General features: G+C 39.1%; 2 protein-coding genes across 7 annotated transcripts in view; one reads left to right on the top strand and one right to left on the bottom strand.

Moving 5' to 3' along the window:
- Positions 1-34661, top strand: part of zcchc14.S (zinc finger CCHC-type containing 14 S homeolog) — a 49066-nt gene extending 14405 nt beyond the window's left edge. For 3 of the 4 annotated variants that reach the window (XM_018240454.2, XM_018240453.2, XM_018240456.2), the window contains exons 4-14: positions 18460-18533; positions 19117-19188; positions 21006-21115; positions 21698-21783; positions 21865-21919; positions 24191-24467; positions 26921-27012; positions 29551-29678; positions 30051-30194; positions 30289-31668; positions 33460-34661. In XM_018240454.2, coding sequence (XP_018095943.1) covers positions 18460-18533; positions 19117-19188; positions 21006-21115; positions 21698-21783; positions 21865-21919; positions 24191-24467; positions 26921-27012; positions 29551-29678; positions 30051-30194; positions 30289-31668; positions 33460-33515 — 2474 coding nt within the window. In that variant the 3' untranslated portion in view covers positions 33516-34661. The remainder of the gene's footprint in view (positions 1-18459; positions 18534-19116; positions 19189-21005; positions 21116-21697; positions 21784-21864; positions 21920-24190; positions 24468-26920; positions 27013-29550; positions 29679-30050; positions 30195-30288; positions 31669-33459) is intronic. The other variant, XM_018240457.2, reaches the window with a different exon arrangement.
- An 11393-nt stretch (positions 34662-46054) lies between these two features.
- map1lc3b.S (microtubule associated protein 1 light chain 3 beta S homeolog) lies at positions 46055-70225 on the bottom strand. Of its 3 annotated transcripts, XM_018240445.2 has the most exons (6): positions 70188-70225; positions 65386-65506; positions 65084-65172; positions 52525-52580; positions 49990-50096; positions 48057-49265 (listed from the first exon to the last, which is right to left on the bottom strand). In XM_018240445.2, the coding sequence occupies exons 3-6, from the start codon at positions 65124-65126 to the stop codon at positions 49094-49096; spliced, it is 378 nt and encodes a 125-aa protein (XP_018095934.1). In that variant the 5' UTR covers positions 65127-65172; positions 65386-65506; positions 70188-70225; the 3' UTR covers positions 48057-49093.
- Positions 70226-72089: the final 1864 nt, after the last annotated feature.

The following is a 72089-nucleotide window of genomic DNA, read 5'->3' as shown; positions in this document are numbered from 1 at the left end:
GATTTGGTGGAAATTTGATTATGTCTAGGTGGCTCAACAGCCAGTATTCCAATCAAGCGTTAGTAGATACACATGTAAATCCAATTGTTCATGTGAGGGAACGAAAGTGCATCCTTATAATTCACATCCGCAAGATATTGCAGAGAAGAAAATCCTGGTTATATAACACTGAATAGCGTGCTGCAGCTTAGTGAAGGTTACTATCTCCCGCGGGTACAATAGTCCCCGTGATGGTTTGCAGTGCAAAGCCAGTATATCAGGTTTAATGTCTTTGCGGGTAACTGGATTTGCCAATGTCTACTGTCCCATCCATATATTTACAGCCGCCTATTGCTCTCAGTGGCCAGCTGAGAGGTTGCGGCTTCGTGATACTGCGATCACTGACAGTCACCGTATTGTGCCAGCCCAGGTGTAACAGTTATCCCGGCTATCACCAGACCCGAAAATAAAGGTATACAGACCACGTGTCTTTGAGAGTTTTTCACCCGATAATTTCCGCGTTCCATCAACTGGCAGGAGATCTTCTGTCTGCGCACTTAAGTTCCCAAAATAGGGGAGCAGGGTATCCCAAACGACTCAGTGTCAGCGCTGTGCCTCGACAGCTGTTTCGCCACTCAACGTGGCTTTGTCAAGAGACCGAAAGGGTGGATATGACGTCGTTTTATCTTTGCCATCACATGTTCAAAGTGGGTGGTCTTTTGTGTAAGCCGCTTCCCACACATAAGAAGGATATAGTAATATCAATATGAACAATTGTATCATTTTCACTTCCCATAATCGTGGTTATGTAACCCTTTGGTATTATCTCAGTAGAATATATTTAAAGGATCAACCAAATAGGTATCAAATGAGAAGAGAGGACTCGCGGCTTCACTTTTGCTGTGATGGAAACATCAATATCAACTTGTGGCATGGTTACACAATACTATATTTCAAAAATTTGTAAGATTAATCACTATTGCTTATTTTTAACTATCATCCCATTTAATCGATATATAATTATAAACTTATATCAGAATAAGAAATAAGAGAGAAAAAGAGAAAAAAATGAAAAGAAAATCAAAAGGTAGAACTACAACTCTCACCAACACAAAATTTTATTTTTTTGAAATAGTCTAAAAAAGCGGGGCCAATCAAGGGACTATTGTTATGACCATTCCTTCATTTATTTATAAAGGCCTGAAAATTCAATTGGCCATTGAGTCCGAACTCTGACTTATAAGTATTAAGCTTAAATATCCAACTGGTCTCTAGTTGGAGCAACCTGTTATCTAGGTCACCGCCCCTTACATCACTATGCAGACGGTCAATGCCCTGAAAATAAGACCCCATATGTTTGCCATTGTGAATGCAATAAATGTGTTTGGCAATAGATGACAATAAATTGCAATTATTAATATCTCGCATATGTTCATATATGCGTCTTTTCAGCGGCCTCTTTGTTTTTCCTATGTATTTGCTCCCACAGTGGCAAGTAAACATGTAGATCACGTAAGTCGTAGTACAACATATATAATGATACATGTTGTATTTTACTCTTCCATTGCTAAAATCCCTAGATGTCCTCATATATTGACACTGTTCACAGGCCCCACACTTATAGCTACCTACTGTTTTGCAACACGCTGTTTTCGAATGTTTCTGGAAATGACTATGAGTTAGTAAATCGCCAATGCTATTGTTTCTCCTATAACAAAAAGAGGGTGAGTGGTTACCATTTGACCTATATTGGGATCATTGGACAAAATGTGCCAATGTTTCCGAATCAATGAGCGGACTTCTTGGTCTTTATTACTGTAAGTCAAAATGAGTCTAGTCTTTTCATTACCTGGAGTGCCGCTTTGTTTGGGCTTGTATAATAAGTCTTCCCTATTCTGAGATAGGGCATTGTGGTAGGCTCTACGTAGGCAGCGAGTTTTGTATCCCCGTGCCTTAAATCTTGAGTACAGTTGGTAAGCTTCCCGTTTAAAGTCTTCCTCTGTAGAACAGATTCTCCGTAATCTAAGATACTGTCCCTTTGGTATGCCTTCGATGCATTTCAATGGATGCATCGATTCTGCATGTAAGAGGCTGTTGCCAGCCGTCTTCTTGCGAAACAGATTAGTGGACACCTGTCCACAACTGTCCTTTTTAATCTCTATATCCAAAAATTCCAATTTGGAGTCGTGGTAATTTAAGGTGAATGTTAAATTAAAATTATTTTTATTGAGTTTAGACACAAAATCCTTTAATTTCTGTTCGGGGCCCTGCCAGATGATCATAATATCATCGATATATCTGTGCCACCGTAAAATGTGGCACAGATATTCGTCGTACTCTTCAGCCGAGAACACGTGGCGCTCCCACTCTCCTAGGAATAAGTTGGCGTAGCTGGGTGCGCATTTAGCGCCCATAGCTACGCCCTGGCGTTGTAGATAATAGATGCCATTAAATATAAACACATTGTGATGTAGTACAAAACTCAATGCTTGCAATATAAATTTATGTTCCTCGGAGATTGGGTTGTGTATGCGCTCAAAAATGTTTTTTATGGCCTCAATACCTAGAGCATGTGGTATACTCATGTATAAGGCCTCCACATCCAGACCCACAAGAAAGCAGTCAGAGCTTAAGGTCAGTCCATTAATCTCCCTCAGTAAATGGGAAGTATCCAATACAAAAGAATCGAGTTGTGTTACTAAAGGTTGTAGCACCATATCTATATATCCACTTATTGGCTCAGTAAGTGATCCACAGCCCGACACAATAGGTCTTCCCGGAGGTTCATTGATGGACTTATGAACCTTCGGGAGAGCATAAAAAGTTGGGGTTCTAGGATGTTTAACTTTCAAAAATTCCAAAGTGTTTTGGTCAATAATTCCCTCCTGATAGGCGTGATCTATCAGATCAAACAACTTATCCTTGTGTCTTTGGGCCTGAGGTAGCAAAATTGGTTGGTACCAATGTTTGTTGTTTAGAATTTTATTGCACATTGTAACATATTTGGGAGAATCCATGATTACAATATTCGAACCCTTATCTGATGGTTTAACAACTATATCCGGATTCTCCCTCAATGTTTTTAGTGCATTGATCTCCTCTAAAGTGAGATTTGGATGCTTAGTATTGGTCGTCAGATGCAAAATATCTTCCGTGACCCTTTGTACAAAGGTGTCCACGGCCCCATTTTCAGTTGTACTGGGGTATCGAGAAGACCTTTTTTTACAAGATGGTAATTTGGTATTATCACCTGAATTTTCCAACCATAGGTCCTGAATATCTTGCAAAATTTTCTGTTCCTCCTCTACTCTGGGATCATCCCATAGTTCAAATAGGATTTTAAGGGTCTTAAAATCATTTAAATTGAATTGACTTAAATCCAAATCTGTTTGCCGATTACCCTTGGTCCATTGTAACTTCAAAAGCAATTTACGTGCAAATAAGTGAACATCTTTTACTAGTGTGAAGTGATCTATTGATTTGGAGGGTACAAAAGTGAGCCCTTTTTGTAATACCGCAGTGCAACTAGGAGTGAGGGTAAAGTGAGAAAGATTTATTATCTGTAAATCTTCATGTGATGGTGGTGAAACTGAATTGCCTGTGTCCATCACAGGTTCAGTGATTGTAAAAAACTCGTGCCTGGGAATGACGATGTGTTTTGGGGAAGATTGGGCAGGAGTGGAGCTCCGACGCTCCTCTCCTGTGTTGTCTGTGCAATAACTTGTTCCTTATGAAAAACAGTGTTAAACTTACGCTTCTTCCGATCAAATTGTTTCCGTGTGGTGAAAGACGTGACAAAGCCACGTTGAGTGGCGAAACAGCTGTCGAGGCACAGCGCTGACACTGAGTCGTTTGGGATACCCTGCTCCCCTATTTTGGGAACTTAAGTGCGCAGACAGAAGATCTCCTGCCAGTTGATGGAACGCGGAAATTATCGGGTGAAAAACTCTCAAAGACACGTGGTCTGTATACCTTTATTTTCGGGTCTGGTGATAGCCGGGATAACTGTTACACCTGGGCTGGCACAATACGGTGACTGTCAGTGATCGCAGTATCACGAAGCCGCAACCTCTCAGCTGGCCACTGAGAGCAATAGGCGGCTGTAAATATATGGATGGGACAGTAGACATTGGCAAATCCAGTTACCCGCAAAGACATTAAACCTGATATACTGGCTTTGCACTGCAAACCATCACGGGGACTATTGTACCCGCGGGAGATAGTAACCTTCACTAAGCTGCAGCACGCTATTCAGTGTTATATAACCAGGATTTTCTTCTCTGCAATATCTTGCGGATGTGAATTATAAGGATGCACTTTCGTTCCCTCACATGAACAATTGGATTTACATGTGTATCTACTAACGCTTGATTGGAATACTGGCTGTTGAGCCACCTAGACATAATCAAATTTCCACCAAATCCTACATAGAGGAGTCCTCTTTATAAGTGGTTATTTGGGGTTAAAGGGATCCCTGAACCCAGCGCAGCGCTGTTTTTTATTTATTTTAAATGGTTTTAAGTATCTGTGGCATGGTAGTTAAATAAATATTGCCTTTTATCTTTACTCCTTAATACGATTATGTGTGTATTTTGCAAATAATTGGGCCCATACTATTGGAGGATAAGTCCCATCTGGTTTTGTTGAAATTTTGAAAAGTATATGTGGACACCTCCAATTAGGCCATTTCAAATTGGAGAGACACCTTGCGCAATCAATTTAAGTATATAAGAGTCATATGTGGGACTAGTATTCCCTTGTAAGCAAGTTGTCTCCAATAGATTAATTATCGAATTAAAATATTTTTTCCTTTTTTTTCTTTTTCTTTTTCTTTTCCTTCTTTTTTCTCTAAATTTTTATTTTTACAACCAGATTTCATTATGGAATTTTTTGCAGATGACACAAAATGGGCCTCTTTGGCCAAAACGGTTTTTTCAGGATCAATGATGCCAGATGGTAAGGCTTCCCTTACACTGTCTCATTTAATGGTTAAGAGTAAGAATTTACTACGGAGGAGGTTAAATGTGTTCTGGAATGTAATATGTTTGGAGGAATATTTGACACGGGGCATTATTCCAAGAGGCCTGCGGGTGCAAATCTTCCCCTCTTTTGAGGACACATCACAGACCTTTAAAACACAATGGGAGGAAATATTGAGTGAATGTTCATGCAAACTTATGTCCCTCCTTAAACAACATAATATTGAGGAATTGGAATTAATTAAGGTACAACAAAAACAACTTTGGGACCAAATTAAAGAATATGAACCAAGTGAAGAATTCAAAAAGATGGACAGGGATTTAAAAGGGTTTATGGATAACCTCAATATAGAGGTTATGCAGGTGAAAAAACGCAAATTTGATAGAGACATTTTGGACTATGAAAACAAACATGTTTACTTATGGAATAATCAGAAGAAACGCAATTACAACACGTATAATAGAAATGGGGGTACAAAGGGTTTTCAGGGGACACAATATAGGAAGAGCACACAGGGTAATTCGGACCGCGACACTCACTCGGAAAGTGAGATGAGCGGTTCTGATACATCTTTCACCACACGGAAACAATTTGATCGGAAGAAGCGTAAGTTTAACACTGTTTTTCATAAGGAACAAGTTATTGCACAGACAACACAGGAGAGGAGCGTCGGAGCTCCACTCCTGCCCAATCTTCCCCAAAACACATCGTCATTCCCAGGCACGAGTTTTTTACAATCACTGAACCTGTGATGGACACAGGCAATTCAGTTTCACCACCATCACATGAAGATTTACAGATAATAAATCTTTCTCACTTTACCCTCACTCCTAGTTGCACTGCGGTATTACAAAAAGGGCTCACTTTTGTACCCTCCAAATCAATAGATCACTTCACACTAGTAAAAGATGTTCACTTATTTGCACGTAAATTGCTTTTGAAGTTACAATGGACCAAGGGTAATCGGCAAACAGATTTGGATTTAAGTCAATTCAATTTAAATGATTTTAAGACCCTTAAAATCCTATTTGAACTATGGGATGATCCCAGAGTAGAGGAGGAACAGAAAATTTTGCAAGATATTCAGGACCTATGGTTGGAAAATTCAGGTGATAATACCAAATTACCATCTTGTAAAAAAAGGTCTTCTCGATACCCCAGTACAACTGAAAATGGGGCCGTGGACACCTTTGTACAAAGGGTCACGGAAGATATTTTGCATCTGACGACCAATACTAAGCATCCAAATCTCACTTTAGAGGAGATCAATGCACTAAAAACATTGAGGGAGAATCCGGATATAGTTGTTAAACCATCAGATAAGGGTTCGAATATTGTAATCATGGATTCTCCCAAATATGTTACAATGTGCAATAAAATTCTAAACAACAAACATTGGTACCAACCAATTTTGCTACCTCAGGCCCAAAGACACAAGGATAAGTTGTTTGATCTGATAGATCACGCCTATCAGGAGGGAATTATTGACCAAAACACTTTGGAATTTTTGAAAGTTAAACATCCTAGAACCCCAACTTTTTATGCTCTCCCGAAGGTTCATAAGTCCATCAATGAACCTCCGGGAAGACCTATTGTGTCGGGCTGTGGATCACTTACTGAGCCAATAAGTGGATATATAGATATGGTGCTACAACCTTTAGTAACACAACTCGATTCTTTTGTATTGGATACTTCCCATTTACTGAGGGAGATTAATGGACTGACCTTAAGCTCTGACTGCTTTCTTGTGGGTCTGGATGTGGAGGCCTTATACATGAGTATACCACATGCTCTAGGTATTGAGGCCATAAAAAACATTTTTGAGCGCATACACAACCCAATCTCCGAGGAACATAAATTTATATTGCAAGCATTGAGTTTTGTACTACATCACAATGTGTTTATATTTAATGGCATCTATTATCTACAACGCCAGGGCGTAGCTATGGGCGCTAAATGCGCACCCAGCTACGCCAACTTATTCCTAGGAGAGTGGGAGCGCCACGTGTTCTCGGCTGAAGAGTACGACGAATATCTGTGCCACATTTTACGGTGGCACAGATATATCGATGATATTATGATCATCTGGCAGGGCCCCGAACAGAAATTAAAGGATTTTGTGTCTAAACTCAATAAAATAATTTTAATTTAACATTCACCTTAAATTACCACGACTCCAAATTGGAATTTTTGGATATAGAGATTAAAAAGGACAGTTGTGGACAGGTGTCCACTAATCTGTTTCGCAAGAAGACGGCTGGCAACAGCCTCTTACATGCAGAATCGATGCATCCATTGAAATGCATCGAAGGCATACCAAAGGGACAGTATCTTAGATTACGGAGAATCTGTTCTACAGAGGAAGACTTTAAACGGGAAGCTTACCAACTGTACTCAAGATTTAAGGCACGGGGATACAAAACTCGCTGCCTACGTAGAGCCTACCACAATGCCCTATCTCAGAATAGGGAAGACTTATTATACAAGCCCAAACAAAGCGGCACTCCAGGTAATGAAAAGACTAGACTCATTTTGACTTACAGTAATAAAGACCAAGAAGTCCGCTCATTGATTCGGAAACATTGGCACATTTTGTCCAATGATCCCAATATAGGTCAAATGGTAACCACTCACCCTCTTTTTTGTTATAGGAGAAACAATAGCATTGGCGATTTACTAACTCATAGTCATTTCCAGAAACATTCGAAAACAGCGTGTTGCAAAACAGTAGGTAGCTATAAGTGTGGGGCCTGTGAACAGTGTCAATATATGAGGACATCTAGGGATTTTAGCAATGGAAGAGTAAAATACAACATGTATCATTATATATGTTGTACTACGACTTACGTGATCTACATGTTTACTTGCCACTGTGGGAGCAAATACATAGGAAAAACAAAGAGGCCGCTGAAAAGACGCATATATGAACATATGCGAGATATTAATAATTGCAATTTATTGTCATCTATTGCCAAACACATTTATTGCATTCACAATGGCAAACATATGGGGTCTTATTTTCAGGGCATTGACCGTCTGCATAGTGATGTAAGGGGCGGTGACCTAGATAACAGGTTGCTCCAACTAGAGACCAGTTGGATATTTAAGCTTAATACTTATAAGTCAGAGTTCGGACTCAATGGCCAATTGAATTTTCAGGCCTTTATAAATAAATGAAGGAATGGTCATAACAATAGTCCCTTGATTGGCCCCGCTTTTTTAGACTATTTCAAAAAAAAAAAATAAAAAAAAAAAAATAAAATTTTGTGTTGGTGAGAGTTGTAGTTCTACCTTTTGATTTTCTTTTCATTTTTTTCTCTTTTCTCTCTTATTTCTTATTCTGATATAAGTTTATAATTATATATCGATTAAATGGGATGATAGTTAAAAATAAGCAATAGTGATTAATCTTACAAATTTTTGAAATATAGTATTGTGTAACCATGCCACAAGTTGATATTGATGTTTCCATCACAGCAAAAGTGAAGCCGCGAGTCCTCTCTTCTCATTTGATACCTATTTGGTTGATCCTTTAAATATATTCTACTGAGATAATACCAAAGGGTTACATAACCACGATTATGGGAAGTGAAAATGATACAATTGTTCATATTGATATTACTATATCCTTCTTATGTGTGGGAAGCGGCTTACACAAAAGACCACCCACTTTGAACATGTGATGGCAAAGATAAAACGACGTCATATCCACCCTTTCGGTCTCTTGACAAAGCCACGTTGAGTGGCGAAACAGCTGTCGAGGCACAGCGCTGACACTGAGTCGTTTGGGATACCCTGCTCCCCTATTTTGGGAACTTAAGTGCGCAGACAGAAGATCTCCTGCCAGTTGATGGAACGCGGAAATTATCGGGTGAAAAACTCTCAAAGACACGTGGTCTGTATACCTTTATTTTCGGGTCTGGTGATAGCCGGGATAACTGTTACACCTGGGCTGGCACAATACGGTGACTGTCAGTGATCGCAGTATCACGAAGCCGCAACCTCTCAGCTGGCCACTGAGAGCAATAGGCGGCTGTAAATATATGGATGGGACAGTAGACATTGGCAAATCCAGTTACCCGCAAAGACATTAAACCTGATATACTGGCTTTGCACTGCAAACCATCACGGGGACTATTGTACCCGCGGGAGATAGTAACCTTCACTAAGCTGCAGCACGCTATTCAGTGTTATATAACCAGGATTTTCTTCTCTGCAATATCTTGCGGATGTGAATTATAAGGATGCACTTTCGTTCCCTCACATGAACAATTGGATTTACATGTGTATCTACTAACGCTTGATTGGAATACTGGCTGTTGAGCCACCTAGACATAATCAAATTTCCACCAAATCCTACATAGAGGAGTCCTCTTTATAAGTGGTTATTTGGGGTTAAAGGGATCCCTGAACCCAGCGCAGCGCTGTTTTTTATTTATTTTAAATGGTTTTAAGTATCTGTGGCATGGTAGTTAAATAAATATTGCCTTTTATCTTTACTCCTTAATACGATTATGTGTGTATTTTGCAAATAATTGGGCCCATACTATTGGAGGATAAGTCCCATCTGGTTTTGTTGAAATTTTGAAAAGTATATGTGGACACCTCCAATTAGGCCATTTCAAATTGGAGAGACACCTTGCGCAATCAATTTAAGTATATAATTAAGGAAACTACATTCATGTTGAATTGTTATAGAAAAGTATGCTGATGTTGGAGCTGTGGGATATTTGTGTGTGTTTTTTCCCTTTGAAAACACACATTATACATTAAAATTTTATACATTAAAATTTTCATTCAGTATAGTAGCTTTGCAGTGTTGTAGTTCCAGGAGATGCCAACATAGCATAGTATCGCCATAGAGTGCTTGGTCCAGATAGGATCAAAAATATTTTTGGAGCATACTGTCTGGTCTGTGAAACCCCCACACTAGAGTTCTACCCAACATGCTTTGCAATTTATATATTATTGCAATCCCTGCATTTTATGTTATGGCTAAGAACATCATGTATACCAGTGGTGGTAACTTTAGAATTTGGCTCCCCCTTTCTTCTTGTGCTGAATGTTAGAGAGCCACTGTATAAAAAGTGTATATTTCTGTGTGAGGTTTTTACATTTATGAACTTGTATTTTGTTAGTCCTGGCTGATACTAATCCAGCAACTATTGTATTTGTTAAAGGTGTCAATTATTCTGCGTAGGTAAATGTAAATTTTTAGGTAAATTAAAAAAAAAAATTAGGCAGGGACATGCCATTTGTGGGTAAGGCTAATTTACAAACACAATTGCAAATACAATTGCAACATATTAAAATGGATGCAACATTGTACTTGATTGAAACATAAAAGTTCTGTGTGCCATTCATCCTATTTACACTCTTTAGTACTTGTCCTGCCTCCTCTGAATAGTGCGCACACATTTACAGTATGTTCACTAACCCTAAAATTATGGCCAGCATGGTTGTGGAGAGAGTTCCTACGAGTTCTGTGACTATTTGCTACTGATTTGCAGAAAGTAAATTGCTGTTATTAAAGTGGACCTGTGTCAAGGATTAGGTAGGGGGGCACTGCAGAGACTGAAGGCGAGTCCTATAGGCAGGGACTGGCTGTGTCCACAGAACACAAAGGGAAAGGCAGGAACAGGGAGACGAGTGCATAGTCGGACTGCAACAGGTGCAGAGTGAAGCAGGATGGAGCGGGCGAAGGTCAGGACCAGACAGGACGATGATTGGCATAGATTGGGGGGCAGACCAAGAGGATGAGACTGGACGGTGCGGGCGTAGATTTGGGGAACAGGATATAGAAGGACACTGGAGCAGAAGGAAACTGTATAGCAGGAGAGCACTGAATAGCGAGAGTAGACTGGAGCAGAGGGAGACTGGATAGCAAGATAGCAGGAGAGAACTGAGTAGCAGGAGTTGACTGGAGCAGAATAGCAAGAGGAGCGGATAGCACAGGAGAGTGAGAGACAAGGGAAGCTAAAAGGCAGGGTAATAGGTAGAACAGGACAGGAAGCAGGAACAGGCAAGGCAATGTCGGTACAAGGTGAAGTCAGGGAATGGTACAAGGTGGAATAGGAAATGAGAACAGGCAAGGCAAGGGTCAGATCAAGGTGGGAATGAACAAGGTAGGGTAAAGCAAGATAAGACAAGGACAGGCAGACCAAGGCAAGTTGGAATAACAACGAAACCAGCAAGAGTTTGAACAACCTAGTTAAGGGCGCTGCCGCAGTACTAGGGAGACCATGCTCTGGCAAGGAGTGTTCTAAGGGCTGGCCTTAAAAAGGGCAGAGGCAGCCCTGATTGGCTGATTGCAACTAATCAGGCAGCAGCTGGGCTGGGGCTGTAGAGGCCAAACAGGCTGCAGCTGGGCTGGGACTGCAGAGGACAGGTAACACATAGCAAGCAACCCTACAGGCTGCTCACCTGGCCAAATGATTAAGGCATCGAGCCAGAAACCTAAAGGTCTCTGGCTCAAATCCCAACAATACCTGACAACCTGTCACCCAGACATAAAAAGCTGTATAATAAAAGTCCTTTTCAAATTAAACATGAAATCCAAATTCTTTTTTTTATTAAAGCGGTCATCACTGTTGTAAACTCATTAAAAAATCTCAGTTGTCAATCAGATATTGCCTGCCCCTAAGGCATAGAGGAGGGGCAGACAATTATTTTCACTTTCCATTCAGCACTTCCTAGATGTCACTGCTCTCCCCACATTCTCCCAGTTCTCTTAACCATTTAATTGTGTAACCAGGGCATGGGGATGGACATCCGGTCCCCCATTCTGGTGCACAAACAAGATTCTGAGATGATACAAGGCTTGTCTTAATAACAGTGTCCACAAAATGGCTCCTGCCTGCTTGCTATAATTATGAATTCCCAGACTGATGGAAACAAGATTCAAATAATTTATACAGTGTAATTAAAGTTCATTTTGTTTGACTAACATGATGATATAGGTTTTGGAATAATTTTTTTGTGTGACGGGTGCCCTTTAATACTACGCGCATTGGTAAACCTGAGGTGAGAACGGTCTTAATCTTTTATTTTTGGGAAAAGCCGGTGCGGTGTAAAAAAAAAAAAAAGATTTTTGTCCAAAAATGCACTTTGCACTGCAGTAGTTACACATTTGTAAATGTGCGTTCGTGTCTTTCCTGCTTCTGTTGCTGAACAGAGTGGTAACTTTTCTAATGTAAAGAATGTAAAACATATGATGTGCATTGTTATTCAGCATATTATAGGCTCAGTAATAAATGTGCTCTTCTCTATGAAACGGCATATTGCTGAATGTGGAAAGAGGTATGTGGACATTTGTGTATTCCCCATATCTCTTGTTTAGCACAGCACCATATGTTGAAATTGTTTCATTTCTGCAGTCTTGGTTTTCTTCCATGATTTTTTTTGTTTCAGATTATTTTTACAACTGTGACTTTTCACAATGTTTTTTTCACAGTTTCTCAGCTTCTCTTTCTCCCATACATAATCTAAAGCCTCATTTACAGGTTCAAGGCGAAGGCAGAGTGCAAATTGGGCACAAACCACCATGTTTTTTGGACTCTGTCCTACACATCAAGAATAACCAAAGGCCTTTGAGCACAAGCACGTGCGTCTGCCTTACAAATACAGTGCTGCCTGCATTCAACAACGCTTCTAAATCATTTGTGCAAAATGGCAACTTCGCTATTTGAAAACAGAGAAAAACATTGGTGCTACTTTCCCTTTAGTATTCAGGATGTACATTTTTTTGGTCTGGATTTTGTCTAACCGCATTTATTTTGTCAGCCTTAAAAACAGCTGAATAATAACATCTGGTTTCCAAATAGTGTTCAGTATCCTTACGGCATAGTGAATCATTACAGTATGGGATTCAGATGAAGTTGTTTTGTAGCTCAGCGCCATTTTTAGAATGAAATAATGCACTGGCACAATGCAATATAATAGTATATTGATTTAAAATCATTTTGCTTAGGAATTTGCAGTCATCCCTTTCTCTGATTTCAAAGATTTTATTCTGGCCACACATAAGGTAACATCACCAGCCAACATATATTTTCCAGAGCAAGTCAGCGGCGGCCCATGTATATATGATTGCTTGTCAGATCTATATTAGGCAGGTTTTAAAATCCTGTTTGCAAAGCATTGATCCATTGATGTAGTCCTCTCATAATGGGTTTGCTATATCTGAGCTCAACAAAACTAGAATACCTTGTATGTCCAGCTTCATATCCCTTTCCTAATTGCCCTAACCACATTAATTGACTGCTCACTACTCTCTGCTTTTTTCAGTATTTTGGTTTGATGTCTAGTTGTACTGATGAATACCAATATCTTCTGACATTACTTAAATATGCATTTTTTTTTTCAAACTTTTTATTTGGAGCACAGTGAGGTATGTTATTGGACAGTAAGTATGGTAATAGTGTATACCAGTTCCCATACATTGTGCCGCCCATTATTCATATATAGGTAACTTCAAATAGAACTAAGTTATAAACCGGTATGGTATCCGTTATCTGGAAACCCGTTATTCAGAAAGTTCTGAATTACGGGAAGGCTGTCTCCTATAGACTCTATTATAATCAATAATTTAAATCTTTAAAAATGATTTCCTTTTTTTCTGTAATAATAAAACAGCACCTTATACTCAATGCCAACTAAGATATAACTAATCCTTATTGGAAGCAAAACCAGCCTGTTTGGTTTATTTAATGTTTACATGATTTACTTATGGTATGAATCATGAAAATATCCATTATCTGGAAAACCCCAGGTCATGAACATTCTGTATAACAGGTCACATACCTGTATCAAATAATAATAAATATAATTAGAAGAGAACAGTGAATAGAAAAAGGTGGAAAGATAGTTAGATAGAGAGACAGGGACCGGGATCTGGATTCCTCATGCTGCTTATCCTTTTAGTTCACAGGTAGGTGGATGCGTGGGACTTGTAATACCATTCTACTCTCATACCATGTGGTGGTACAGAAGCAGTTATATATTTGTTTTTTTGTGCTATAGTGGTAGGCTATCAATGTAGCTTTCCCAAGTTGAGAAGAGTTTAATTTCTAAATATGTGCTTGGGTCCTTTTAAAAGCAGGCGTTTCATTGACAAAGCATACACAGTGTTTGTAAAGCAGTGCTAACCAAATGGGCTTTGATATGCAGTCATCCAACATATGGTAAGCAGACAAACCTGTGGTGTCTGCAGACATTCTGGTATTATAAAAAAAAGTCCCCACTTTTGTAAGGTTTTTTACATTTTCTTTTTAGTGCTGTGGTGTCTTTTCAGTCAAGCACGACTTTCAAATGTAATTATCCGTAGGAATAATCAGAGTATGTTTCACAATAACCACCAGACATGCCATCAAAAAATCTTCTCCAGAAGAATTGACAGGATCACTTTACTACCAAATATGCCAGCTGTGAATTAATCTAGTTTTTACAAAACAAACCAGATTTTAAAAGTTTTTTTTCATAAAGGGGTTGTTATTATATAGAGAGGACCAAAAGTCATTAGCTCTGCCTTCACTCATTTTTTTTTTTTATTATTATTATTTTTTTAAAAAAAGGAACATTTGTTTCATAGCTATACATAAAGATCCAAACCTACAAGTACAGATTTGGGTTTTTTTTCTGTTTTTTTGTGCTTTGTAACTGTTAAGGAAAACAAGATTTTTCAACTAGCTAGGAAGCAAGAGTTTCCAAAAAGTTTCAGTGGGACCTAGAAGTGTATAATCTATGTCAGGTAGGGTTGCCACCTGGGAGTGAATGGATTATTCTAAGCAGCTTGGTCTTTAGGTTGTCTTCTTTATAGTTTTTGAATGATTTGCCTTCCTATTCTAACTCTTTCCAGCTTTCTGTGTAAAAATCAAATGCTCTATAAGGATACAAATGTATTGTTATTGCTACTTTTTATTACTCCTCTTTCTATTGAATGCCTCTTCTATTCATGTTTCGGTCTCTTATTTAAATCAATTCATAGTTGCTAGGGTAATTTGAACCCTAGCAACCAGCTTGCTGAAATTGTGAAATGGAGAGCTGCTGAATTAAAATCTAAATAACTTAAATACTTTAAAAAATAAATCAAATTGTCTCAGACTATCACTGTCTATATCATTCAAAAAGTTAACAAAAGGGAACTAGAGGGTGTCGTTTCTGAAGAAACCACGGGATGTTGGCTATGAAACGCTATAGGTGTCTTGCCCAGTCGCCCCCGGTGCCTAGAGAGTACACAAAGTCGGTAGAATCCGGATTAAAATCATTCAAAAAGTTAACAAAAGGGAACTAGAGGGTGTCGTTTCTGAAGAAACCATGGGATGTTGGCTATGAAACGCTATAGGTGTCTTGCCCAGTCGCCCCCGGTGCCTAGAGAGTACACAAAGTCGGTAGAATCCGGATTAAAACGGTGGTTTTAGGAGTACAATTATGATACTTTGCACAAGCAACCTATTCGGGTATGAGCCGAACAAGTGTGCAAAGTATCATAATTGTACTCCTAAACCTCTGGGAGGAGTAGCGTATAGAAAATTGCTAAATTTTCATTGGGCGTTGGTAGCTCCGCCCACTTTGGGGTGCCCCCCCAAAATACTTATTTTTATTCGGGGTGACATCAACAATATGTGGTCCGAGTTTGGGGACTGTATCTTCAAAACTGTACGAGTGGCGGCGATTTGAAATTTTTCCCTGTCAAAGTCAATGGGAAAAAAGGGGTCGTCGGGGGGTCGCCACAGGGGCGGGGTGGGTGGGATCGCTTATTAAAGCACAAGCAACGTACTTTGCTATAAGAGGAATAAGTGTGGAAAGTTTGGCGCTTGCACCCCTAAAACTGTAGGAGGAGTAGCGTTTAGAAAATGGGGTTCGCCAATAATAATAAGAAGAAGAAGAACGAGCTGAACTCGAAGAACAGTATGTTGGCTATTTCATAGCCAACATAATAACCCGTTTACCCTTTAACTGGCAAATTGGGAGAGCTGGGGTTAATTGTACTGAATGAAGAATACAATGTCATTGGCATTGCTGAATGAGTCAACCGACTGGGCAGTAAATATAGAGTTTATTCCTTGCTTCAGAGTGTCAGGGGAATAGAAAAGGAGTTGGAAGCATCTGTGTATTAAGCACAAGTTAAAACCTAACAAAAAAGAAAAAGTGTAGGATAATGATAAGGCTGTGAAATGCATGCTCAATTGGGTTCAGATCAGGTAACTCTCTTGACCATTCATGTATACGCCACTCCTTTGGTTTAAAAAACTCCTGGGTTGCTTTGGCTGTATGTTTTGGGTCATTGTCCATTATGAAATGCCTCCCAATAAATTTGACTGCATTTAGCTGGATTTGAGCAGACAGTGTCTCTGAACACCTCAGTATTCATTCGGCTGCTTCTGTCCTGTGTCACATCATGGATAAACACTAGTGTCCCAGTGCCACTGGCAGCCATGCACGCCCAAGCCATCCCACTGTCTCCGCCGTTTTACAGATAATGTGGTATGCTTTGTATCATGAGTTGTTCCACGCCTCCTCTATACTTTTTTCTTGCCATCATTCTGTAGAGGTTGATCTTGGTTTCATCTGTGCAAAGTCCAATCCAACCTTTCTATTCTTGATGCTTATGAGTGGCTTGCACCTTGCAGTGCCCCCTCTGTATTTACTTTCACGCAGTCTTCTCTTTATGGTAGACTTAGCTATTGATACACCTACCTCCTGGAGAGTGTTGTTCACTTGTTGTGATGGGGTTTCTCTTCACCATGGAAATGATTCTGCATCATCCACCACTGTTGTCTTCCGTGGTCATCCAGGTCTTTTTGCGTTGCTGAGTTCACCAGTGCTTTCTTTCTTTCTCCGGATGTACCAAACTGTAGATTTTGCCACTCCTAATATTGTAGCAATTTCTCAGATGTTTTTTTTTCTGTTTTTGCAGCTTAAGGATGGCTTGTTTCAGCTGCATGGAGAGCTCCTTTGACCAAATGTTGTATGTTCACAGCAAAATCTCAAATCAACTCCAGGGCTTTTATCTGCTTCATTGATAATGATATAATGAAGGAATTGCCCACACCTGCCCATGAAATAGGCTTTGAGTCAGTGTCCAATTACTTTTGAGCCCCTGAAATTCAGTGAAGTGGCTTTAGTTCCTCATATATTTTTTCTTATTCAAAACGTGTTTATTGAAATAGAATTGTTGCCATAGTTTTATAAAAGCATTTGTTACATGTATCACATTGCACCAATAAACAGTATTTCAATAATTGCAATCATTCTCGACATTATACACTTCAAGATAAAGAAATAAAATATAAGAAAAAGAAAAGAAAAAATAAGGCAAGACAGTTCCTCACATTTTTATGCAATATTTTTGTTCAACCCACTGAATTAAAGCTGAAAGTCTGCAATTCAACTGCATCTGAGTTGTTTCATTTAAGATTTATTGTGGTAATGTACAGAACCAAAATTAGAAAAAGCTGTCTCTGTCCAAATATTTATGGGCCTAACTGTAAGTTTCAATGTTGGTAAATGTAAGGTTATGAATTTGGGATTTAAACATCGCACTCATTGAAATTAACATAGGCAAATCCTTGATGGGGAAGGACCTAGGGATACTTGTAGAGAATCAGCTTTAGCAACATATTGTCCTTTTTTAGAATTGGTATAGACTTCATCACTACAGGCAAAGGGTATGACAGCTAGGATTATTTACTTTACAGAAGTAACACTTCAAGGGGTTGTTCACCTTCCAAAAACTTTTTCCAGTTTAAAATTTAAGTTTGAAGTTCCTGTTTCTGTTTTTTCAGTTATCCAGGTACTGGAACTGGTACAATTTGCTACATTTAGTTGCTACATTTCTAAACAGCGTCTATGGAATATTAGCAAATATTGTATCAATTCTTACAGCTGCCTTTAATGAAACTCAGGGATTCTGCTCAGCAGGGCCAAAGATAACAAATACATCCATTTACAACAGTCAGCAACCTCCTCCCAGAGCTGCTTCAGAAAGACACAAAATGATAAGAAATTAAACATGACACTTCAATATTAGAAAAGCAGTCACAAATGGAAAACAGAAAGTATTTGGAAATAGTCTTTAGTTCTAGGAAACAACTGAAATGAAAAAAGTGTTTGAAGGTGAATGACCCCTTTAAGGGGGGTAGGATAATTATGTATAAATCTATAAGGGGACTATACAGTAAACTCTCTGATGTTTATTCAACAGTAGATCATTCCAGTGGGCTTCCATTTAGATGAAAAGAAATTACAATTCAGAAAAGTTTTTTTTACAGTTAGAGCTGTGAAGTTGGTGAATTCTCTCTCTCAAAAGTAGTTGTACTGGGAGATATATTGCAAAAGTGTTGGATGCCTTTTTAAAAGAAAAAATATAGGGTTACTGAAATAAACACTTAGTACAACCCAAGTACAAGTGATGTGTTGGATCTGAAGTACAACTCCGTGAAAAATCTTGATGCTTTATTGAAAAAAGTCAATAATAATAACGATATTGTGTTTTCACAGTGAATGTTGAAAAAATTGAAGTAAAAGCATTTCCACATAAGAAGAAAGAGAAAAATACAGACTATTGTTTTGAGGTATGTGATTGAACTTGGCATGAAATAAAGGGTTATGTCCTAGTGGAACTTACTATTGGCTCTGATGCATTTGGTTAATACAATTAAGTAAGACTTCATTTCTAATATGCTGATATAGCATAGAGAGAGAGAGAAAGACTCTTAAGGAAAAAAGTACCAGGAAAAATGCATATTTTCTGTCTGCTATTAGTACAGGATAGTTCACATAGTAACACAAAGCTGTGCCAAGATTTTAAATTAAAGTTGTGATCTCTGTGTGCAGTTTTCCACTTCTGTTTTTTCCATCCCCTTTTCTCTCTTATTCTCAAAATATGCATCCCTATAATAATAATATTTTTAAAGTGTGAAGACATTTTGTCTGTTTATAGAGAGGCAGCACTGTGTAAAGGCTTCAGTCTTCAGAACCTAAACTTTCCCAGATTGATTTAGTAATTAAAAGGTTGGTACAGTAAATGTGTTTTGGGGAGGTATTTTGGAATGAAGAACATTTATAAATTGTCCATTAAAGCTGTAATTACTTCTTGGGAGCAAATACATACATACACTATTCTTTAATTGTTTGCCATTTTTATTCTTTTTTTAGGTTTTTTGGTCTGATTCTTCTGTAACTTTAGTAACAAAGTCTTCTACAGATGTCCTTGATCTTATTTCCAAGGTAATATATGTATTTGTTATAGCTCTTCATGAGACTTTTATGACTAAACTTTCATCATATAAATGCCCCTTTTTGTAATCCCATTTCATTGCCTACACAAGCTTTAATTGTGTTATCTTCTGTCACGTGATTAGGGCACATTCGTTTTTTTAAAATTTGTTCAATATGCATCTGCCATAGTCTACCTTTAACTCCTCTCTCAGTGTAGTTATTATATGTGAATGAGCCTTTCAGATAAAGGCTTGTTTTAAGTAAAGTAAACCCGAGTGCTAGTAATCAATGAAAAACTCTGTATGCAAATAGTTTCCTCTCATTGGCAGCACTATAACTACTGGGAAGAGATGATTGGCTGAATGCTTCCCGGGTTTCGGTGGCCAGCCAAGGTTGGTTTCTCCAGTACCCATCACTTTTCCCATTCATGACACTGTCACAACATGCAGCATTTATGAATGGGGGAAACTGGAAGTTCAAGACCACATACAAATCACTGTTATGGAGCATCTAGTGCCATTTGCTACACTCAAACAATGCATGATCTCATTAGTTGCTTATAAAACTGATGGGCTATGGCAACTGGAGGCACATGATCACTGTCTTTTAGATACCCTAAAGCTGGCCATAGACGCAAAGATCCGATCGTACCAATCATCGTACGGTCAGACTTTCCCATCTCCCGACCCTTGATTCGTACAATCAAATCTTTGTGTCTATTGCCAGTCACCATATACCATAGAGTTTATGTATTAAAGTAATTATAGGATTAAAGTTGACCACTACATATTCTACAATAAAATATAATGGCAGTTGCTACATTGTTCACGGAAGAACAGTTAAATTTGCTCATATTCAGTGTTATTTTGGGCTCCAGTCCTTAAAAAAAAAGGATGACCTGGAGAGAGTGCAGAGATGTGAAACTAACAGGTTAAAGAGAAGGTGTAAGATATAAATTGCTAGGGTAGACTCTTACAGTTGGGCTTGTTTTTCTGGAAAAAAGATGCTTACAATGGGACATGATTACTAGGTAGAGGACATTATAATCGTATAACGGAAGATTTTTATATAGATAAAAATGATCAACGCACCAGAGACCACCCCATTAGATTAGAGGAACAGGATTTGCAGTGAGGGTGTGGAATGCCATGCCTGCAGTGGCCGTGGCAGTGTTGTGATGGCAGATTCTATTCATGCCTTTAAGAGTGGATTGGATGATTTCTTCAACAAGCATTATATCCAAGGCTATTGGGATGTAATATTGGTTTATATAGTTTGGTACAAGTGTGTGTGTGTGTGTGTGTGTGTGTGTGTGTGTGTGTGTGTGTGTATTTGCACACGGGATAGTTTTAGATGCAAGAAAAGAAGTTATTTATTCCACTCAACCTTTTCGTCAAACAGACAACCAGGGACCCATAACCATGCCAGAATTTAAACCCACAGTAATTTTTCGCCGCCAAAATACGTTGCTAGACAACCACCATTCACGGGGGAACCGTTAGTGAAGAACAACATATATGTGTGCAGGGAATAGAGGGAAGGAAGCAGAACATGTAGAAAGCATAGCGGTAAATTAGTTAGACATGAAGGAGCAGATTTTTAGATCGAAGAACCAGTAAGGAGAAAAGGGGTTACCACTGTGCCAGATAATCGCTACCCCTTTGTGCTAAAACCAGTATCCAATCGGATTTGCAGCAGCACCCTAGTTACCCAATCCGTGAGTGGTATAGAGGTGGGTGTATATACAGGCACTGGGGTTCATTTGGAGGTGTTGAACTTAGACTATTGTCTTTTTTGCAATCCAACTTAAATATGTATTCTTTTAGCTATCACATCTGTTCCCAGAAGAAAACTTGGAGAAATGCATTCCTTACCGTGTTGGCGTGGATTCTTACTCCTTGGAAAGAAACCACATGGATCTGGAGTTAGATCTTCGGTATGAACTCTATCACATCTATCACACATCTATCACACAAGAAAAGTTACGAGGAACTCTTCAAAGAATATTATGTCTGTTTGTGGCCATAATGTAGCCATATTAGTTTTGTTGCTGCTATCTTGTATTACGGCTGTAGGATCTATTATCCGGATGTTGCCTGGTTCCTGGATAAGGAATATTTCTGTAATTTGAATTACCCTTTTAGTCTCTTAAAATCATTTACACCAAATATGAATGCAGTTTAGTTAAAATCAAGTATAGTGTAATGTTATGTTATTATCTGATAAAAAAGGAGATTTTTAAACATTAGAATTATTTATTATAAATTGACTCTGTGGGAGACCCATAATTCATAGCTTTCTGGGTAGCAGGTTTTTGGATAAGGGATCCCTTGCCTATATTAATATACTTTTGTACCATGAACACGTAGCATAATATTTTTTTAAAAAGAAGAGTAAACTTTATTTGTTAAAGTCAGATTACCCGGTGGTTGTTATAGCCCTATATGGCAGAATGTGTATTTGTCATGACCTATATACATGCCTATACATTATACATTATATTATTTTGTGTTCTTAGATATCTTCTATCTTTGCCTCAGCAAGTTCTAAAAAGTGATCTGGTCAGGAAATTCTTTGGTCCTGTTTCCAGCCATCAAAACTTGTGTAAGTATAAAATTCTAACTTTTGTGTTTTGTTTTTTTTATAACCCATATTCGTAAACATTCTTATTTCCCTTTGCTTTAGATCCCAGCAACCCATCTCACATAAAAACGTGTACCCCCGTGGCTACACCTATACGGTAAGTTAGGAGTTACCTTAACGTTTAATTGTAAAAAATATAAAAAAATTCTTAAAGAACAAGGAAGCCCTTTTTAATGGTTTTGCCCATCAGATAGAGACTCCTTTGATGTGCTTAATCGCTAAGTTTATATAGGTATGGTATCCATTATCCGGAAACCTGTTATCCAGAAAGCTCCTAATTACGTAAAAACAGTCTCCCATAGACACCATTATAATCAAATAATCCAAATTTTTAAAAATGATTTCCTTTTTCTCTGTAATAATAAAACAGTAGCTACTTGATCCAAACATATCCAAAGATATAATGACTCCGTATTGGAAGCAAAACGGAAAGATCCCTTATCCGGAAAACCCCAGGTCCCAAGCATTCTGGATAACCGGTCCCATACCTGTACTTTTGAAAAGCACAGCCTTTGCATACATTAGACTAATTTGTTAACATCTATTCCAGTCCTTTTCCCACATCCATGATTTATGCCATGGCTTCCACATAGGGTTGCCACCCGGCCGGTATTTTGCCGGCATGGCCAGTAAAAATGATGGTTGATCCCAATGTTATTAACAGGGAAAACAGATAATATATAGGAAGGCCGGTATTTTTTTCCAGAAAAGGTGGCAACTCTACTTCCACAAGATGGAGGATGTGCTGTCTGTACGCATGCGCCATCATAAAATAAATTCATTTGGGCTTTCCTTGTCCTTTTAAATAAAGTATCACTAGAATTAGGGCAAGTCAGATAACCCACCATCACACCCTGGCCTCTCACGTCAAGCTTGGTCCGGTGCTCAGCAAAGGAGGGGATCGGCACCCCTACAACACAAGATAAGAAGAAAAATTACCGGCACTCAGGACTTAATGCAAGCGGGCCAAGCCCTGCATGTTTAGTGAACGTAAACTCGGCCCGCTTGCATTAAATCCAGAGTGCCAGTAATTTTTCTTCTTACTAGTATTAGGGCCACGGATGCACAGAATCCAAAATTTATCTTGGGATTCACAGATTTGGGATACTATGTTAAGCCAAACTCAATACAAATTCCTTAAATCATGTGACTTTGGTTCAGTTGTCTATTTGGCAAAATATTGTATGGATGATTACATATTTAAAACAAAACCATTGCCATATGCAGAAAATTAGTTTGTGTGACTCTTTTCTGATTCTAGCACAGATATAATATTCATCCTGGACCTTTAGTTTGTTACCATCCAATATGAGACTACTTTCTGCATATGACTTGATGCTAAAATTCATAAAAATGTATACAGTGCAAAAGAACTCGGAACACCTGTGGATATGTATGATTATTCTAAAACATTATTCACAATGCATACCTCGCAGTGGGACAGTCCAAATTTTGACAGCTCAGCCTGCAGTCCCAGGTTTCTTATTCCACTGAAAAAGATACAAAGTTTCTGCAACTTAATTAAAATAAGATGCTTTTTGGCAGAGAGCCCAGAAGAACACTAAACATCTGCCCTTAGATACATTTGTAACAATTTAAGATATGCAAAGAAAGAATTGTAACTATTTAAGATAAACAAGTCTCTTGGGAGAACTGAGCTTAAAGGAACAGTAACGTCAAAAATTAAAGTGTTTTTAAGGCATCAATAAATAATTCATTGTTGTCCTGCACTGGTAAAACTGAGGTGTTTGCTTCAGAAAGACTACTATAGTTTATATAAACAAACCGCTATGTAGGGACAGGGACAGCCATTCAAGCACAAGACAAATAGTAGATAACATATAAGCTATTCAGAATTGCTTTGTATACTAAAGGGCTTATTTGTTATCAGCTGTTTTACCTGTGCCTTTTCAGCTTTGGATCACTGCGTCTACAGCTACACAGCAGCTTGTTTATATAAACTATAGTAGAGTTACTGAAGCAAACAAACCAGTTATACCACAGTGCATTATATTTTAATTAAAGCACTCTTTGTTGGTGTTACTGTTCCTTTAAAGGGCAATTTAAGATTCATTAGCAAAACTAATAACACATAAAAAATAGCACTAAAATTCCCAGAAATGTTCCAAATTGTGTAAAATGGACATGGTAATTAAGGTGTGACCATAAAGTTGACATGGCACAACTTTTTGTCCCTCTTTCTGTTTTTGAAATGTTGGGAGGTATGACAATGGTCTTTTTCTGCACGAGATAGGTGGGTTTTCTGTGCATGCAAGTACAGGATGCTAGTTTTAATGTGCCTTATCAAAAGTTTTATGTGTACTGCCTTAGACTTAATCTATTTTAACATGTCTGTCTTTGGTTTCAGACCAATATGTGGTGTTGCCAGCATCCAATCGTCACAGAGCAGCATTTCTTCACACCACAGTGGGGCAACTGTAACGCTTTCTCCATGTTCACACACAGGGAGTTCTAGCTCCTCTTCACTAGCGTATCGGCCCCCGATGGAAACTTCTCCCTCTGTTATGGTAGCTTCTACTGTGCCAAGTCCCCAAACACAAGAACAGCAGGAGATATTGGAATGGCTCAGAAAGCTGCGCCTGCACAAATATTATACTGTGTTCAGTCAGTTATCCATGAAAAAGGTAAAACATGCTACCAGTTGACTGGCACAATTGAGAATATATTGGCCTTGTTGTGAATGGAGCATAAATATGTGATTTGCATTAAGTGATACAATATATTTCACCTGCATTTTAATGCTGCTGGCCCTAGAATATATTTATAATATTTATGTAGGTATTGTTAAAGCAGAGATTTAACTGGAATAATGTAACTTGTCATTCCCATGCTGCTCATAGTAACCTGTGAATCATTTTTATGGCACCTTTTTTGTCCAGAGCCAAACCTCTGTTTTGCTTGTAAACAACTTATGTGATAATTTCACAAAACCTTACTTCTTTCATCAACAAATTTACCTTACTTCTATCACCAACAAATTGCTGTGGATAGGAAGCTACTCTACTATGATAGCTTTTTATACTTAACGTGAACTACATCTTACAAGCTGCAGGGTAGAGTAGGCTTGTGGTGTGAGATCTAGTTGCCCCCCTTTAGGACAGATACACACACTTAGATCTGGGGAGATTTAGTCGCCCGGGTATTAATCGCCTCTTCTTTGGGGGACTAATCTCCACGCTTCATTTTCCAAAGTTGCCCGAAATTTCCTCGTGAGGCAACTTCAGAAAATGAAGCGCACCGATTGCCATCCTGCCGGCAATATAAATTATAGCTGGCGGGAAAACAGGGGAAGGCAGTTTGGGGAGAATAGTCGCCCGAAGAAGAGGAGATTTGACACTGGGCGACTAATTTCCACGAATCAGAGCATGTGTCTCAGCCCTTAGTAGTTGGCTTATATTTTCGCTCTGTTAGACTTTTTTCCCATGGGTGCTTGTAAGCCTAGCCATTTTCTGACTTTTATTTCCTTAAATGGAACATTTTTTTCCTTGCCTTTTAATCCATGTTTTGTGCGCACATATCTTTTTAATTATTAAACAATTTGTTCCTGAATTTTTTATGTCAAGCATTGCAATCCTTGAGGTCATGTTATTTTTATGTATTGGTTGCAAGTTTCAAGTAGGTCTATGGCACACAGGCATTTTAGATTGTTGATGTTTTTTTCTGGAAGGACCTCCGGCGATCAAAAAGCCTTTTCCTATTCCAGTTTATTTGTCACTTCTCTTTGTATATTGTCAGCAATCAGGTTTTGTTAGGTGCTACTAAGAATATTCATTTGGGGGTGAAAAGTAGAAAAACCTATTCCTTTTTCTGAAATGTAAAAAACTAAAATGTTATTTGCGATGTCATATTTTAAAGTACAGGTATGGAATCATTTATCTAGAAACCTGTTATCCAGAAAGCTCTGAATTATGGAAAGGCATCCTTCCATATACTCTATTTTATCCAAATAATCCAAATTTTTAAAAATAATTTCTTTTTTCTCAGTAATAATAAAACAGCGCCTTCTACTTCCAAACTAAGATTTAATAAAACCTCACTGTAACCAAATACAGCCTATTGGGTTTATTTCATGTTTACATGATTTTCTAGTAGCTGTAAAGTATGAAGATCCAAATAAGGGAAAGATCCATAATCTGGAAAACCCCAGGTTCCATGCATTCTGGATAACAGGTCCCATATGTGTAATACATTTGTGAAAGAGAACTACTTCTTTAAGAATGTGAATTACATGTTCCATAGGAATGCCTGCTTTCTTCTAGAGTTGCATACCAGAGACAGTGGAAGGAAGTCTATGTCAATGGGGGTGCATATTTGGATCTCTGTTATTTTCCAGTAACAGTTAAACTTATTTTTGCCATTGCCATTAGGTTGTTGTATATGAGAAGACATTTAATAGCTAGTGATTCACTGAATTCATAATCAGTGGTTTAACTGAATATAGATTCCTACATGAAAGATTTGGTCAAATATCAAACCAAATTCAAACTCTAATCGTGGGTTTGGTGTATCCCTAATAATAGCCCTTTTGTAGGCACGTTTCTAGACCCTGTGGCCACCTGATGATGCACCGCTAGTGATGCACCAAATCCTCCACAGAGATTTGGTCAATTACTAAACCAAATTCAAAAATCTAATCCTGGGTTTGGTGTATCCCTAATAGCAGCCATTAGCAGGCATGTTTTTGGATCCTGCACCCCCCTGAGGCAGCCACAGTGATGCTGCCACCGTGATGCTGCCACCCTCACCCCTCCAAGCTTAAATTAAAAAAATGTTGCACTCTCTGCACTAGAAGAGTCAAAACACTTAATTTCAAAATTGGAATTTGACTCTTGCCGTTACCAGGAGCTGCTTTTTGCCTAGGGAGCCCCTTGCCCTCTGCATTAGTATAAACATTTAAAGACATTTTACTCCAGGTTTAAGTTGCTCTATAACTTTAAACATACCTAAAAAAATGGCTTGAATTGCCAGTAAAGATGATTTTGATCCACAAGTTTTGATTCATACAGTTGGATCCTTCTTGCATTAATAGAAAACAAAGCATCTCTATGTATTCCTTTTTTTTTTTTTTTGCACCTAGTTTTTGAGTCTCACGGAGGAAGATTTAAATAAATTCGAGTCTCTAACAATGGGAGCAAAAAAGAAGTTAAAGACCCAACTGGAGTTGGAGAAGTAAGTGTGTCTCTTTCCTGCTTCTGTCTGTGTGAAAGGTTTGAAATGATATGAGACATATTAATACTCATTTCTTAGCTTTGCAGCTATTATGTGCCGGTGTGCAATCTCGAAAATTAATTAATCGTAAAATAAGGAATAATAAAATAGATACATAAAGGAAACAAAAGAGAAATGAAAGATGCTCAAGATCTTCAGCTTATCTAGTACTTACCATAGAAATGTTTTGGTAGCTTTTTTTTTTTATGGGCCACCTGTTGAGACTGCACCATCTGAGCGGTCATATTTATTTGGCAGCATTAAAGGGATTTTGTTATTTATAGCTTTAATCAAGGCAAAATCTGAAAGTTAAGTTGCATCCTACTACCTGTTTGTAGGATCACAATCACAGTGACTCGCCAGTGCCCTGAGAAGCCCTCTGCATACAAAGCTGCTCCTTACCTCACAGCCTAACAAAGGCTTCAGTTGAGGGATGGGAGGGACATTGTTTGTACAGATGGCTTCTCATTGGAGTAAGAATTATTTTGCTTGTGCTCCTATGAATAGGAAGTAGAAAGTTACTACTTGAAATGTCAGACATTGCCCCAATTAGTGCAAAAATAACCTGTACCTAGGGGCAGATTTATCAAAGGTCGAGGTGAATTTTGAAATGAAAAAAATTTGAATTTCGAGCTATTTTTTGTGTAATTCGACTAAGGAATAGTCCAAATTTGATTCGAATTTGAAAAGAATTAGAAAATTTGAATATCGAAATTTATCATGTACTGTCTTTTTTTAAAAAAATGTAACTTCAACTATTCGCCATCTAAAACCTGCCGAATTGCTGTTTTAGCCTATGGGGGACCTCCTAGAACCTATTTTGGAGTCAATTGGTGGACTTTGAAAAATCTAAGTTTTTTTTTTTTTAGGAAAAACGTCAAATCGAATTCGATCAAATGCGCTATTACTTCAATTAGTAGGATCCGACTTAATTTTGGTTGGTCTTTTTGAATTCGAATTTTGAGGTTTTTTTCAATTCGAAATTCGACCCTTGATAAATATGCCCCTTAATGTTGCCAAATAAATATGATCTGTCAGATCGTGCAATTACAACAGTTATTATTTCATCATTACAACATAAGAAAAGTGTTAAGGCCTATTCATTCATAACTCAAGTTGTTAAGTTCGGTATACTTCCTTTCTAAGGCTATAACAACCACCATGTTATCTGTGGAGTTCTGTAGCCTTTCTTTAGGGCCTGACAATCACCGAATGTATAGCAAGCGTGTACCCTCCCATACAAACACAAAAAGTGCACAGATGCCAACTGTAGCTTATATAATGTAATTATGTTTTATAGCATTATATATTGTTATTTGCCTTTAAAAGCAAAGCTCAATTTAAATGGCAATAATTAAAACAAATATTTGTTGCCATGTAAATTTAGCTTGTGGTACGAAGCACTAGATGGGTTTTTTAATCATTCCGGTTAGGAAAATAATTATTTATGTTGGGCAAGCTTAACCGAGCAGTAAAATTTTCTGACAAATGATTGATCAGACCAATACTCTTAGGGACTGAACGACCGCTTTTTGGAGCATTATTGCATTGAATAGGGCTTGTGCTTAACATACTACCAATAATATTAATTAACAAAAATAAGTATACTTTTTTTATTTCTTTGATTTAATAGAGCAAAGTCTGAAACTAAAAGGAGAAGGAAAGTCTTCTTCCACTTGGGGGTGCCAAATGTTAGGCACCCCCAAGTGATTGCATTTACTTACCAGAAACCCCGGGCCGGTGCTCCTATCAGCAGAAAACTGCGCAGGGTTCTTCCAGCGATGGGCACGGAGCAATACTCTTCTTGCTTCTTCTTTGTTCAAATTTCCCACAGTGCGCGGTAGAACTAAATATCCGACTTTTTAGTTAAAGTTTGGCTTTTCGCTCTACTGCACAATCGCTGCAATGAAAAGAAAGCCGCTAGAGATCACTTTGTGCTGCTCGCTAGAAGAACCCCAGGCCGGTGCAGTTTTCTTCTGATAGGAGCATGGCCGGGGTTTCAGGTAAGTATATACAATCACTTGGCACCCCCCAAGTGGAAGAAGACTTTCCTTCTCCTTTAAAGCAGTAAGCAGTTTCATAGGAACATGAACAAAGTAAATCACTAGTCCACTAAAAAGCCCTCTGTATAAACAAAACCTTTTTTCCCCTCACTTCCCGATACATACGAGCACATTCCAAGCAAATCATCAGTCCATTGAGATGTCTCTGTATAAATAAACCTCTCCCTTCCCCAGCTGTAGCCTGTTGTGTTTTTAGCTAAGGAGCACCTCAGTATACAGAGGCTTCGCAGTGAACTGTTCATGTCCAGTCAGAACTTGACTTTCACTTTCAGATCCTGTTCTTTTTAATTGAAGAAAAAACATACATATTTCCTGTTTAAAATAATAGGTAAATCAACACTTTTCTGTGATTTGTACCTTTCTGCTCTGGTTTATGCAGTTATTTATACTCCTTATATTGATATGACTTACCCTTTCATATAAATATTCTTTCTAGGGAGAAGTCTGAAAAACGGTGTCTGAACCCATCCCAGTGTACTTCCTATAGCAGTAGTGGCATTGCTAGGGTTCCACCTACTAGCCATGTGGGCCCTGTTACAAATGTTCACTGTAATCACTCTACAGGTAATAGATATGTATTTATTTATCCATAATAACATTTCAAAGGTTTAAAGGTGCTCTTCCGTGATAAAGTGTATCACGTTATTTCATCAGTGTTTATATCAATTTATTTTAATGATGATATTTTTTCAAGCATGAATGTTGATTACATGCGAGTGCATACAGTATGTAATAAAACTAAAGGAGTAGGGTGAATACACCAGTATGATGAATACAGCAGTTTTGTTGTTTCTGACATATTACAATTTTTTGTCCTGTAACCTCATGCTTGAAATTTCTATTTTAACAAAACTATATGGATTACAAAACCTTAGCACTTAGCGGAATATATCTGATGTCCCTTTTCACTGTTAAATATCCATCATTAATTTCTAGAATTGTCTGTAGATGTGGAGGTCCCAACTCACCAGATGCCTCAAGAGGGCAGTTCTTCTTCTGAGTATTCAAGTTCTCCATCAAGTCCAATGGGTTTGCAGACACGCGACGAGTGCTCAGACAGCGCAGAGGAGATGGATAGACGTAAGGATTTACATGTTTAATGAAAGTGGGGGGTACCGGTGTATTTGTAACCAATGTCATTTATTGGATATGAATGAATCTTGTTTCTCTTTAGGGCTTGGGAGACATTTAGATTGTGCTGAAAAAGAGAAGTCTGTTTTATTAGTGAATCACTTTACTTCAAGTTCTGTTCGCCCAACAGCTCAAGTTTTACCAGTTCAGAATGATGCTGGCTCTAACATTTCCAATCATCACCCCTCGCAAATTCAAATCTTTACAGGAATGACTTCTCATATCTCTCCAGTCCACCTTATAAATACAAGAGGATCTGCAGACTTAAAATTGTTTCCGTCTTCTGCACACTCCCTTTTCTCTTCGGAAGAAAGAAATAAGGCTTCATACGGGCCCAGGAGCAGCATTAAACTAGCCAACATGATTTTAGATGTCAAGCCCTCTTCAACTCCACTGCAAACAGGTCCAGTCATTTCCATAATGACTGATAGCAGTTCAATACACAACAGTGTTAATTTCGGTGTTCGAGCCAAAGTAGGAAGCTCTGTACTGGGTGAAAGAGTAGTTAAGCCAACACAGCAACCGGCATTAATGGTGGAGACCAGTACTCCTGCCACTATTGCATCTACTCCAGTCTTCCACGTGGCAAGGCCGCCAGTCAAACTTCTTGTATCCACTTCTGATTCTTCCTTGGTTGGACAAACAACTTGTTCTAGTGTCCCTCCTGCAATAATAAACCGAAGAAATGTACTTTATACAGCCAATACCAAAGTTGCTTTTTCAGCCATGAGTGGCATTCCTGTAGCCCAGATGTCTGGCAACTTCTGTTCAAATAGCACTGCCACTACAAGCAACAATTCCCCTGCATCATTATCTAATATTACTAGCCCTGCAACTAGTTCAAGCCCTGCTCTTTCTTCAGCATCTGAAAACAGTTGCTATAGCAGTAGTGGGAACACGCCTACAGTGAACATTCAGATTGGAAATCAGACTCCCAGCCATCACCATGTTCATCACCAGCAGCAACAATCCCAGCAACAAGCAGGATGCACAGTATGTAGTTCCTGTGGCTGCAGTGGAAACTGTGGTACTGGTAGTATGACTGTAAACTATGGCAGCTACTTTCAACATCCTTTTCCAGGCTCTTCCATGTTTCCATTCCCTCTTCTTCCTTTCAGCCCAATGTGCAATAATGGCTATGTAAACACCCAGCAATACAACACTACATTTCCTGTAGTCCATACTCCATACAATAGCAGCCTGAACCCTGATTCCGTACTAAGTGGGCAGCCCAGTTTCTCCATGCCCCCAGTGCAGAACTTTATGCCAGGCACAGCAGGGTTGTATCAGCCTCAGGGAATGATGGCATCTGCAAATGGCACAGTTCACAAAAAAAACGGTAACCTTTCATGTTACAACTGTGGAGCCAGTGGCCACCGAGCTCAGGATTGTAAACAACCATCTATGGACTTTAATCAGCAAGGTAAACAATCAATATCCATCTTGATTTAATGGTGCATCGATCCTTTATATTTTTTACTTTTATATTTGACTATGGAAATTGTAAAAGATTGAGGGGCCTATTTTTATGTACTTTAAAGGAAACGTTTATTTGTTTTTATACCCCAATTATACAGTGAAACATAATAAAAAAACAAAGAACGCAGGTAGAAAACAGTAAATGCGTCATGAAGTACATAAGTTATTGGTCATTGATCTAGAGGAAGGGAGCAGATTGAAAGCCAGGTTTTATTTAGCATGGAGGTCCTGGAATTCCAATATAGATCTCAAATGGCATTGGCAGTCCTAACAGCAAGATTGAAGGTCACTGAGTCTCCCACCAGGAACTCCAGGTTTTATCAAATTTTTTGTAAGTACCTCTGGCCTCATCGGTGCGTTTGATAGCGGAGTTGACCAGGTAGATCCAGGAGTCTCTGGTTGGTGAATTAGGGTTCATCCAGTGCAGTAAATACAAAAGGGGGTTGTGGGAGCACTCACATTGCTAAGTAGAAATGTATATAAGTATAAGGTAAGTGCTACTGACATAACCAAATGGGTCAGTGCACATCCAGTGCAGTACCACATTTTTTTTTAGCTTAATATAATAACACCCTGATTTTCAAGCGGGCCTGATTGGTGGTGAGGACATCATCCAGAACTCCTGAGGTGCCTATTTTTAATACTGTGTGTAAGGCCTGTCGCTAGACATTGCTGTGTAAACAATGGAGTATTTATCAGTTTGTGTATGCATTATAAGCAGTCAAGTACCTCTGTGTAAAATTTGGCGTAAAAGTAAGCAGCAACTTGAAAACGCTATGAGAAAAGTACGGCATTCATCCATGGCAGTTTTTTATGTTTATTTTCCAGAGCGACTTTATTCGGAACTTACTTGCCTCTTGAATTTTTCCTGTTGACTTTAATGAATCTGATGGTCTGAAGCGGTGTAAAATAACAGTGTCAAATCCAGTGTAAAAAAAAAAACACACCTTGATACATTTGCCATTTATTTTACACAGCTTTTTACATTTTTTCCAACTTTCGTTGTTTTTACACAGCATGATAAATAGGCCCCTAAGTGTAATGGTATATTCTGTGCTAGGACTTTCCTTAGCGTCTATAAGAGTTAAGGTACTTGGCTATATTTGTTTACCCTCTAGAAACATTTACATTTATTTTATAATCCTCCTTATCTGTCAGTCTTCAGGTGTCTGTACATAGGCATATTTTGGCTTCAGATTTTGCCACACCAAGTTGACGGCAAGAATCTAATCAGGCCATGTGAAAAATCTTGTTGGTCAAGGATCACCTTGACCTGTTCTTGTGGTCCTTGACTGACTGGCCTGCCCAGGCACTTATCCTTTGATTGTTGGCCTGCATTGAGCAGCACTGTATTCACGAGTGGTGGATGGGGGAGGCACATTTTGTGCCACTTAGTAGTCCTGTGCTTACAACAGGGCCTTCCCTCGTGTTTTGGGTTGTCAGATGCCCCCGATAACTCCTCGTCTTCTTTTCTGCTGATTCATAGCACAAACTCACCATATACAAAGCTGATTTATAGTTAATACTGATTTATCTTACATTGCAGATTAAGAACAAGTGTGTATACCATCAGAATATCATCAATATATCAATCAGCCCTGTAGCATCAGCTTCTATGACAAATTAACCTGGCTTTCTGCTAATGTTTCTCTGTAATTAAAAAATGAAACAACGCGATGTTCTAAAGGTTTACTAAAAACAGAATTTTCATTTATCTTTCCCTTCTTCCTCATAGGAACGTTCCGTCTTAAATATGCTCCTCCAGCTGATGGGTTGGACTCTGCTGATTAAATCACAAGCCTGGAATTGTAGAAGATGTGGCAAGTCATCCTGCCTAGCATCAGTGATGCGCATCACATCTAAAGGTGCTTTACTTTAACCTAGACTGGAGTGAGATATCTTCAGGGACTCTTTATTTAGAAAATTGCAAATTCTGCTTTAGGAGATTTTTATTTTTAATGGCGGTGACATATCTGGCCATATTAGGCCTCGGTTTTTATAGAATTTGGGATAAAGAAGATTTTACTGGTGAAGTTTGACATATTTTTTTTTCTTGAAGAAATTTGAACATTTTTAGGGCAGCTATAATGATTAATGTAAAGTCTGAAATCGCCTCTACGAGACAAGATAATTCTGAGGTGTTGAACGCATATTTTGTACACACACACATATATATCTATATATGTATGTACACATATATATAAACTAACTTGTCAGGAAGTAATCACTGGGATTCTTGCGGATTGCACTAGGGAAGAATGTATCATTTTTCTTGAAACTTCCAAATGTTCCTGGGATAAAAGAGGGAGCTTTGCAAAATTTCAGAAGATGCTGGATCTCTCAGAACTTTACCTAACGAGTATTAAAAGACTCACGTGGCCTAAAGAACAATTTCAAAGCCTGAGAATTTGAAAGTTCTATACTATTCTCCAGTGATACTTTTAGTACTTTGTCTTTGACAAGATTTGCACTTTATTGTTGAAATGTTTCAGCAGACATGGGTTCCAAGTTAGAAAAGCAAAGAATACTTATGTATAATATATATATGAAGGAATATCTAGGGAAGAATACTAAAAAAAAGTCCTTTGCTTCATACCAGAAGCATCACAATTTTTTTAACCTTTTCCCATGCATGAAAAGGGTGAACATCCAACTAAGGGCTTTAGGTTTTATTAAAAAGTTACCATTAGACTCCAACAAAACACTAAACAGAAACAACTACTCCTTGTCAGTGGAGATGTCCTACTTCTTGAATGATCTTATCTGAAGGATTGTGTCCTAAATGTTTTTCTATCTCCAGGTATCTTCTCTGGTAAACAACATCCTTGGGTGGGGCGAAAGACAATGTTAGCACTTGATTTTTAAGGGCAGAGACACACACTCAGATTCGGGGAGGTTAGCCGCCCAGCAACAAATCATCTTTTCTTCGGGGCGACTAATCTCCCCGAAACTGCCTCCCGCCAGCTAGAATGTAAATCACCGGCGGGATGGCAATCGGTGTGTTTCGTGGCCGAAGTTGCCTCATGAGGAAACTTCGGAAAACAAAGTGCTCTGAGTGCCGTCCCGCCGGCTAGAATCTAAAATAGTCGGGGAGATTAGTCGCAGAAGAAGAAGAGGCTAAATCTCCCCGAATCTGAGCGTGTCTCTGCCCTAATGGCTACAACTAGTGGTATAACAAAGGTTTCCTGGAACAACATTTCTCTTTTTTTTTTGCGTAACCAAAGACTGAAGTAAAAAAGGCTTTTATTAAGTAAATATTTTCTTGGTAACCCATTTCCGAGCAGATACTTGCTCATGAATGCACTCTTTGGACCCTGCCTATTTAGCTTTTAGCTGCTTTTCATTAAAATATAATAATTAAAAAATGACATATTAGCAAAGCTTCAGTGTACATTATGTAGAACAAATAACGTTTCTCACTGTTATATTTATTTCTATGCAGTGAAAACACTGCAGATGTGTATGGTGTGCTTCCTCTCAGAAAGTCTTAGTATTATTTAAAAGGAATAAAATAATAAAGGGAGTAATTCCCATACTTAGAGCTATTTCTCGTTTATACTAAGCCATTATCAAGGCATCTATAAACGCCCAGGTTTGTAAAATAGCTCTGTAGATGCCAAAATAACCTCTAGAATAGAGGATTTAGAAGCTAGCTGTACTATACAACTTCAATGCAACCAGAGGAAACACAAGTAGGATTGTTTGCTATTTTTAATAGTAGCATTCATTAAAGCTGAGCACTTATTTGTCTCCAGAGGTTGTCCAACACTAAATACTCAAAACACCTAATAGTTGCAGACACCGTAAAGCAGACTGTTATGGCAATAATACATCTTGACCCAATTTAATGGATTCCATGGGCATCACTTTATGATTTGGTGATTATTTTAAATGAAGCAATGCTGTTTTCTATAAATGTTTACTAATTGAAGGATGTTCCATGGCTTAATTTTTCTTTTCACAAACAATGTTACACCATGCATCCAATACGAGGAATCTATAAGTTTTTCTATAAGCTCTATCTGTTCAGTTCATCACACATTTCCCGTGTTTTCAGTTAGCTCACCGTTCTAATGTAGTGGTTCGGGTGCAATATGCCCCGAACCCTGCTCTTATTGGTGCCCCAAACAAAAGGGGAGAAAAAGACCTTATGTCCACAATATTTCTTGCATGTAAAGTTATACAGATAGGCTTACCCTTTCGGTAATGTGACCCGGGTGCTGCCGCCCCGAGTCCGTCGCTAAGGAAACAATCCGCCGTGTAGAATCCCAAAGTATGGGAGCGTACTTCCAGGGTCACAGATTGGTCGCTTCAACTTTTCAGTAAAAAATTACTTTTATTTAAACATTGGTTAAAAAAGAATTACATCAGTTAATTTTTCTTTTGCCATGGTCCATATGTGCGTTGAAAGCCAAATTTCTGTTTTTAAGAGAAATGTTCTGGACTTGAACTGTAAATCTATATAGGAGTATTATAATATGTATATTTTTAAACATAAAAAAAGAATGCCCCCCCATTATCATTTTAAGTGACCTGTGCAGGAAAAAAGGAAAATGTCTCATTCTGTTAAAAATAAAAGTCCTCAAATAGGAAAGAACACTGAACTGGACAAATAGGAAAGTGTATGTAATAACCAATGGAAAGTAAAAATACACAGAAGGGCTCATTGGGCTTTGGATTTCTAACTGTTTGAAAGTTCGAAAGACAATATTCTCTGCCAAAATCATCTCTAATATATTATTTATTACATGACATTTTAGCTTCATATACATTAGCCTTTATACGGCAGCCTCCATGCTTGAAACCCCTCTGTAGCCAGAGTAAGTTATTTTAATGGCTCTTTTCTTCACTGCATTTAATAAATGCTGAACTGGGCGGTGCTGTGGCTAATTTTTTTTATTACGTGCTGATAATAATAAAGGAAATCCCAGAAATTGGCTTAATTCTAGTTACTAGCTGCTAATAGTAAAATAAACTTCTAACTTGACCCTAACGTACATAGCTGTCATTATAGCTGGTGCAACACTGTGTAGAATTGCTTTCATTTTAATGTAGAATGCTGGAAATGCCTCTGATTTTTAAATGAAAAATCACCAGTGCCTATCTGCAGGGGAGAAGGATGCCTCTGTCAATAACTGCTGATTAGTTACCTACAAGGCTTATTCCAGCTGGCAAAGGTGACCAGTAATAATAAAAATCCATGTATTTCTTTAAGTACATCAATTGCAAAGTTCAGTTATATTGCATATCATGCACAATAGGAGTCAACTTTGGGCGACTTTGAAAAACGAAGTGATCCAAGTGCCATCCCGCCAGCGATTCACATACTAGCCGGCAGAAAGGCATTCTGGGGAGATTAGTTGCCCGAAGAAGAGGAGATTTGTCGTTGGGCGACTAATCTCCCCCGAACGCTACGTGTGCCACCACCCTTACAAGGAAAACTACTGTTACTCAACTTTTGGCAAAGTTGTTGCACATTTTTTTTTCCATTTATTAAAGGCCACTTGTCGGGCCAAACATATTATACCCAACCAAAGGTGCAGGCTAATAGAGCCTGCACTCCGTTTTGGTGGGGAACAGTAGTTTTTTTTAAAAAAAAAAAAAAATACGCACAGTGCCCTTCCAATGTCACGCGCATGGACATAATGAGCAAGTTGCGGCATTTGCTCATTATGCGTATGCGTGTACCCCAACATGGCTGCTCATACCGGGAGTTCCCTCCTAACAGTGTGGGTGTCTTAGCGCTGGCAATTTTGGAAAAAATTGAAAAGACTATTACCCCCAACCGAAGTGGGGGCTCTATTAGGCCACACTTTTGGTTGAGAAAAATGTTTTTTCCAACAGGTGCCATTTAACGTTTCTTGCATCCAAAGCCACTAGTTGCACTTGTGTACAGCTGCTGCCTTCTGTTCCAGATCTTGTGCAAGTTAAAATATAGATACAGGGTTTCCCTACTGACACAGGAACCCTGGAGCTCTAGGTGCAGAGTTGTCAATTTGATGAAACGATTTTTAGATCATTAAAGTGCAAGAGCAGGTGCACGTGTTTTAACGTGTTAGTTGCATCAGTCGCATCTCCTCCTCAGAACTCCAATTAGGCATTTCCATGTGCCTTTTCTAAGGTGCTTTTTACATGGTACTTGTTTTTTATTTAGTACCATCTTCACAGCAGTGAAATTGGCTCCGCGACACCTTGTTTAATCCCTCATTGTTGGCCATGTTAATGTAGAGGTTGTAGTGAGGTTGGCCAGGTTTAGGGCAGTTATTAAACCTACACTTTCTAAACAAAGAACCGAAAGGTTTGAAACATGTTGTGCCTACAATAAACACTTTGAGCAGTTAATCTGCCTCCTGGCCATCACTTATACCCTGCAAACTTTTAACTTGTTGAATATCGTACCCCGGGTGGAGGTACAATAAGGAATTGCCATTAATCATCAGTACTAGTCCAATTTGTGTATCGTTTGAACTTTCTAGGTTTTATTCTAAGTGAATTTCAGCCCAGTCTGAAATGGAAACTTCCATCAGTTTGAAAATAAAGTACTGTATGCTTGCAAGGTGAGGCTTTATTAATACTTCATATTAGACAAAGCAAACCTGACACACAGATGCAATTCAATGGGGGGGGGTAACTCCTTTGTTTTAAGCGACACAATAAACCACAGGCATTTCCATTTGTTTACTTGCAACTGTGTTCCAGGTTTGACTTGTACTAGGCACAAAGGGGTTGTCCTTGTGTCACTGATTTATACTTCCCCATGCTCTGCTATTTCCATAACCAGTTGCTAAAGTTGGATTTAAGAAAAGATATATTTAGCACTTTAGACACATGCAGTTGTGACTTACTTTAGTAAAGCTGCAGTCGGGGAGTATCAGTATCATGTTAAACACTTTAACATATATAAACACTATAAACACTATACATGTAAATGAAGATCGGGATTCTTAAATGGTAACTGATCCTGCCCTATGACTTCTAAACCAGTTGGCGTGCTACAAAGTCTAAATGTAGATTCCCTTCCATACAACCTGACAGGGCATTGCTAGTTTTCCAGAGAGGAAGTAAAGACAATCACGTGTGCCAGGAAATACATTATCCAATTTAAGCACATTAAATTAAAGCAAACTAAAAAGCTTTCTCTGTTCACCTTTAAAAAAACAATAACTGTTCCTTTAGGCGCAAGTAAGCATTTTGATGATAGTGTCTCATTACATAATTCCTTCCCCTACCTTTTAACATATTATCGTTAGCCACGGTAGAAACATCTTGTAAGCTAGTGTTAGAGCTTTTACTAATAGCACTTTAAAGTCCCACATTAGGGCGAAGACACATGGTGATTCATCATCGCAACTTTTGAAATGAATTGTGGCGACTGATCGCCATATGGTTTATACACTAACCTATGCATGCATAGTTGCAGCAATCCGATTTTTTTTTTTAATGTTTTGGCGACGAATTGCCACGTGTCGTCACCCTAAAGGTTACAAGTAATAATAGCACTTAAAAGTCCCACGTTAGGACGAAGACACTTGGTGATTTGTCACCGCAACTTTTAAAATAAATCGCAGTGACTGATCGACATATCGCAAACGTCCCATGATTTATTGCAGTGACTTGTAGATTACCCTATGCCTGCTAACTTGCATCGATAATGGTTTTTAAAATGTTGCAGCAACAAATTGCCCCGTGTGTCTTCGTCCTAAAGGTTACAAGTAGCTTTAACAGTGACAGCATCCTCTTAAAGGGGCCTTTTGTTCAGCAGCTCTCTAGTTCAAATGTAAGCAATTAAATTGCTGTGGTTGAGAGAGAGAGAGTGAGTGTTTGATATACTTGATCAACATGGTGGCATGGAGCTAAATAGAGTGTAAAAAGAACAATAAGGTCTAATGACCTGCTGAAGTCCAGTTTAGGTTGCTGAGATATAAGGGCACTTTACACATGAACATATATATAATATTGCAGCAAATACTTCCTGGCCAGTGACAGATTAATGACATGTGGGGCCCCTAGGCTGTAATCCACACAGGCCCCTGTTCAGGGCTACTATTGGGTCCAGATGTGAGCAGATCCAGGCACAAGTGCACCAGAGCACGGGTTTGGTACCTTGCATGCCTTTTCCCAGCAGGCATACAATAAGTATTAAAAAAAGAAAGGGGAGCCTGTGCATTAATCTGCCCCTGGCTATTAACATTTACTATATACGCAGTCTGCTCACAACTGCAGGAGTTATTTAGGACCTGGTTTCCCAGATGATGTTGAACTTGACTCCCAGAATGCTTTAACTCTTGATATATGTTAAAGACTGATGGTTGTTTTAGTCAAGCAACATCTAGAGACCCAAGGTTAAGAGAAGGGGCATTTTGGGGATATACGTATACGCCTCTTTGGCAGTGTGCGACACCGTTCTACTCACTAAACGAGTGTCTGCTTGGGAATCCCATTTCTGCTTTCTGCTCTACATGTATGTTATTATAAAGCCTGTCTCATGTTTTTGCTTGAAAACTTAAAGGGACAGTTCAGTGTAAAAATAAAAACTGGGTAAATAGATAGGATGTGCAAAATAAAAAATGTTTCTAATATAGTTAGTTAGCCAAAAACGTAATATATAAAGGCTGGAGTGACTGGATTTCTAACATAATAGCCAGAACACTACTTCCTGCTTTTAGTGTTTAGCTGGCCATACACTAGATCCACTCGTTTGGCGATGTCGGCAGGGCTATATTGGGTTAATCCAAACGTTTGGCCCTAGGACTGAACAATTGGATTACAACAAGGAGCAATGGCCATCCGACAGGTCGATCGCCTGGAAAATTAAACTATGGTCAGATATCAATTAAAATTTAATTTATGGTCAGATATCAATCAGGAAGACCCATCAGAAGGCCCATACATGGGCAGATAAACTGCTGAAATGGTCTCTAAAGGATGAATATTGGCAGCTTTAATCTGCCCGTGTATGGCCCCCCTCCCCTCAAGTCACTGATTGGTTACTGCCTGGTAACCAATCAGTGGAAACCAAGAGAGCTGCAAAGCAGGAAGTAATGTTCTGGTTACACATCCAGTCACTCCAGCCTTTATTATACATTACATTTTTGGCTACGATTCTTTATTTTACACATTCTATCTATTTACCCAGTTTATTTATTTTTGCATTTAAAGGCTCATATTCCATTTAGATATAAGTTTGTTGTTTCTTTCCAAAGAGCGCAGACAATATGCTTCTCTGCTTTTTTTGGTTAACTTTATTTTGTTGACAAAGTCACAGCATCCTCTGCTTTTATTTTGAGCCATTGCACTTAAAGCAAGTATATCCCATTACAGTATTACTACATGTGCATGTGACTTTATACAGTGTATTCTTAGTGCTGTAAATATTTCATAATCCGCTCATTTGACTTTCAGCTGTAAATGTCAAGTATTCCGTTATTGGACTTTTTTTTAAAAATGTTTTATTATACTTTGTTAAAGGGTCAGTGTACATTTTTAGAATGACGTTTTTATCTGAGTAATTTTAATGTACTAAAGATAAAATATGGTTTGTAAAAAAAATAAATAAAAAAAATAAAGAAATAAAAGATATTACTGTTTTTACATATTTTCACATGATGCATTGCATTATGGGTATGGCATTACTTGAATTAGTGAATAGCATTGCTGTGAAGAATGCAATGCCCAATTGCTTGTGACATAATCTCTTCTGGTTGGGTGAATAAACACTATCTGAACTGCCAAAAATAAATACTGTTTCTTACTACTTTTTCTTACTACAGAAAAAAAGGAAATAATTTTTTTAAATTTTGGATTATTTGATTATAATGGAGTCTATGGGAGATGGCCTTTCCGGAATTGGAACTTTCTGGATAACGGGTTTCCGGATAACTGATCCCATACCTGTATATATAATTTAACACAGACATAAATACCGGATTCCATAAACCATGTTAGTCTGTCTGGGACATGGAACGTTTTCCCACCCAACCCCTTCCTTGGGCTGACAGTCATTCAACCCCTCACACACCTTGTTCCTTGTTGAAGTGATGGATTCTGGGACCTGATGTTCCTCTGCTTTCCAGAGAATCTGTGCACTACCCACCATGGATAGCAAAGGAACTTCAAGTCCCACAATCCATCATTTCAACATGGAACAAAGCAAGGTAGGGGTTCAATGACTCTGTCATTCAATGACATTTAAGCCTAAGAGGTGTGAAGAAATGATTTCTCTTTAGAAGACTGTTACAGGGCCTTCTTTTGAAATAAAAAAATAACAAAAGTGGTATAAAGGTGATACCTTTATTGGCTAACTAATATAATCATAGCAAGCTTTCAGAACATTTTAGTTCCTTTTTCAAGCTGATTACACTGAAGCTTTGGTGAAAAAAACTGTTTCCCCGTGACATTGGGCATTGAACAAAAGGACGAGGTGCCTTTAAATACGCCTACCATCTAGGAGTGGTGTCCCCACTGCCTCCCAGGTACCCTTACACCAATAATCTGAATTATTTAATAATCACCCTTTTACTGTGACATTTATATTATATATTCAGTATCTTGTGAGTCGGTCCCTAAGCTCAGTAAGTGACAGTAGCACAGAGCATCTGCAGTGAATCAGTAGTTGTTCGGGCCTGGCAGAATGTGCCGACACACCACTCTCATGGTGCCCATGAACTCTGATGCCCTGAATCTGCAACATGGGGTAAGCAAAGAGTTAGTGGCATTTACTGAGGGGAGGGAGGGGGGTAGGGGATTTTAATAAAAAGGGATTGGTTCTCCTTTAGAGCAGTAGTTAACTTTTTTACATCATGTAGACATTGATATTCTGAAACAATTTGCAACTGGTCGTATGTTTTTTTTTAAGTTATTTAACTTTTTTTGCTCAGCAATCCTTCATTTCTTATTTTAGCAGCTATCTAGTTGCTAGGATCTTATTTATCCTAATAACCAGGCAGTGGTTGGAACAAGAGATGGGAATAGGACCAGCAGAGGGCCTGCATAGAAAGATAAGTAATCAAAAGTAACAATAACAATAAAATTGTAGCCTCACACAGCAATCGTTTCTGGCTGCTGGGGGTCAGTGAAAGCCATTTGAAAGCTGGAAAGAGACAGAAGAGAAAGGCAAATAATTCCAACTATAAAAATATTGAAAATTAAAGGTGAACCACCCCTTTAATAAGAGCCTGATCTAGTCTGTAAACATATCGTTTGGAACTATCTGTATAGTTGCGAGTTGTACGCCATTGCCAAAGTTGAGCCTGAAGTAAAAGGTTAGCAATTATTAAAATCCTTGTGGGGGGTCAGAATACAAAACACTGGTACCAAAGTAATAAAAATGTGGGAGGAATTTCCTTATGTGAAGCAAAAATCTTATTTGTAGTGCAAAAAAAACATGAAAGAACAATACAATATTTAAAACAAAGAACAATTTTAACCAACCATTTCAATGGGAAGTGTGGGCCTGCTTTTGGCTGATGAGAGTCAATATCCAGTTCCAACTCGGCTCCTACTTCGGCAGTTCAAGGGGCTAATCCAGGAAACGCAGCAAGGCAGGTCACCCCTTAACATATAGAAGCCATCAGTCCCCCTCCCCGATGGTGGCCCTGTGCACCTAACTATGTATCGGTCTCTCCCTGAGAGAGGGGATTTGGTTGACGGTTCTCCTGTTACCATAGCCAAGACCGTGACATGTACAGAGGGTGCGTATAAGAGCAGTACCTGGCCCGGGTGAGTGGCACACTTCTACTAAGATGCTGCTCGCAGATACTCTCTTTTCCTCATCCCCAGAGTGTCACGTCACTGAGCCCCCATGGCTGACACTAATGACGCTGGACGCGGCCGCAGCGGGGGGCAGGGGCTAAGTAAATAACCTTGGAGGGCCGTATCCAGCCCTCAGTTTGAGGAACCCTGGATTACATTATATATATTATATTATAATATAACTGCTGTTTAGTTACAAGACTTTCTGTAGAATTGTTTAAAGTAATGTGGCTGAAATGTATGGTTTTATTTGACCTTAATTTGGGTTACCACAGTAACCATGACATCACACTGCTTCTCCTTAAAGTAATTTTCACTTCCTCCACTTTGGTCTCTTGACAAAGCTACGCTGGGTAGTGAAACGTCTGTTGATAAGTAGAGACACCTATAGGGGAAGGGACCCCTCTCTGATCCTGTGAACAGATGTCTCCCAGAAATAGTCTCTTCCCAGGAGCCCAGTGGATGAATTTGAAAGATATGCTGCTCGTTGGATGTAATTAGACAGAAGTTAGCTATAGCGGCGTATGGAACAGTTGGGGTTCAATATTTTATTGAATAGTTTATCTATATCGCATCTGCGATGGTGAATACGCATTGGCGCCACGTAACATGATCTTATTCAATATGCTGTAAAGCAGTGATCTCCAACCAGTAGCGCGTGAGCAACATGTTGCTCTCTAATCCCTTGAATGTTGCTCCCAGTGGCCTCAAAGCAGCATCTTATTTTTTAATTCCAGGCTTGGAGGCAAGTTTTAGTTGCATTAAAACCAGGTGTACTGCCCAACAGAGCCCAAATAGCCAATCACGACCCTTGTTTGGCACCCCAAGAACATTTTTCATGCTGGTGTTGCTCCCCAACTCCTTTTACTTCTGAATGTTGCTCACGGGTTCAAAAGGTTGGGGATCCCTGCTGTAAAGCATTAAACTATAACTCACGCAAGCAAATCTGTGCACCTAGGCATATGAACACCGCACTGATCTTTTACTGAAATATTCTGGATATTAATACAGGCGCCACAATGGGAGTTGTTTTACAAGTAGGAAACTAATTTTGGTATCCAAGACATTATTTGTGACTTACACTGAACACTCACCCTGGAGGAAGCAAGTTAATTACAATGGTGCATAGATAATTAGTCTGCAGAAACTCTTTCAACATACATATAGCAAGCTTACAAGTAGGAGTGACTATTTTTGCGTTCAATACTAACAGCAGTTATTATTCACAGTATCGTGATAACATTATTACTTTATAATATAATGGCTTGTGCCACAGGTGGGAGGGGCCCCTCCTTTTAATATGCATGGTTGACTAATAAATATCGCCATGTTAACTACACTCAATATTACAGATATACACCCATATGTAATAAAAGGCATTAAGTTTGCCCAGGAGCAGTAACCAATCGCAACCAGTAGGATCTTTCCTGCCGATCAGTAAATGCTACTTTCTGATTGGTTGCTATAGGTTACTACTCTTGGGAAAACTTAGGGCCTTTTATTACATAACCCCCTAAGTATCTTATTACTGGGCTTTCTAGGGATGAAGTTCTATTGTGTTTCTTGTCTCACATTATGGTCATTTAAAAACAGTAGGCGTTCTCCAGCGCAATCTCCTTGCGCTCGCTTGCTGTAATTGTCGGACGCGCATACATAGGCTGGTAGTGAGGCGCGCGCCACATTCACCTGGCATCTTTAAAAATAACCGCCTACTGTTTTTTTTATTGGTGGGTGGGCGGGTCAGGCAGAAGAGAGCAGAAGCCGCTGGCCGTGACGGTTTTCTGTACAAGTGAACTGAGCGGATTGTGGGGGAATCATTCCCCAAAGCCAAGGATAGATTATAGATTTCTACCATAGATCCCCTTTAAGTAGTGACACCCCCAATTATATCTTATTTACCATTGTTCAGTCATTTTTATTTTAGCATTTCCTTATGTGGCAGAGCAATCTGCAAACAAAGTGCTGCTTCACTTAAACCACAGAGCAAACCCTGGATGTTCGGGGCAACAGATTTATGCCATCCAAGTTCTGTGGATATATCTAAATTAACCCTCCATCTGAATATATATATATATATATATATATATATATATATATATATATATATATATATATATATATTACATTATTTTTAATACACTGTTATGCTCTTGTATTGCTATGGCTGGTAATGAAAAATTATGATTGAACAAATGTGCTAATAAATGGTATATCTGCCGTTACTTCTTCCTTTATTTAAGGGAGAAGAAAACCCCTCTCCGTTTTTGACATGAGCTCATTCAGTTGGATTTATAATTCCACAGATTTAAAGAAACCATGATGATGATTTAGATGTGCTGGGTTTGAACTCGATGGTGTTTTTTCAGCCCATCTTAACTATGTATAGTCATTCAACCACTCCCTCACCTTGTTCCATTGTGAAGTGGTGGAATCTGGGATTTAAAGTCCCTCTGCTTTCCATGGTGGGAGGTGCACAGATTCTCTGGAATCCAGAGGGACTTCAAGTTCCAGAAGGGCCAGCAATGGTGGAGGTGCTGGTAATAACACTTCGTACATCTGGATAAAGACATCGCTGCAGATTATGTATAAAACACCTTTATTCATACAGGAATAGAAGAACATAAAACCCATAATAGATTACAGACATTTTAGTTATTCAACAAGAGTTTAAGCGGGTCAGTCATATAGAGTTTACAAAGATAAAACGCAAAACAAAAACAGGCATAAAATACATGCAAAAACGAACATAGAAGCAAATTAAATGCTCTGGTGCTGTGATATATTGCTTGTGAACGTATATTTCTAAATAACTGTTCCTAAATTAAATTAAAATTCCATCTTAATTAAAAAAAAATATTTTGCCATAAAGATAACAAAGCACTTCAGCATAAGGAGTCATTTGCTCTTAGGGGCCTATTTATTAAGCTGTATATAAACAACCACCTTTAACACCATGATACACTGTGCAATCTTGTATATTTATTTTGCCGTGTAACGAATGTGAAGTGGGGTCAAAATTCTGGAGTAAAGGATAATTTGCACCAAATTTAAAAAAAAATTTTTTTCCTTCTGCTGAATCGTATCCCTTTGACTTTAACAGAACTAAAGCCTACATAAGAAAATGACTAGAAATTATGCATTTTGTATACTGAACTTACTATAACAGCCCAAAGGTTCAGCAGCTCTATAATTGTAATAATTCAAACTTTTGTTATGCACAGGAACCCGCCATCTTGGATCATGCACATGCTCAGTGTGCCCTGGCCTGCTAAATTCAGGGAGCAAAGATCAACATAGTCAGGGGCAGATTCACTGAAGGGCGAAGTGACTTAACGCCGGCGCAAATTCACCAGCGTGACGTCAATTCGTTACTTCACCGATTTACTAACGGGCGCTGGCGTAAATTCGCTAGCGAAGTGGACCTACTCTAGCGCTACTACGCAACCTTATGCCAGACAAAGTTGCGTTATGGCGAAGGGACCTAACTACGCTAATTCACTAACTTGCGGATTTTCATGAACGTTAACTCTTGCGCCAGACTTGCCTTCGCCAACTGAGACCAGGCGAAAAAAAAAGTTGAAATTTTTTCTGGCGTCTTTCCCTTTTTTAAGGGTGATAGGCTGAAAAAGATCGTACATTTTTTTGGGGGCTACCTTCCTTCCCCCCAACATATGGCACCTAAACTATACAGTGGGCACATGTGTAGGGCAAAATAACACCTCTATATTATTTTATGAAGGTTTCCCAGGCTTGTGTAGTGTAATGTATTTGCTGCTACATATACGTCCATTCAGCTTTAACTTGGCGCCGTATGCAAATTAGGCATCGCTAGCGTAACTTCGCTTTGCTTGACGAATTAACGCTAGCGCAAATTCGCTACCGTTCGCCTCCCTGAGCGCAACTTCAGATTTTAGTGAATTAGCGGCGCCCTGGAGAAGTGCGGCAAAGGCGTCGCTAGCGCATTTTTGCTGCTTAGTGAATTTGCCCCTCACAGTGAGGTCAATTCTAATACACTGGTTCCATGTAATGTGAATCTGAATAAATTACTAGCCTTGTATTATGACTTATATTTTATATATACAGTATATTTTGCGTCAGTCCCTAACTGACAGCAGCACAGAGAATGTGCAGTGAATCAGCAGAAAGGAATATGGGGAACAACTAGGGCATCTTTGGAGGCACAGATCTTTACTGCTAAAGGGCCATGTTGGCTGGTACAGAAGCCATAACGTGTGGCATTTCTAGTACAATTCTTTGTTGAGCTTTACTTCTTAAACAGACGTCATAAAAAATAAAGTTTGTGGAAAAAATCAATATACGCACCTTATAGCACCACTTTTAAACTGTAAAGGATTCTGCCTGCAGATAGAATGGCTTAAAATCACAAATAAGGAGAACATCACGGCCTGATAAATAGCTTCTGTATTCTACACCAATTTTTGGTGTAAATCATTTTACACAACTTGATAAATAGGCCCCTTAATGTACATCATGTGTAAGTCTTCAGCCTTGACTCTGGGCACAGCTAAAGCTGATGGGTCTCTGAGTAAACTTTGGTTTAGGGTCCAACATTTTCTAATCCCGCACCCTCTATCCACCTGTAATCCTTATCTCCTGCATGTGGGGTTATAAATTACTCCAATCAAACTACTGTCCTTCTGTGTAAAAAGATGGAATCATTTAATATGTATTTAATATGGAGTGCCCCTTCGGTCCAAGGACCTGTTTGGTTACAAACTTTTGTAGCTATGCCCCTGGCCAGGACATACATTTGCAGCTGTATTCAAAATAATCCTGCAAACAACTGGATGCCTTGTTATTAAATGTACCCCATGTACCCCAATAAAAGGACAGAAAAAGAATCTGCTTGGAAACATTATAACAAGGTACAGCATTCCCAAGTCACATTCATATAGACCCTAGAGAAATATCTGCTGACTATCCCAAGAAATCACTCAATAACTTGGCACCAGCAATACTGGCAGCATCATATACCTAGATTGTATGGAGATATATCATATGTTTTCCCATTCCCTAGCATTCAAACAGGATATCTACAGATCATGGATATCTGTGTAAGGACACTATAAACAGATCTAAGCCAGCAATGCCCTCATGGAGATCTTTGTGTCAAACCATGGGCCTTTCATTTCATCCCTTTCATTACATTGTCTCTCCCACTATAAGCTGTGGTTTAGTTCCTGCTGCGTATAACAAAGCGATGTAAAACAAAATCTTCCCAGTTTGTTATGAATGTGTGAGAAAGATCAGTGGGAACTTCCATATTCATCATAACTGAATTGCAGTCGGCTATTTCCTTAATAATACCACTGTACCCTTTAAATTGCTACGTGGGAACAATGGTAACTGGCCATTAAAGGCATATAGGTAACTTCTCGGTGTAAGTGAAGCGTAAGTATCACATGACAGAACCAATGTTGTTATTTTATTTCTAAGAACTTTAGAAGGAAAAGCAAGGAACTGAATGTTTGCCTTATTAAAATGAAATGGTGTTATGTGCAGTTTCTATAGAATATGTATTTGGGAAAGATCTGCTTCAGCAGCTTCTGTTATATTCCACCATATGTTTAAAAAGAAAACAAAGAGTTGGTTTCCATCTATGCACATTTTACTCCAAAAGTCTCCTGGGAGGCATATACCATGTACAGGAAACCATCTTCGTCCTTCTCTCGTTCATACACCTCAGCTATAGGTGTGGATACGCTCACCATGCTGCGGCCATTCACTAGCAGAAAGAAAGCCTGATTGCAGTTGAGCTGTAGGCGGCGCCTATGATGTAGAGAAACAGAATAGTGTTCATTAGAGCCTAGCGATATGGATAATATATTATTCTCACCATTCAGTTTCAGTTTGGGGAGATTAGTCGCCCCTAAGAAGAGGAGATTTGGCCCCGGGCGACTAATCTCCCAAATTGCAGCCTGTGTCTCTGCCCTAAAGAGTGACTGAAGTTTATCAGAGCACAAGTTACATGACTGGGGGCACCTGGGAAACAGACAATATGTCTAGCCCCATGTCAGATTTCAAAATTCTGAAGCAGCACTATTAACTGATGCATTTTGACAAAAGCATGTTTTCGCATGACAGTATCCCATTAGGTAAAGCTTTAGTATGAGTAGCTAAACTTTTAGTACTCACAAACAAATTATGATTATTACGTGTACTCATTTTTTTAACAAAAGTGGCCCTAAGCCCCACCCAGTGCATTGGTAATTATCCCTACTGGGGCACTGGCCAAATTTAAGTTGCTGTGCTAAAGCACTGTCACTTACTCGGGAGCACATAGGGGTTTATACACACTGCTGTTTTCCCAGAATAGAGGTGACAAAAAAAAAGGACAAAATGCCAAAAGTCTTAAGACAGATCTAAAGAAGGGAAGAGAAATCGAATAAATGTAAGAAGCAAATAACATCATTTGCTGGCTTCTGTATAAGATAATGGCATCTGGGACCAGTAAGATGCAAGATGTACGTTACTCATTGTTTTACTCTCTTACCTGATAATTTTAATAAGCTCACTCATGTTGACATGATCAGGGACCAGGAATTTAGTTTTATCAAGGACTGGCAGTTGCTTCTCCCCCTTGTATCTCTCAATGATGACCTACAAAGTAGTAAATGGAATACAAACTGTAAGCTGTGAAGTACAAAAGATTAACACGGGACAAATAAAATGTAGTGCATCAATGGTAATGTTCTAACATAGTAAGGGGAATTGATAGAAAAGTGATCTGCAGATCTCCAGCTGCTAGTAAACTACAACTCTTGGAACCCCAGTAACAGCTACTGGCTATAAAGGCTGCAATTCCGTACACATGTATCTGCTTAAGGCTTCCCTGTCTGTCTCATTAAAGCTTAAAGGATAAGTGCAACATGGTTTTTCTACTCCGTTTTCTGGCTGTAAATGCACTGTATATTTGGTACAACTACAGACAGCGTAGGACTCCCATAGTGAGGGGTCTTGATGTGGCATTTGCAGAAATTCTTGCTTTACCAATAGAATTTGTGGAAACCAAGCACAAAGCAGATATATTTATAATAGTGATGTGTGGGCCAGTCAGAGACCTGCGGGACCTGCTGATTTACCCATGGGACCCGAGAGGTTCGGGCCGTCTCAGTGCACCTTTTTGCAGGTCGCAGGCAGGTTCGGAATGAGCTCTTCTGCCTGATCTCCCCACCCGCAACCTTACGCTGCCAGCTTCAGGTTTTATAGGCACGTGTTTGCCCCACCCCTTTTTGTTATGTCATCGGCAGGCTAGTATGGGTCTATAAATAGAGGGGGGAAAGCAGAGTGAGGGTTTGGGTCGACCTGCACATCAGTAATTTATAGGGTTTTTCATGCTGGAGAAAATGCAATGCGATGTAGTGCGGCCAGTTGTGAAATGTGAAGATCCAACTCAGACTCTGAGGCCAAAGTTGCAGCACGCTGCCCTTCAGCCTCAGAGGGATCTGACAATCATTAGATGCATGTCCTATTGTGCTATCCTCAGGGTCGCCATCAGAGGGGCACAGGGGGTACAAGTGTACCGGCCCTGGCCTGAAGAGGGGCCCGGCAGTGCTGAACTTTTGAAAGAGCCAGGCCCCCCTTGACAGTGCCGAAGCCGTGACGTCTCCTTCTGAAAACCTGAATGTAGAAGTGCCGATAAACCGAAGTTTCGAATGTGGAAGTGCCGAAAAGCCGAACAGCAGAAGTCCTGAAGCAGCGAAAAGACCCGAAGCCACGAAAACAGCTGAAGTCCTGAAGTGGCGAAAAGACACAAAGCCACTATAACAGCCAAAGCCGAAGTCCTGAAGCAGCGAAAAGACCCAAAGTCACAAAAACAGCCGAAATTGAAGTCCTGAAGTGGCGAAAAGAACCGAAGTCCCGAAAGGAGGCGAAGTTGAAGTCAATTCTACTAAACACCAATGTGTATCCCCTGGCCACCAATGTATTATTTTAATATTCTTTAGGCCCCTGCCACCAATGTTTTTTAAAAAATATTTTGGGGCCCCAATTAATTGTTTTAACTTGTAAGGGGGGCCCTGGCGCCAATGTTTTTTTTTAACTTATAGGGGGGCCCTGGTGTGTGGGGGGTTGCCTTTTTTAGTGCTGATGTCTAGAGTGGGTGGGATCTGGGGTGGGGCTTGGGGGCCCCGTAAATGTTGTTGTACAAGGCCCCGTGATTTCTAATGGCGGCCCTGGCTATTCTGCAACTTTGATCTTATTCTAGCTTGCCTGTCTGAAAGACCAACTGGTCTGAGGACCATACTGTGTCATTTGGCCATCTTATACACTGATCTGATTGATAGCTTTTCTCAACAACACATCTGCCTGTGTCCCATCTACATCCCATCTCCCTCACAAGTCTAAACAGGATAACTTGAAATTGCAAGGTGGTTTGTAGTTCCCTAAGGTGCTATGTGTGCTTAGAAGATAGAGCAATATGGTTGAAACAAGCCAAACCAAATCTATGCATGTATAGCAACCTTTAGGTTAAAAGCACATGTTGCTGTTTTTAACACTTTAAGATGAGTTTAAGTAGCACTAGCCCCAAACCATGGAGTCAGAGCACCCATATGAACTGAAATGTCAGTCTATGGAACTGTGTCTTTTGGGTACTTTAATGTTATATTTTTGGACTACTTATTGCTGAGCCTTAAGTGTCCAAAACAGCCCCATATGCCATTAAATTATTTCTGTTATTTTACTTAGACTCCTTAAGGTTTGTCTCCTTTCAGTGCACTAAGCACAGACCATTCTCTTTAGATCAGAAGAGATTTGTAGCATACCATAATGATATATAAGGTAAATGACTCAGTAACTTTATGATTTCCTGTGCTATTAGATTAACACATTATGTATTTATTATTGCAATTAGATAAAGTCACTTTACATTCCAGAGGAATCTTAGGTGTTGCTGCAGCAGTGACAGGTTTGCAACTTTTATTTACTGCTTGTCATCCTGCTCCACATAATCTTTACTTTGTGTTTGGCAGAGTAAGGGTGCCAATTGGCATGCAGTTGTACTGACTTGTGACAGCAGATTACTCACCGGAATTTTTGTTGGATGCTGTTCTCTAATGAGTCTCACGTCTTCCACTCTTTGCTCTGATGGGAAAAAAAAAAAAGTTTTGACTTTAGCCATAAGGAACAAATAAACATTTATACTTGTTCAGCCTTTTTTGTGATTATACCAGTTTTTTTTTTTTACTGTGGCAATAATATGGTGCAAAAAGTACCTTATTTAATACCTCTAGAAAAAGAGCTTCCTAAAATGGCAACAGGTTTTTACCCTGAATATTAAAGGAAAACTAAAGTCTTAAATAGTATAATGCTAGAAATGCTGTATTTTGTAAATAAACATGAACTTACTGCACCAGAAGCCTAATTAAACAAATGATTTATGCTTTCAAAGTTGGCATCTTTGCAAGACCAAGACCATGCACATGCTCAGTGTGGTCTGGGCTGCTTAGGGATCGTCATAAATTATCAAAACAGCACAAGTCAAATAATATCTGCCATAGAAGCAGATACAGCAAGACTAATTAATAATCAGAATACAAAGACTGCACTGGGTCCTGTGTTGTCATGTAATCTAATGTGGATTTTATAGCTTTTGTATTATTTAATACAAACTTTCTCCAACTCTCCAGAACCAGTGGCTTTAGCAAAAAAAATCCTCCAAATGGAATCCCAGTTTATCTGTTTAAAACTGTCCCTGCAGCTTGAGTTAACATTAAAGAGGATGTCAAGGCAAAAATAAAATCCTATTTTTACTTTAACTGAAAAAGAAACCTATCCGCAATATACGGTACTTCAATTAAAAAATCTGTACAGTTTTTATAAGGAACTTGACTGTATGGAGTGAAATCCCCCCTTAATTTATTTGCTTTGACTGCTGCAGATGAATGAATCTCTATATGGTCGCCGGCTGTTCTACAACGAAACAAACAAAGCTGCTTGAGTTCTGAGAAGTCCCTCCCCCTGCATTTTGAAAGTATGATTGTTTACCTGCAGAGCAGCTAGGGACTGTCTGAAGTTTCCTATCTGCAGCAGTCAGAGCAAGTAAATGAAAGGTTTCTTATAAAAACGGTAGACATTTTTTAATTAAAGTATATATATGGAGATAGGGTTCTTTTTCACGAAAGAAAGTAAAAATGGGACTTTATTTTTTTGCCTTTACATGCCCTTTAAGATCTTAGTGTAGTACGGTAAATATGAGGACAGCTAAATTGCTCTGATTTGGTCTACAGGCCGGTCTTTCAGATCATGCAGCAGAAGTGCTGGACTGTTTTGTTCTGGCCTGTGTGTTCAACACCTCACATGCACTGTATCAAGTCATCAGTAGTGTAACCGAACATATATTTGTTATTAGAATTTACATAAACTGTAACCGCAAAAAACAGTATTTATTGCCATGAACACAATGTGGCATCCAGTATGTTAGGTATTTTAAATATACAATGTGTGACTATGTGAATAATCAGATAACAAGGAATGGAGGGGGGGGCATATTTTACTACTGGCGGCATGGGTGTCCTGGGCTGTTTGTGCCTCTAAACCTGAATAGAACACTATTACATAGCTTTGGCATGTATACTGTATAAAATATCAATAACTACAGCTGACCCATGATTCCTTCTGAAGATTTAAGCTATACCAGCTAAATGTGAAACCTCTGAACTTGACATTCAATACTTTATGCTTGAGCTTTGCTTTGCTCTGCTTGTAAGACTGGGGCAAAGGGCATGTACACAATGATCAGATCATTTCCGAGAAGCCTCTTCACAAGGGATAAGCACATTTTGTACTAACTTTCCATCTTTTCCATCCATTACCTAGTTTTGTTTGCCTTATCTGAATATTTCTGTTTCTTCTTTCACCTATTTGTGGAATAGTGCCCAAAACACTGCCCCAAACAAAAAAAAACACTTGCTTATTTCAAAATCCTTGTTTTGCAATATCTTTTTCTATTATCCTTGCAACTGCTCAATAACAAGAATAATAATAACACTGAAGCCTCACTGGCAATTTATTTCTCCCAGGGTCAGTGATCCTAGAAATCATACAACATTATCATTTGCAGGCCAGAAAGAGGCAGATAGCTAAGGAGGAAAAACTAATTATTAGTAATATATATATTATATGTATAATTTGCCCATCCCTATTCACAATAGTATTTTTTTTTTTTTTTTTAAAAAGTCCATTAAATTCAAGTTATCTGATGTATGGTTGGGCTGTCCAAATGGCACATTATTATTATTATTTTTTTTTTTTTAAATGTAAGTTTTTATTGATTTTCTTTGGTACAGTCAAGGGTTCAAAGGGAAAGAAAAAATGGTTTAGCAAAGAGACACCTGCATATGTACTGACATTGAATGTATCTCTCAATCATTGGAACATTATTATTTAATGCAACATATACCGGTAGTTGCATATCGTATATTTCAGGGGTTTCAATCGTTTTATCAATTTCAAACATAAACCAGCTGATTTCTTTCAGCAAGTTAATTGCAGGTTACAAAAAGTTAAAACATTTAAATAGTTTATATGATAATACAAAGTCTGCATGCATGTGATGTTTCAAACATCAAATAAAAAATTCAATAAAAGAATACAATAGAAGAAAATAAAGCATCAACATTTTTCTGCACAATGCCTATACAAAGAGTAAGGCACTATAAGAAAGTACTAAAATATCAATGTGAATGAGTCAACTAACTTGCTTGTAAATAGGAAGAGCTCCTGTCAAAGTCCATAATGAATTCCCTTTTATTTTCCTCTAGAATGCTCAAGTATCTAGACCAAACAAATTCTCATTTTCTGATTCCCTGTTCTACAAAATATCGCCTCTTGTAGGCAAAGATTGTAAAGGAAACTCAAAACAATTTCCAATGAAGGTGTGTTGTCTTTTATCCAATACAAAAAGAATGCCTTACGAGCTGCAGCTATCAATACGATACAGAAGTGAAAGATATCCTCAGAAATATTAAGATCCAAAGCCTTATTTTCCGTTGAATAGAGTCTTTGTGATCTAATAAAGTGAACAAAGAGGTCAGAACTATGTCTAGTTTTATTTTTTCTTTAATGAACCTTTCCATATTACCCCAACATTTTTTAACATCAGGACACGACCATAAGTAGTGAAAGATATCTATATTTAGTTGCTTACATTTTGGGCAAACAGAAACCGCTGAGAGGTTTTGAAATTTTTCAGAAATTAGACCATACCCCAAATTTAATAATCTAAATTGCTGGTCTCTCCAACTCTCATCATTAATGCTCTCATGATTACTTTGCAAATTAGATAAAAGCTGTATATTTCTACTAATTAATTAAAAAATGACAGATTTGTTAGTAGCCATCACCACTTTCTTTGACAAGTTATACAGGTCTCCCCTTAACCAGTACTTATAGAACAGTACAAATAAATACACAATTTTATCTGCTAAATTCTAGGTATAAAAAGCTCAACAGACATTATTTTTTCATTATCTTGGAAATAGGGACTTGGAATCAAACTCCCAAACTGATGAACATCCCCAACATACGTCTGTAACAAATCCACCATAAATGCACTGTGTAGGCATGAAGGACACACGTCCCTACTCTAGAGAATATTGTCACTTGTTTCCTTAGTATTGGTGTCATATGTCTTTTGCTGAGCACTTGGCTGAATAACGTATTTCTATTTACACAGCTCTGTAATTATTCAGAATTCCAGGGATATGTAAGAACCTGAGAATGTGTCACCTGCTGCTGTAATAAATGGGATCATGTTGTTCTCTTCCTCCATCTGACAAGAAAATGCTGTTGTTAAATTTTTATGCATTTCTGCTCTTCTCTTTTTGTGCGTGCGTGTGTGTGTGTCTAAGGGGTTTATTCCCCGAAGGGATTTAATTATTTATAGGGCTCCATGGTAGTTTGGCATACCATTCAATAAGCCTCAATTGTGCATAAAAAATTGCCCTCTGGATTTTATGATTTACTTTTAAATGAAAATATAAAATGACTAATCTATTTTACTGTAACTCAAAAGCTTTAAATAAACACAATATAGATGTGATATACAGAAAGTCATGTGACAATCACGTTTGTTCTGGTGAAACATTGCCTAAGGAGATCAGTCATGACACACATTGTTTTCCACAGGTTGTGAAATCGGTTGCAATCTACTTTATGCGCGTAGTTCTTGTGACACAGAAAAATAATAATTTACGTCTGCTTTCCCCTGTCACTGCTATTATTTATAACTCAATTAATTAATAGCAGAAATACAAGTGCCTAGTGTATCTCATACAGCATTCGTATCCATTATTGTTTGATGTTTATATAGATATATAATACAAAGCTCCAAATATGGGAATTTCATGCTATTTAAGTAAACAATTGCTATTTCTGATGGAATAATAATCAGTACCATGTATTTGACTAACTAATCTGCATACATCCATATTGGAAGGCATAAAATGGATGTGGCCCTCTAATATATGTTTAAACTCCAGCCAGCTAAATTGATGCTTTGTATAGTTCCTAACTGGCTCCTTACAAGGAATAATGTGGACAGAATCAGTGAGGTTATAAGTATGATGCTGTGCAGAACACAATGGTGGAAGCCATAATTAGTTCATTAATATGTTCTAATGTTCATAATTTAAAAACAACAAAGACCAATTGCAAACTGTCCCGGAATATCACTGTTTGCATCATACTGAAAGTTTATTAAAATGTGAACTGCCCCTTTAAGTGTCATTTTAAGGCTATACAGCCCCTAAATAAATGATAGGAAAGCATCTGCACTATGGGAGACCTCCACACACTGAAACATGAACCACCAGGATTCCCAGACTGAATGGAGTTTGTAGGACCTATGGATAATGGTGGCCATAGACGTTACAATTATGGTCTTTCCTGGAAAAGATCTTTCCATGAAAGTTTGTTTGTTTCAGTACACACATGTAGAGCTGAATCGTCAGATATACAAGTAGAAACAATAGAATTCTACCTGTATCTGACCATTCAACACTAACAATGGCCGATGTTCAAAATTTCTACATTTTCCAGCCCGCCCAATCGACGAGCCGACCGAAATCCAAGTCTTCTGCTAATATCAGTCGGCTTGTTTCCCACCATACACGCACCGAATATCATATGAAAAAAATTTTGTACGATATTATCAGTGTGTCTATAAGCCATTTTGAAGATATCGGCTTGTCACAGCAAGAACTGAGACACATGTATGTGTAGGGTAATGGCTTATCCAAATCAAACACTACTCCCTCCATTCATGCACAAAGACAAAGCACTTCCTGTGTTAATAGAACTATTTCCCGCATTAACACTTTAAACACCAGCTGGTAAGAATGCAATTTGCCAATATACACACCTAGAGAAAGCATAAACTGCAAACCATAAGATGAAGCTTATATGTGGAAACATTGCCTTGACAAAAGCACCAAGAGAAAAGAAAATGAATTCAGACTGTGTTGGCAAAGATGTCCCGGACACAAACAACTTCAATGATAGCAGGAATTGTCCCCAGTGAGCCACACTATCACAAATAAAGTGCATTGAAACCAGATTATGTATTCCCTCCCACATGACACCGGCTGACTTATACATTAATTATTACTTTGATTTTCCTGGTTGTCTCTGACTCAGAAGACTTCAGTGTTGCTATTTGTCTAGACGCCACAATTTTCACAGCATGACTTAAATGAAAATATCAATTTCACATCAATATGCTAGAAACATCCCTAACCACTTGTATAAATGGAGAATACAATAATGGGCATACATTTTGCCTATTAACAGATAGAAACCAGTCCGGTGGTCAGTAAATGCTACTTGCCTGGTGTAAAATGTATTTTAGTCACTGGGGAGGGTGCCTAAAAAATTGTCAACTCCCTTTGATTTTGAGTTTCTTTCTCCTTTTATCTCCCTGATGGGCTTCATTCCATCCTGTAACTAAAATGCTCGTAGTGATCCTAACATTAAAAAATGCTTATAAGATTATCATTGTTATTTTCTTTTTACTGTTGGCAGCCTATTCACTAATTTTTGATGAAAAAGAAACCGTGGCAAAACTTGTGCGACTTTTTTTCTTGATGCTATTTTATTCAAGAAAAAAACACAATTCAAAAATATTTCTGTGTGCATTTTTTCCTTAAAAAAAAAAAAAAAAGTTGCATGCCAGCGAGAATCAATCGTTCCATTAATTTTCAATGAGACTATGAAATTCTGGGAAAATAACTTTAGAATTTGAACTGTTACAGACAATTCCTATTGAGTCTTATTGAACCTCACTACCTTTTACTACCCAAGTTTTTTCTGGCAACTTTACATGGTTTTATTATTTAAAAAATCCCGACTAGTCTAGGTTCCAAAAACTATTCCTGACTAGTCACGTTCATTTTTTTTTTTTGCTGTGTTTTTTCTTGAATTGAAAATACTAAAACTTGATAAATCGGCCTCTCAATCTTTCGATCGATGCACACATCTATTAAAATTTAATTATAAAGTTTTGGGGTATATGCTATCTTTATAGTAATAACTGTGCACAGGTCCACTTGTTAGCCAATCCCTTCTGACGCGTTTCGCACTATTGGGCGCTTTATAGGAGTAGGTCCTCTGATGAAGCACCCAATAGCACGAAATGCGTCAGGAGGGAGTGGCTAACACAAGGTAGACAGGCCAGGGGGGAGACACTGCACTGTCCTCTAATAAATCGCCCAATAGCGCGAATAGGGTCAGGAGGGAGTGGCTAACACAAGGTAGGCAGACCGGGGGGAGGGACACTGCACGGTGGTGTGTTTGAATTTATTAACATGAAGTTTTGCTGTGGATAAAATGCACAAATACATGTTTTAAGTAGGAAGCTGTGCATGTCTTTTATTTAGCACACATCTATTAATCTTTTAATGACGACAGAAGTAAAAATTCTGTACCTACTGAAGAAACAAACTTACAAATTGCATTGTAATGTTTGGGGTGCTACAAACCACTGTTTTTTCTGTAAAATGTGCTTTACTAATGTGCAGTGCTTCTCATACCATAATTTATGGTTCCCACTGCCTCTCACTGTATATGATATGCTTAGGGTAAACTGTCCACTGCCTTTCGATGTATATTGTACTTGGGGTGCATAATTCCGCTGCTCTTACTGTATAATATAAAGCCAATACTATCATATTCAAATCACCATCAGCTTGTCCTTGAGTTTATTCCCAGGGTGCTCTCTCTCACACCTAAATATTTCTAGAGAGGGGAAACAGGACAAATCATGAACTCACCCCTTAACCCCTTGAGAAGAAGTCTCATATGCAGAAAAAGAAAAATGTTAGCACAAAAGGTAAAGATATTGATCTGTGATCAAGAAACAACTATAGTGCTCATATAGGACTGCAGTCGCAACTGCACAAAAATGGGTGCAATTGCACATACATACACCATTCATTAAGCGTACTTGCTTCTAAACATGCCCTTTGCACTTGTACCAAGCTGCCCCTATGTCTGTCCAGTCTGTTCTGATGAACTGTGCAAAATACACCTACTGATGCAGGGGAACCTTGTCCAGCTGAAAGGCATCAGTAAATCCACGAGTCTTCATCCTGACAGAAATTTTGAACCTGACTAATCAACATCTGGACAATTTTCAGGCACATATTGCTTGGGCAAGCCCATCAGAGGGCCCCATACATGGGCCAATAGGATGGGCAGAATTGGCAGCCTGTGTTTGGCCACCTTTATTCCGAACAATCCTGTTGTTTGAATGTATGTTACATTCAACTAGTCACATGACAATTGGATAAAACAGACTGGATACAACAGACTCCCATAGCACTTCTTAAAGATAACTAGAAACAGGTTACCAGGGACAAGTATCCCCACCCAGTAGGACCTTAGATTGTAAACTCTGCAAGAGAGGACTAAAGTAAATGATGTACAAGCTCTGTAATGTACCACAAAATAGCTTAGTGCTATATTAAGGATAATAACCCCTCTGCTAATTTCCCTTAGAAATTTAGATCTGTAATTTATTTAGATTGGTTATTAGTATAGCTGTGTTTAGCCACCTTTTATGTCCAAGAGCTTTTGGAGAATTAGACATGGTGTATTTTTTAGCCTCCATAAAGTCTGACCCATATGCCACTACCTTTAAACTGACCATAAATAGGATTTGCAAGGTGTAGATTCTGCACCTCCAATCCAAGCTGCTAGTTTATTGGCCTATGTATTTGACATTTCTGACATATATTGGGCAGGTTAGAAAAATCTGACAGGCCAGATCCTCGTCATCATTTTGCTGTTGTCCCCTCCAAACATGTTTCCATGGGCCTGCAATACATTTACAGCAGGGACAAAATGATCAGATCTAGTCAAGGGAAGAGGTAGAAAAATCGGGCAAAATCCCCCTGCTTGTTTGGCAACCTTCCTGTGTATGCAAAGCAATGAAATAATGTATTTTATAGAGTATATAGCACATTTTCATTTTCTGCTGGTTCTGGCCCTTTAAATGCAGTAACAAACGCTATGCCAATGCCAAATCCAATTGTTTTATGACATGCTTGCCAGTAAATAGAGAGCTAAGCCTGCACTAATGTAAAATACAGGGAAAGTACAAAGCAAGAGGATGTGCTTATAAAAGATGCATGTGCTACTAAAATAGATGGTGTAATAGATGCCTTATCTTACAAAACCTAAAGTTTAGTGTTTAATTTCGTCTGTGTATTGCTGGTAAAACATGCAAAAAAAATCTCAGTATAGAGGGTTGTTTCCAGAATGTGCTTCTTCCACTCCCACTACTACTACTATGTAAAGTAGGCCTACAGCCTGACAAGATCCAACATGGCCGCCTACAACAACAAAAAAAAAGAATTTGATTTTATAATATTGTTTAAGCTTTTGAAGCAAACAAAAGGGCAGGCTAACGTTATATCATATTTAAATGTGTATGAAACCCTTTCAATTCTTCAGAGTCAGTGGACCTTTAAATATTTTTCATTATGCGGAATGTTTCTTTCTTCTAGGTGCTAAAACTCCCTTCATGTAGAAAGATACACAGCAGACAAGCCTGAAAATCTACAGAACCAACTAAATTGCCTCCAGGTCGTGCATCCGGCAGCACTAAGTTGCGGTAACCAACAGGTTATATAGTGAATAAAAGAAAAACCCTGCATTAACCACTGCATGATGACTTCACTCAGATCAAAGGGCTACAGCTCAGAAGAGATTTAACCTTTTCGATACCCGAGGAAGCAACAGCAACTTTAGGTTGCTAAAGTGAACTTGATTCTAATTCTGTCTGCGAACTTGTACTGCTTCATTTGATACTCCTAAAAGCTAATGGCTTCCAAACAAAATTCCTAAACCAGAACAGAAGCCCTGGCAACAACCCAATAAAACGATGTCAAAATATAAATATGCTCAGACCATGCTCTCGCAGACATGTTTGGGATATATCTGGGACACTTCCCTGCCACTGCGCTGGGGGGGGGGGGTATTTTGCATTTTTAAGTTGAATGGCTTCTACCCAAACAGCTTTAACATGTCACAGACAAATAAGCTGATATAAAGCAGCTCTGGGTGGGATCCAGAATCTCCTAATCAACATATAATTTAACATATGTATTGTCACCCTTCAGCGCTCCTGATGCTCAGTAAGATGCCTACTCTAGTTCCAGACACCTGGCCCTATACAGATGATAAAGACAAGACATGCTTACCAAACAGCAATGACCCACAGATATCAAGGAGTGGTTAGTTCATTGTTGTAAGACTTTTCCAGTTCAAGCCCCTATTGGAGCCCCTATTAGCTCATGACCCCCCACCCCACATAACAATGTTACAGGTATGTAAAACCATCAGACCTTCTGCCACAACAAATCTAGAGCAACAAATAGGTATTCATCCTGGTTCTCACCATAACCGACATTCAAGCTGGGCTTTTAGTCTAGCTAAAAGAACAAATTTCTCCCCAAATCTCACCCTAAATAGGCTTCAGGCTCAGCCTGCCTGTACGTGTTCAAGCTGTCCTAGGAGGCCACTGGGTAAGGCAAAGAAACATATGTTCCATCGTATGGGTATAGGATCCAGTATCCGGAAACCTGTTTATTTGGGTTTATTTAATGTTTATTTAATGTTTGTAGCAGACTTAAAGGGGTGGTAACTTTTATTATGATATAGAACGGCCAATTCTAAGCAACTTTTCAATTGGTTTTCATTATTTATTTCTTATAGTTTTATAGTTATTTGCCTTTTTCTTCTGATTCTTTGCAGCTTTCAAATGGGCGTCGCTGACTCCCTTCTAAAAAAAACAAATGCTCTGTAAGGCTACAAATGTTTTGTTATTGCTACTTTTTATTACTGATCCTTCTATTCAGGCCTCTCCTATTTATATTCCAGTCTCTTATTCAAATAAGTGCATGGTTGCTAGGGTAAGTTGGACCCTAGATACCAGATTGGTTAAGATGCAAATTGAAGAGCTGCTGAATAAAAAGCTTAATAACTCAAAAAACTATAATAATAAAAATTTAAAACAAATTGCAAATTGTCTCAGAATATCACTCTCTACATCATACTAAAAGTTATCTCAAAGTGAACAACCCCTTTAAGCTATAGAGACCCCTTATCCAGAATGCCCCAGGTCCTGAGCATTCTGGATAACAGATTCCATACCTGTACTCAAAGACATGTGAACTAGAATGCTCCCACAAGCATATTAAGTCCATTTAAACGACTACTTAGGGATACTGTCATGGGAAAAAACGCACCAGTTACTAGTGCTGCTCTGAAATCCATTTCTCAAAAGAGTAAACAGATTTTTTTATATTTCATTTTGAAATCTGACATGGGGCTAGACATATTGTCAGTTTCCCAGCTGCCCCCAGTCATGTGCTCTGATAAACTTTAGTCACTCTGTACTGCAAGTTGGAGTGATACCACCCTCTCCCTTTTCTACAAAAAAAAAAAACAATGGGAAGGTAACCAGATAGCAGCTCCCTAAGGGAAGAGACACACGGGAAGATTCAGGGAGATTTAGTCGCCCTGTGACAAATCGCTTCTTCTTCCGGTGACTAATCTCCCTGAAAAGCCTTCTAGCCGGCTAGAATCTAAATCGCCGTCGGGATGGTACTCGGAGCGCTTAGTTTCTAATGAAATTTTATATTGTAGAGTGAATAATTTGCAGTGTAAACAGTGTAATTTAGAAATCAAAACATCATAAAAATCATGACAGAATCCCTTTAAGAACAGAATATGGTTTATCTGTTGATCCTTAGACAAAAGTATAGGAATAGCAACTGCAGTACTTAGTGCTCACAATTAAACCTCAATATTATATCCCCTGATATTCTCCATAATATTACACCATTTTTTGTGGTCCTACATATACATAATGCATAATCCATTTCCCTGATGTTACATTTTCCTGGATTTAAAGAACTACATACATAAGGAAGTAGGCTAGAAATGTTGTACATTATATTTTGGGCTTCTGTACCAGCCCAAGGCAACCACAGCCTTTTAGCAGTAAAGATCGGTGTCTCCAAAGATGCCCTAGTAGCTCCCGATCTTCTTTTCTGCTGATTCACTGAACATGATCTGTGCTGCTGTCACTTACTGAGCTTAGGGACCTATTCACAATAAACAGTACACATAGAATATAAATGTTAAAAAAAAGGCTGTTTAGTAATAAATACAGATAATTACTGCATGGCAGCACAGAAACGAGTGCAACTAACATGAAAATATAATAATCAGCCTTGTAACATCGGCTTCTATTACAGGCCAACCTCATTTTCTGCTTGATAATTTGCGACGACCCCTAAGCTTAGCTTCTCAACAGCTGCTCAGAGCCCACTGAGAGTGTCGCAGACACTTTCCAAGATGGTGACCCCCTGTAACAAGTTTGAAGTCCTGGATCATTGCTGCTATTGAAAAGCTGAAACTTTAGGCTGGTGCAATAAGTTCAGTATATAAAATGTGAATTTTTTTAGCCATTCATTTTAAGGTTTTAGTTCTCCTTTAACGCCACTTTTTTCGGGTCATCTGAAATATGTCAAACGGGGGTTCCCCTGTGAAATCTATGTGTCATACACTCCTGTCGCAAGCAGAACATTGTGCTAGGGTTCAAGCCCAGACTGGCAATCAGTGAGTTCTGGCAAATGACAGAGGGGCTGCTGTAAGATGCCATAGGCAGACACTCTGGAGTGGGCTGGTGGGGGACTGGTTGGGCATCTGAAATGCCAGGGCTTATTTTGACTCCCAGACCTGCTAGGGTTTGCATTGTGCATATAGCCATGCTCAGCATTACTGTGTGCGGCTGCCTGTGTAATGAAGGCTGTAGATATAAGTCACAGGGGCTGCACTGTGTAAAAGATACACCATGATGTGTGTGGTACAGTTCAAGTGATCCTGACTCCCTTATGAATAGAGTGGCTTACAGTGCCCATCCCCCAGTACTCACTGCAGGGTTGCTCTCTAGTGAAGATGATTTCATCCTGCCTCTCTATCAGTACCATTATCATGCAGGGCCTGGGGATTCAGCTTATTGCTCTCCCCCCCTGGCCTTGGGTTACACTATTCGCAGGATCGCAGTGCGAATCACAAACCTGGGCTGCGATCTGGGTAAATACTGTGCGGTGGGCAGCACATTAACCAGTTGTACGCTGCATCTGATAGGACTGTGTCTACTCTGTCACTGGGAAGACAAAAGAAAGAGTTTTTTACATGTGCGACAATGTAACTAGCAAAATGTTAACCCTTCAAGCGTCACCAAAGTGGAAGGCACCACCTACACACCCGTAAAGTCTTACGTTCAACGGAGGGGCAGCCTGTCCTTTATCCTTTATGGTATTGTCGCGTTCACAGGCCTAACTTACTGACAACTGCTGAAGTATTGAAAAGCCCCTACCTAAACTCCTTCTTTGCTTAAAGGTCTTCTCGGAAGGCATCGTGTTGCTGTGCTGTGGAAATAGCGTTCCTTTTTCTTCCTATCTCTCGGTACAGAACTGCGCTGTCTGCTGAGCTTCTCTCTGCCATCCAAAACAAAACATTGACATCATCTCTGGCGTCATATGGGAGGAACCCAGCGCCATCTTGAGTGTGGCAGCTATCATGTAGCACTGAATACAGAACAAGTGCCCATTTATTAGTGGGGTTGTTATTATTATCGTAATTCTTGATCATATGTAATAACATTATTAACAATTTACATTATGTCTTAGGAACTGTTATATAATTGTGCCACTGTACATGTGTAATCATGAAGAGCTGCTGACTTTCAATGGTCTCTCCATTTGATGTAGGGTTGCCAGGTCTAATTTTCAAGACCTGCCAAAGTCAGCTACAAAACCAACCCAAAACTAGCCAAGAGGCACTTCAAAAGTAGCCCAAAAATAGCACAATATATGCAGTGAAAAAAGGTCTAAAAAATAAATGAATGTATGTAAAAATACGCCTTTTGCAAATTTTCACTGTTTCGCAAATTTTTCCAGGAAGCAATAATGTGACATGTTTGCCTGTCACCAGGGGCATAACTACAGAGGGGGGCCCCGGAGGTATAGTGGTCCCATAATACAATTTCAATATATTGGTAAAAAAGGTCAACCTCTAGACATTTTGGTGGCCAGACGATTTTTGCCCCAAAATTGTCTAGGAAAGTCGCAGGTAGGGTTGCCACTTGGCCGGTAAAAATGATGGTTGATCCCAATGTTAGTAATAGGAAAAAAAGATAAATATATAGGAATGCCGGTATTTTTTTACAAAAAAGTTGGCAACCCTAGTCGCAGGAAATTGCGAGAATGGAATGGGAGACTGGGGTACAGAGTCCAAAAACTGGTAACTCCCGACTTCTACGCAAGTCAGCCCCATTGCATGCTGGATGTTATAGTCTTACAATAAACTTGGCAATTTGTTAAACAAAACTACATTACCCAACATGCATTGGGAGACGCAGGCTTGGAACATTAGGGCAAGAAAAAACTTTGGCTGGTTTCCAAAGTACAAACCAGCCATAGGCCCAAAAAGTAGCCCAAATCGCTACCTTGGCTAGTTTGTACTTTCAAAACCTGCCTCAGCTTTAAATTAGTAGCCCAAATTGGCTGGAAACCCACCAACCTGGCAACTCTAATTGAAGTGCAATGTCGGCCGATTGCCCAGGCAATCCGGCTGGCCACTTTGCGCCCACGCATGTGCACAAATGAGGATACATGTGCACAAACGAGGATGCACGTGTGCAAATGAGGACGTGTGCAAACGAGGAGCAGTGCTTAAGAAATTTAGAATTTTCTTGCACCCAATTGTATTTATTGACTGATTTATTATGTTCCCCTGTCTGTAAAATTTGCATTGTTGCAGTATGTATTTACACATAGAGCTACAAGCAGGGGCGTAACTACAGAGGAAGCAGACCCTGCAGCAGGAGGTACAGGGGGTCCCATGAACAGGGTCGGACTGGGAGGCCCGGGGCCCACCGGGACTGCTGTCCAGGGGCCCCCCGCCGACCCCCACCCCCCTACTTAAACCTGTCGGCCCAGCCGTTCGGCGCGCATGCGCAACAGTGCCTTTCGGCGCGCATGCGCAACAAAGCCGCTCGGCGCGCAACAAAGCCGCTCGGCGCGCAACAAAGCCGCTTGGCGCGCATGCGCAGCAACGCCGTTCGGCGCGCATGCGCAGGCGGCACTGCGCATCGCCGGAAATAAAAAAAAATTTACCAATTGGAAATATCGGGAGAAGGGTTCTGGCCCGACACTGCCCATGAAGCCCTAGTCAATGAGCAACGTCAAGATACTGTATATTGGTAAAAAAGGACAACCTCTGGATATGTTGAGGGCCCTAAAATTTATTTGCTGTGGGGCCCGGAAACTTCTCGTTACACGACAGGCTACAAACATATATTTTGAATGAAAACACTTGGGAACCACTTGCCAAATTTCATATCTTGTTAATAGTGTGGAAAGTAAGAAAATGCTACTGTTAAATCAATATGTTAAAAAAAACAACATATTTGCAAATGTTATTGCAAAGCTACCTTTATTTCACAATCGTTAAAGAGTAAAGAAAATAGTAATTATGGCATGTGCAAAAGTTATCCACCCTAGTAATTTGGCACAGAACACAGCTTGTAAATGTCCATATGCCAGTTAAGTCAAGGGACTGTAAATTCTAAGATGCCATAGACTATCACTATCTTTTGGGCTACCGGGAGGCTGTTTGGGCATCTGTATATCTGAAATGCCAGGGCCTATTCTGAAAGCTAGTCCAGACCTAATCATTCCTTATTATCACGGTCATCTCCTACTTTAGCTTCAATTTCAGTTTCTTGACACATTTTGGGTTGCTACCTGACTGGTATTTTACCAGCCTGGCCAATGTATTAAATAGGGAAAATGATAAATATTTATTCACATTGGCATTCAAAATTTGCTGGTTTAGTTGAATCTATTTTTCCATTTATGGATTCACTCCAATGTTTAGCAAGGTCTTTTTTTCCCTCAAATGCTGCTCCTCTTTTCTCCAAATAATCCTTTGTGATTATGACCAAAGGGTTAATGCTGTTTCCAACGGCTTGTCTCAATGCTGTTTGCATACCTGAGATGTTGTATGTGATAAGGTCACAGGTAAGGCTTCTTCATAGTAAATCTTTCATGCAGATGATGCCTATGCAAATGGACCATGCTTGTGCTTGTGCACCATGGAATAGCACAACACAAACCTTAGTCTCAGCCAAACCTTAATGCAAGCCCTTCACATATGAAGATTTGCCTTTCTGGCCAGCATATGAGCAGTTTTTCTTGGTCATTCAGATCTTGCCTTGACATTAAAGGATTTCTGTCATTATTTTTATTGTGTAGTTGTTATTATTTCTAAATTACCAGTGGCATAACTATAGAGGAAGCACACCCTGTTGCAGTTGCAGAGGGTGGGAGTGAACAGGGGAGACCAGGCAGAGGAGTCAGCTTCCTCTATAGTTATAGCATAAACGGCCTGCCACCCTTCTTCTATAAATCTTTGTGCATAACCATGCAAACAAGCAGCAGGGGTGGGAGTCTTGTGCAGGTTGAAGGTGACGTTTGTGGGGGGGGGCAGTGTGCTCATGTGACACTGCCCGCATTGCATGATACAACTGCTTTCAGATAAGCTATTGTTTCTCCTACTCAATGTAACTGGTGGAGTTGTGGTCAAACTTGGGTGTTTTACTTTTAAATGCTTTTTTTATATCTACCACTAGGTGGGGCATGAGAGTATTTTTACAATGCAGGTGTCAGGGAACGTCTTATTCTTATAACCTTCTTATTGCTCTGTTGATTAGGCTACTCATACTCCTACATGTAAGGATACATTTACTACTACATCTTTCATCTAATTTGTATGGAAAGAATCATTATATTGTATTTGTAAAGCACCAGTATTTTCCATAGTGCTGTAAAATTGATGCTTAGTGCAGCAATGGCCCTTTGCTCACAAAAATGTACAGTTCAGATGAGATGAGAGCTATGGCCCCATGATAAAAGAGAAGAGAATAAGAAATTTATAGAGACAATTCTTGTATGAATCCATATACATGAGGCAAAATTGTAATAACAACATTGGGAAAAAATGATATCATTGAATAGTAAAGTTATTCATTTTCATATTTTTAATGAAGAACCGCCTTGCAATAAAAAATGGCAGCATCCTGAGGCTCACAACATCACCTGTAAGCTAAAAAGCCGAAAGCAATACATTTTCATTTCATAACATGCTAGTGAGATTGCTCTAGTCTTGTTGTGGTGTATGTATGTATGTAATTCATTTAGAGTGCTTGCAACAAAACCCTTATATGACCAATGGCTGAATTCAGTGTCTTCCAGTATTTGAGGTACAGTTGGTTCCTGTTGGCTTAATATTCCATCCTGTTGATCTTATGTACCGATTTTTACCAATTATTTCTCTCAATGGATAGCTTCCCCATCACTTGCCTGGCCCTACATCACTTGTCAAGCAGAGAGCAAAAGGGGGGAACATTATCTTAAGAAATCAATAACTAGTATATAGATTCGATCACCCATTGTTAACTTGTGATTAAGCATTATAACCAATGCTTAACCAAAGACTCATATGACCCCTTGATTCTGTGTTTTTCACAGGACTCAGTGTTTTTAATTAAGGATTTTATGCTTTTTGAGTTGGCTACACTTTAATGATAAGTAGGTTTTCTTTCACTAATATTTCTTTGCTTGATGAGGAATTTTAGACTGTATGTATGTATGCAAACTGATATTTTAGGTTTGCAGAACTTGGGCTCTACAGCCCTCGGCTGCGTGCCCTTGCGCACGTGCGTCCTCAATTGCGCACGGTTACGCACAATTACGCATGCGCGTCCTCGGTTGCGCACAATTACGAATGCGCGTCCTCGGTTACGCACAATTACGCATGCGCGTCCTCGATTGCGCACGGTTACGCACAGCTGCGGCGGGGACCGAAGTTGCTAAGGCCAGCTGGGTTGCCTGGGGCAACTGACAGACCTGGCCCGGCACTGCAATCTCCTCCTCTACTACTACCCCATAGTTCCCTGTGTCACCACCTCTGCCTCCCTCCTGCTCCACCTTTCTCTCTCTCCTTTCTGCACGGGCCGACAGGAAATAAGTTACAGGAAATGTGCTTGAGCAAAGAGCAGGAACTTCTTCACAGACACACACAGCGGTCTAGCCGTTTAGTAGCTTTGTCACTCACATTTGCCTTCTACTCTCTCCGCTCTTTTGTGTCTTCCTGTTTCTCCCTCTCTCAGTCTCGGAGCTTTCTCTTCTGTCACTCTCTTAAATTATTGTTTGTTTGTTACCCCTCCTGTTCCCTCCAGTGGCGAAACTAGATATTACTGGGCCCCACAGCAAATTATTTTTCAGGCCCCCAAAATATCTAGAGTATGACCTGTTTTACCAATATGTATTGAAATTGTATTTGAATTAGGGCCTTATGGGGCCCCTATTCCTTCTGGGGCCCCCTGCAGTCGCAGAGTCTGCTTCTTCTGTAGTTACACCCATGATGGGTAGTGTTTATTAAAGGATATAAAACGCTGGATGTGATCAGTTTATTTTGATAGCAGATGCGTTTCATCGCGGCAGACTACCTTTGGGTAAGGTCTGGAAATCTCTGTATTGCCAAAACAATCTGTATTGTCACCTAAGCTATACAGAACAGTTCTCCCCTAATGAAACTACTTTAAAAATCTGAACTCTTAGGGGCAGATTTATCCAAGTGTGAATATAGAACTCACCATAAAAAAAATCACTCACTTAATATTTATTACTATGGGATTTATAAAAGCATATTTATCATATGTTGAACTCCACTGATAAATATGATTTTAAAAATCCCATAAGATTGAATAGAAAATTAGTTTTTCGCAAGGAAAACATACCAAAGTGATAAATGAACGACTTTCAGTGCCCTCCAAATCAATATCCCTGGCTAGATGGCTTATTTAACTAGGTGTGAGAAATCAAAAAGAACACTTTAATATTGCACATAGTTGCATAGTTAAATTGGGTTGAAAAAAGACAAAGTCCATCAAGTTCAACCCCTCCAAATGAAAACCCAGTATCCATAGACTTTTAATTTCCCCCGTTTTACACAACAGTTAAATATAGAACTTGTACAAAATGAAACATGTTAAAGAGCAAATATTTTGTGATTTCTCATCTGTTAAGGAGTAACTATGGTCAGCATAGTATTTATATCCACCGCTGCCCTAGGCTTGCGCACATAGACTGAAAATTCTTTGGAGCAGGCACTCAATAAAGGCAATCAAAGTAAAATAGTTTATTGTGTCCACAGCCTTACGCGTTCCTGTTACAAACACTTAGTCATAGCCTCTGACTAAAGCTCCCCATAGACACGACGATTCTTCTTGCCAAACGACCGGTTTTAGGGAAGCCCAACCAATCCTTCAAAATTATCGTGCGGTTAGTGGGATTCGAACGATCGTACATCTTACGATTTTTCGGCAGACATCTGTCAGGAAATTGATCGGCCAGGTTAAAAAATCTTTGTCGGTCCCAGTGCAATCTATCTATGTTTGCAGGGCCAAGCAGGCAGCTCCCCTTTCTTTTCCTGGCAAATTGGTCTTTTTAGTTGATGGTAAAATTCGTACGATAGTACGATCGTTCCGAGAAAATCGTGGTCTCACTATGAGGATTGGACCTTTTAAAAATCCCAACATCTATGGCCAGCTTTAGTGTTGGTAACACGAAATGCGTAAGGCTCTGGACACAATAAACTATTTCACTTTGATTCAACTGCATGGTGGAATATTGCCTTTATTGAGTGACTGCTCCAAAGAATTTTCGATTTGTCCGCTCCCCATGCTGAGTGCTCAGGGCAGTGCATCTAGGCCTCTTCCTTGATGTGGTGAGTTACCATTTACTATTTGGAGACCCCTCCTTTAGATTAATTGTGCACATAGATTATTATGCTTATTGCAGATTGGAGAAGCCCTTAACAACGGCTAGAATCTAAATCGCCGGTTGGATGGCACTCGGGGAGCTTCATTTTCTGAAGTCGCCTGAAGTTGCCTCACGAGGAAACTTCGGGCGACTTCGTAAAACGGAGCGTTCCGAGTGCCATCCCGAATTACAC

Source organism: Xenopus laevis, chromosome 4S (assembly GCF_017654675.1).
Source record: "Xenopus laevis strain J_2021 chromosome 4S, Xenopus_laevis_v10.1, whole genome shotgun sequence".
In the NCBI taxonomy this organism is placed as follows: Eukaryota; Metazoa; Chordata; class Amphibia; order Anura; family Pipidae; genus Xenopus; species Xenopus laevis.
The sequence above is the reverse complement of the archived record's forward strand: the minus strand, read 5'-3'. Positions and strand labels throughout refer to the sequence as shown.

Excerpts from the sequence above, each read along its gene's own strand:
- map1lc3b.S (XM_018240445.2), bottom strand. The coding sequence starts at position 65,126 with ATGTGCTGCCCACCGCACAGTATTTACCCAGATCGCAGCCCAG. Across the intron at positions 52,581-65,083 it reads TTACCCAGATCGCAGCCCAG|AGCAAAGAGTGGAAGACGTG; the intron begins GTTTGTGATTCG and ends TTTTCCCATCAG. Across the intron at positions 49,266-49,989 it reads GAGCTTATTAAAATTATCAG|GCGCCGCCTACAGCTCAACT; the intron begins GTAAGAGAGTAA and ends TCTACATCATAG.